The sequence below is a fragment of the Vitis riparia genome, chromosome 4, assembly GCF_004353265.1.
Source record: "Vitis riparia cultivar Riparia Gloire de Montpellier isolate 1030 chromosome 4, EGFV_Vit.rip_1.0, whole genome shotgun sequence".
Classification (NCBI taxonomy): Eukaryota; Viridiplantae; Streptophyta; class Magnoliopsida; order Vitales; family Vitaceae; genus Vitis; species Vitis riparia.
In genome coordinates, this window is record NC_048434.1 from 285,964 (window position 1) to 358,052 (window position 72,089).

Here is a 72,089-nt window from a genome sequence, read left to right on the forward strand (position 1 = left end):
CCTCTCTCTTCATACCCTCATGCCTACAGCCCTACATATGATCACATCTACCATGCCTTACCACTCTACGTCATGTGCATGCCCATTGTCACTCATGTGTGCCACCACTCCTCAACACTCCCAACTTACCCTTTTTTTTTTACCACCATTCTCTTTCTTCACCACATCAAATACCCACTTCCCTCACTATCTTGAATTCCCATGCAAACGAGGCCCCATGCACGTAGCCGTCCTCGCCGCACTCCATTTCTATTCCTCACCACCCTACCTTCATTACTTCATACCTGTCAAAACCCATCATCATGCCCATTGCCAATGTCCTTTCCTCTTTCTAACCCCCACACTCATTTCTTACTCACGTGCATGGAGCCTTGCATGCCTGGTTGCCCACCACACCCGTGTCATGCTCATCCCCATAGAAATCCCCAAGGTCACTCACCTTCATGCATGGAGCCATGCACACGTACCCTTCACGCTACCCGTACCCATCCCTCATACATGTCCATTGCTCGTATACTCACTTCACCCCACTATCATACCCACGTTCATGCTCACCACTCCACATACCCACTACATCGAAACCCTAAAACTCTCCAAAGCCTTGTGAGTCTCCTCTGTGTTCAGAAATGGCGGAGATGGATACGTTTGCATTCCAGGCGGAGATCAACCAGCTGCTCAGTCTCATCATCGACACTTTCTACAGCAACAAGGAGATTTTCCTTCGTGAGCTCATCAGCAATTCCTCCGATGCTCTGGACAAGATAAGATTTGAGAGCTTGACTAACAAGAGCAAGCTCGATGCACAACCTGAGCTTTTCATCCATATAATCCCAGACAAGGCCAACAATAGTCTCACTATCATTGACAGTGGAATTGGAATGACCAAGGCTGACCTGGTGAACAATCTTGGTACCATTGCAAGGTCTGGAACCAAGGAGTTCATGGAAGCTTTAGCTGTTGGTGCTGATGTGAGCATGATTGGATAGTTTGGTGTTGGATTCTACTCGGCTTACTTGGTGGCTGAGAAGGTGATTGTTACTACCGACCACAATGATGATGAACAGTATGTCTAGGAGTCACAGGCTGGTGGCTCCTTCACTGTCACTGGGGGATAACTCTAGTGAGAGCCTTGGTAGGGGTACTAAGATCACCCTCTATCTTAAGGATCTCATTAAGAAGCATTCTGAATTTATCAGCTACCCTATTTCTCTTTGGATTGAGAAGACCACTGAGAAGGAGATTTCTGATGATGAAGATGAAGAAGACAAGAAGGATGAGGAGGGTAAGGTAGAGGAAGTTGATGAGGAGAAAGAAAAAGAAGAAGATCAAGGAAGTGTCACATGAGTGGTCCTTAGTCAACAAGCAAAAGCCCATCTGGATGAGGAAACCTGAGGAGATTACTAAAGAAGAGTATGCCACATTTTACAAGAGTCTCACCAATGACTGGGAGGAGCATCTGGCTGTGAAACACTTTTCTGTTGAGGGGCAGCTTGAGTTCAAAGCCATCCTATTTGTTCCCAAGCGGGCACCCTTTGACCTATTTGACACAAGGAAAAAACCAACAATATCAAGCTCTATGTTCGTCGTGTTTTCATCATGGACAACTGTGAGGAGTTAATCCCGAGTACCTGGGATTTGTGAGGGTATTGTGGATTCTGAGGATTCCCCTCCTTCCCCCCCCCCCCCCCCCCCCCCCCCCCCTCAACATCTCTAGAGAGATGCTCTAGCAGAACAAGATCCTCAAGGTTATCCGCAAAAATTTGGTTAAGAAATGCCTTGAACTCTTCTTTGAAGCTGAGAATAGGGATGATTACAATAAATTCTATGAGGCATTCTCAAAGAACCTAAAGCTTGGAATTCATGAGGACTCCCAGAACAAAGGTAAGCTTGCTGAATTGCTTCGCTATCACTCCACCAAGAGCGGAGATGAGCTGACCAGTCTTAAGGATTATGTCACAAGGATGAAGGAAGGGCAGAATGATATCTATTATATCACAGGAGAGAGCAAGAGGGCTATTGAGAATTCTCCATTCCTTGAAAAGCTGAAGAAGAAGGGTTGACAAGTTCAAAGAGATGGCGGTGGAGCTGGTGGTCCTGGCTGGATTCTTCAGCATCGGCGACTTTGTGTCGGTGCTGGGATGTTGGGATCTGCAGGGTGTAGCTTCCAAGATGAAGAAGCTCCATGCTCGGTTTGACGTTGTCCCGGGCGCCATCGTGGAGGAGCACGAGACCAGCAGTTCTGCTGGTTCCGAACGTCATGTAGACGTACACAGCATGTTGATCTCGGTGAAGTATAATGCTGACGTAGAGTGGGCCATTGCAAGGTCCATTTGCCACCCTAAAACGCCGGATCTGGCCCAATAAGAGCTGGACGCAGTAGTGGGCCGAGGCAAGCTTGTAATTGACTTGGGCTTGCCCCAACTCACTCATCTCCAAGCCATAATAAAGGCTTTTGCATCTGGACCCACCCTCACATGTTTCTGGTTGCTTGGCCACCTTTGGCATGCAACCTTTGGCCACGTGGTTTTCCTACTTCTATTTATTTATCTAGTTATCCATTCGTTTATTTATTTATTATTATTATTCTTACTTTAAAAATAATTTCCATATTCCCATTTCTTCAAATAATTTTTTCCAAAGTCCTGTTCTTCAAGAAAACTTTCTATATTTCATTTATTTATTGCCTATTTAGTTATTATTATTATTATATATATTTATTATTATTATTATTTTATTTTATTTTATTTATTCATTTCTATATATTTTTTATTTTTTTTATTTTTTTAAGTCTTCCGTTTTTCATCCTTAACATCTTTCTTAGGTTTCAAGCATCTGCTCTTCAATAAACTTTGCTACCATTTTTTTCTTTCTGGCATGCAATTTTCACAACATCCATGTTTTTCTGAAAAAATGTTTTGAAATAAATAAGGGTTAACTTCTGTAATTCCGAATAATGGAATTTATGAAATTAATTCATGTAAAAATAAACGGGCCTTGGTGGGGGCCCCACATATGTGACTGATCGATTGATTGACTGATTGATTGACTTGATTATCATACAAGATTGATTTATCCTGCTCTCTGACATGCATGCTTTTGTTCCTCAATTGTGCACTAACCCTTTCTATTGATAGCGCATGGCGACTCGTTGCCCAGGTATGTACCCATTTTCCCTCTAATCGTTGTCTATGTATGTCTCGACTCTTATGTGTGCATGATCATTCAGGATATTCATTGATTTACTCGTCAATTGCCATGTCAGCTTCATTTTATTAGTAGAGACCCGACTTTAGGGACTTAGAGGGGTGCTATGGTCTTTTACCGTACCTTTCCAATAAGTAACCTGACCCCCGGGTCCGATCCGGTTTTTCGTAGATCACCTTTTCCAAAATAAAGAGTCGCACTTAGGGTTTTCTTTCTTATTTTGTTTACCCTTTTAAAAATAAAACAAAAATAAGTGGCGACTCCAAGTCATTTTCTTAATCGATAAAAATCATTTTTCAAATTAAAATTGAGCTCGCCATCGAGTGGGAAACGCATGAGCCGAAATGCGGGGTCCACAGGCGTGTTAGCTCAGTGAAAAATTCGACCTTTTTTTTAATCGAAATTTCACTAAAAATCGGCGGTAAAATGTAAATTTTGGTGATTTTTTTACAGTTACATCGATTTATCGATATACATCGATATTTTATTGATTTTTTCTAATATTATTCCCTCCGATGTATCACCTCTCATCGTAACACGAAATTTCAATGGTTTTTTTCCAAAATTTTCATCCATGCTTCTGATGAGATTGTGTAGTATCATGATCTTCTTTCTTCATATTTTGTAACTTTGAATGAACATATTCATGTTGAAAATTTGAAATTTGTGTGATAAACACAACAAGAAATCTTGAAGAGACGAATTTTTTTTTTTTTTTTTTTTTTTGTGATTTCCCCTTATTATTTCAAGAAATTGTCTCTGTACATTTTTTCAAAAGGGAATTTTAAAAATCGTATATTGGAAAGACAATTTTTTAGTATAATTTTTTGAAATATTTTCATCTTTTCTATTTGGCACAAACTACGATAGATTTGGAATTATTTCTTCCACTATAATAGTTTAGGAATTATTTTTTTAAAAATGAAACATAAAAATAAAATAAAATAACCTAATGATATGATTTTATTCGTCTTGTTTTTTGGTTTACTAGAAAGAAAGATTTCAAAAGGGTGTGTGATAGATTAATATAATGACTTAATAATTTAATTTAAGTTATTAAATATATTAAACATATTTAATAAAATGATTTGATATCATAATTTAAAATTAAAAGTAATTTTTAAATATTAAATAAAATATTAAACTTATTCTAAATAGTAGATCACTTCAAATATGTAGTAGCAATCTATATAATATGCATGACCTTATATCCATCACTCATTTTTTGTAAGGTAAACATTTTATAATTTGGAATATATTTAATATAAATATATATGGAATAAATTTATTATTTAAGATTAAAGGTAAAATATTAGTTAAAATTAATAAATATAAACATGTGAATTTGATAATTCTAACAAATTAACTCATCTACCCAACAAACTTGATACTAAGTAAAAATCTAATTAAAAATGATTTTAAATTAAAAATAATTTAATTATTTTAACTTAATACTTAAAATCATTTTAACTTTAAATTTTAATATTAAATTATTTTATCAAATATTTAATTTATTTAATAATTTAAATTAAATTATTAAATCATTTTACCAAACACTCTTATAATACTCATAAAATATAACATATAATAGAGAATAATAATAATATATAACAATTTTATTTGTTGTTATTTATTGATATTATATATTATATTCTACTATATGTTATTATATCATATCGGTTCATTTTTTTATTTTATTGTTTTGTGTTTGATTATGTTTTTATTTTAAAATAATATAAAAAATATTTTAATATACTTTTATAATTAATTCTAAAGATAATTTTTCTTTTTTTAAGTTGATTGAAAAACATTGTAGTAAGAAAAATTTAAAAATACCAAATTAGTATTTTTCATTTTTTACCTTATTTGAACTCAAATTTTCAATAATAATAATAAATAATAATATCCAAAAATGTTTTTAAACTTGATTTTTATTTTTTTTAAAAAGACAAAAAAAAAGTGAGTTACTAAAGTGATGTTTGTTTTTTTACTTAATTCTAAACAGAACTTTAATGCTTAATAGTGTTAAATATTAAGTTGTTTGTTTTTCTACTATTTTATTTCTATTAATTATTAAAAAGTAAAAAAATAAATAAATATGCTATTTTTTCTATTTAGAAAAAACTACATATTTTGATTTTTTTTTTCTATTTAATAAAAAGTTTATAATAAATCATGAAAAAATAGAAAAATAAACCACATAAATTCTAAAAATAAATTATTTTTTAGTAAAAAGCCAAAAAAGCAGTGTGATTGGCACGCTCTGTTAAAGGACGTGGAAGTAGCAGCTTGCATGAACAAAATGGGGGAAGATTGCTTTCATAAGTCTTCTTATAGTCTAAACAATTAATAAATCAATGTGACAGGGCATTGAATAGTCAATAAAGACACCTATTCTAATTGCCTTGGTATACATGCACCAGTGCTGGAAGCGATGATGAAATGTCGTTGATGTTGGATTTTATCAAAATATCAATAAAAATACATATATTCATGTAAATTTGTATAAAAATAAATTTGTATACTTATATAAGTATTTTTATTGATATTTTGATAAAATCCAACATCAACGACATTTCATCATCTGAGTATGATTGGCACGCTCTGTTAAAGGACGTGGAAGTAGCAGCTTGCGTGAACAAAATGGGGAAAGATTGCTTTCACAAGTCTTCTTATAGTCTAAACAATTAATAAATCAATGTGACAGGGCATTGAATAGTCAATAAAGACACTTATCCTAATTGCCTTGGTATACACGCACCAGTGCTGGAAGCGATGATGAAATGTCGTTGATGTTGGATTTTATGAAAATATCAATAAAAATACTTATATTCATGTAAATTTGTGTACAAATAAATTTGTATACTTATATAAGTATTTTTATTGATATTTTGATAAAATCCAACATCAACGACATTTCATCATCTGAGTGTGATTGGCACGCTTTGTTAAAGGACGTGGAAGTAGCAGCTTGCGTGAACAAAACGGGGAAAGATTGCTTTCACAAGTACCTAAATACTACCTAATTATTAAACAAGTAACAAGTTATGTAACCGTTTTAACCCATTTAATAATAAGGCCCTCATTGAATAATCATGTTTAGTTAGGTTTTGTATAAGTCCATATAATGAATGTCTCAACCAAATATGCTTATGACTCAATTGACCTATTTATTTATAAAAAAAATCTAAAATGAATCAAATATAGGTTAAATAGTTTAAAGTTCTAATTAGGTTAATGAGAAGAATTATTAAATGGATCAATTTGGGATCAAATTAGTATGGTGTAGGTTGATTCAAAAACTACCTATTTGTTAAATGAGTTATGCAAGTTGACATGAATTTGACCTAAATATGATTATACTCAACTCAAACTCACAAAAAGTGTATTAGATTCAAGTTGTGCTGGCGAATCTTATCAACTTTGCTGCCCCCAATATTAAGTGCCACAAAAAATATGAGTTTGGTTGGGAATTATTGGGATCCATAGGAAAATAATATCTCCCTTGGAATCATGATTCTAAAATTGACTCATCATTCCACCAAAGAGAATCCATTGCATTCTAGTATCCTATGATATTAAATAGAGATAAAATTAATTAACTCTTTAGGTTTGTGACCTACTACTATTCATTGTATGTAAGTTCCCTATGAATGATGTCCATAATCCAACAAGGTAGTAGCTATCAACCTTTTAGGATTACCTCTTCCTTTCTTGAGTCTCAGATCATCCTATATTATGACCAATTGATATACTTTAATTGACCAAGGATAAATATCAAATTCCATTGAAGAAATATTATGACCATAGATTTTATAATAATAAAAACTTAGGATCACCTAAGAGGACATATTGTCTGAAACTAATGAGATATCATAGTGCTTCTATTGAGAACATCTGCGATTATATGTTTAAACCACCTGTCACTCAATCCATATGACATATTAGTATCTTACCCATAAGGTCAAAGCCATCAACGACTAAAGCACTAATGCAATATTCTCTCAACGTTGAGAACACATGCAACATAGTAGCTTGGAGAAGTCATGTCAATTCGACAACCATTTAATCATGCATGATTCTGGTCATCCTACCACTTTGGAGGTTGTGCATTATGACTTCTAATGGATTGCCAAAGTCTATGAACCAACCATGAATAACTTATCATTTGGTAAGGATGCGATGATATGAATCTTTCGTTCAACTCCTAAGGTAATCAATTCATGTACAGTACAAGTGATTCATGTACAATACAAGTGATATAGGTTTGAGTACTCGAACAAGTGAATAAACACATAGATAATGTTAGTGGGATAGAATAACTAATATCATATAAAATAATGAATCAAGTTTTTTACATCATATTTGTATTTGTTAAGGGCTCTATCTTAATAGAACTATGTTGGTCTATGTGAGATTTGGTATATTATTCTTGATTTTCCTTTATACTCTTAACTATCATACGATTCATTAGGTAATATAAACCAAGATGGCAAAGAGATTGATGGAAAAGAGTTTAAGTAACAAAAGTTGCCCAAAGTTGGTATAATTCTATAACACTAAACTTTTCCTATTTTTTCTCTCTCATTTCTATTTTATATCAAGTTAGTATTATGATTGGCTAGAGATAAGGGGTGAGAATTTGGGTGTAATTCTACTAGTCTTTCTTCCTTGGTGTTTATAAAAGAGGAGACTTTTTTTTTCTATACATTTAGAATACAAAAAAAAAAAAAAAAAAACCCTTATATATAGAGGTGCATATGTACATATTGACTACTATTTCGTTCTTTTCCTCTATGTCTTAAGTTAAGCTTTTTGATTGTGTGTTTAGGTGTATATATTACTGTAGCATTCACCACTAGTGAAGCCTTTTTGTCACTAAATCATGACAATATCATCTAGGACTTAGATCAAGTATTATATATATATATATATATATATATATATTCTTGTCAACATCTTTCATACCTAAAATTTCCACTCATCATCCTATATCATACAAACATTGCCATCTTCCTCAACTTCCTTCACTTTCATATCCAAAAATCCATTTTATATGACTTTCATTTTCATATCCAAATCTTCTTACTATATGTTTCAAACATTAAAATCCAAAATTGATTCCACTAATAATACATCAAACCCAAACACATATTTCCATTACAAACTTAATCTCTTTTACTTGACTATAACATTTAATACAAAGTCAAACTCAAACACAAATGAAAAAAAGAAAAAGATTCTTTGGATTTGAGAATCCACTAAGGGTTAGAGTTGATATTGTTACTAAAAAATGTGAGAAAAGTTGCATGATGGGTGAAGAAAGAGGCCATGACAATATAAAAATATAAAAATAAAACAACATGCTAAAGGGCATCTTTGCCAATTTTAAAATTTCAAATTTGAGAATATTCTTATATATATTAAAACAATCATTGGTCACTACTTTGACATAATATCCTTTTTCTCTCTCTCTCTAATTTTTAAGAAAAATACTGCCCTAATTTCATGCATTTACATTTTCCATTTTATTACATTTGCTTTGAGTTTCTTCATTTCCAACTTTCTACATTTGCATATTTTGCATTTCATTTCATTTCTCACTTTATCATTATTATTTTTAGGCTATAAGTTGACAATTTTATTCCATCCATCCTAGTTTAAAACTTGCATACTTTTTTGTGATTTACACACCTTTTAAAGATTCAAATAATTTTGGAAATTGGGAATAAAATTATTTTGGAAAGAGTTTTAATTGAAAATATTTCCAAATAATAAAAATATTTTGGAAAAGAATTTTAAATTGAGAATTTAGAAAGGAAAATCCTTTTTGGTCTTTGAGGAAGTTTGGAAATAAATTTAATTTAAGGATTTTAAGAAAAAATGAAAATGTTTCTAAATTTTTTTGAACTTAAAAAAAAAAAATTCCAATTCTTTTTAAGATCTTTTAGTTTGTTTTTTTTTTTTTTTTTTTTTTTTCTTTTGGTAAAATGTGAATTCTTTCCGAACCTTTCCTAAGATTCTCAAGTTTCCTAAATTGTTTTTTTTTTCAATAAATATGATTTCTAAATTGATTATAAGTTTACTACATTTTTCTCTAATATATGCCTATTGGGAAATTCCCAAGAACTCATGCACCTAAATTTTAAGTCATTATTCTTTGTACTTAACCTGAAACTCTCAAAAGTGTTTGTTTTTATTCTTGGATTCTTGAGAGAGAGATTCACATCCCCTTCGGGCGTTGAGGAGCCTACTAAGGAACACCATGAATATTAAGTGGTTTTGGTGTGTAAGTCTTAGGAAAAAACAAATATTAGGTAAATCTGTGTATCTTTTCCTCATATTTAGTGGATTATAACTTTGCAATCTTTGACCCTATGGTTTTTATATTTGTAAAGTTTTTTGGAGATTTTGTTAGTAGTTTTCACCTAAATCGTTGTCTCCTTGTGTGATTGAATTTCTTTACTTTATCTCTAATACTTAGAGAGAAATTTAAAAATAAAATTTAGGTTAAAAAGAAAGAACTACCTATTCACTCTCTTTAGATATTCTATAAGTAAGATCTATTAACTTCTTCTCTCTTTTCTTTTTCTTTTTCTAATTATTATTATTATGCTGCAAAGCTAAAAGTAAAATTGAAATAACATTAAAGTACAATATTCCAAAAGTGAGCCTATATCATACATACTAATATGTACAAAAGTGGTAGTCCAAAATAACTCATATATACATATTCTTAACTTTATTAAAAAAAAAAAAACAAAGGAAACAACATACAAAGGGCTTACTTGGTATGTTTTCAAAAACAATTCTAAAAAATTAATTATAGTGAATGCTTCTTAAAAGCAATTTTTTTTTGTTAAAAAAATGGTTTTTCAAAACAATGATAAAATGTAACTTTGAGCTGAAAGTTGAGTGAGCCTAACAAATATTTTAACATAGGACCACATCGGCGTGCATTCATCTTTGTAGGTAAATGAATGTAATATATTTACATAGTAAGCAACATTTATGGATGAATGTAAAGTTGAGCTCAAAGTGACCTATTAGTTTATGGAAAATATGATAGAAGCAAATAATCCCACAACTAAATATTACTAGTTGATAGGGGATTTTATAAGCATTTTGTCAGCTTAAAAGAAAATATACATATAAGCTTAATTAAATGGGTGTGGACTTAGGCCTCACCTAGGCTCTTATGCTTTTAGGCTTAACTAGAAAAGCCTAAGATCATGAAATGGTGTACTTTTAGACATCTTTTCAATTTAAGACACACCTTGTCTCAAATATTTATGAGAAATGTCTTTTTTAAATAAATGGCCATCATTCATTTCTTTTAGATTTTTCTCATACATTCATCATCCAATAACCATCGTCTCTTATTCCTTTCTAAGTCATTTCCTAGTATAGTGTTCCATTCCAAGTCATTCCTAAGTGTGTTGTCCTATTTTAAGCCAAGTATAAGCTAAAAGTGTGAACTTTTCAAAGCATTCAAGCTTTTATAGAGAGTATAGAACATTATATTATATTTTTTTTTTTTGGTGATTTAAAGTGCTACTATTACAAGAAGTGATCATTGTATTATGAGAGATGATATCACTAAATTGTGAGCATATGAGTGAAACAAATTTGTCTTAAAGACATAGAGTTAAACTCTAGCCTCAATTAATCTTTTTGTGATCTTTATTATTATTTTATTTATTTATTTATTTATTTTATACACTTATTTCCATATATTTCAATAATTTGGACAACAATCTTAAGACAATTTTTCTCCCTAGATAATTTGACTTCCTATGCAAGAAATACATCCTTGCTAGTTTGGACAACACACTATAAAGTATGTATAGTACAATATACACTACTAAGGAATTGTGAAAGTCCTTAGAGAAAAAGTATAGGATAGAGGATGTGCACTTGAAGAAATATCTAGTCGATAGATTTTTGGAATTCAAAATGATAAACTCCAAGATAGTTATGTCTAAGAATTATGAATTATCTTGCATGAGATACATACAAAAAATATGGTGATGAGTGAGTCTTTCCAAGTTGTAGTTATAACTAAAAAATTACCACTCTTTTGGAAAGATTTCAAAAATTACTTGAAACATGAGCATAAGGAGATGAGATTTGAGGACTTGATTGTGAAATTGAGGATTGAAGAAGAACATTGAGCTTTTAACAAGAAATTGGGAAGGTTTCCAATAGATTCCAAGGCAAACTTGGTGGAGAAGAAACCTAGCGTTAGAAAAAAAAAAAAAAAAAAAGGAAATACTTTGGTAAATGTCGTACTTGAAGGAAAGGTAAGTGTTAAAAAATTTAAAGAGAAGTGTTGTGTGTAATAAATAAGGCCATCAAGCTAAAGGTTGTTGCTTTAAAGGACATGATAAGAAAAATCTAGTACACATGACTAAAGAAGAGAAACAAGGAACTCTTGTGACAAATTTGATGTTTTTTTATGCTATGGTATTTGAAGTTAATATGGTGGACAACCTATAGGAAAACCTAGATTACTACATTCTTATCCTTAGATTTGTAAGGTGAATGCAAAATTATCCTAGGGACTCTAGATCTACGTAGTGGAAACATGATACATATTAAAAAATATATACCTAGAGAATAAATGCTATACTTGAGATCTAGATGTTCACAAATTGATTCCAATCAGTGAAAAGTTGACATGGATCTTGAAGACCAATAGATCTTCTATGTGATGACTTTTTTTTTCTTGGATCCTGTTACGTGAGGAGGTGGAATCCTATTTGATGGGGATAGAGGCTAGGGTTTCTCCTTTTAGAAGATTAAATAACAAGAGTGTATGAAGTAACTATCTCAAACCCATGATGTATCATGGTTCTTATCTTGAGTGTACCTATTGCTACCAACTTTCATCAATAGTGATCCAATTCATAGAGAACTTAGGGTCTCATGTGTAGGTTAAAGTCATTGAAGACTAAAGACTTTCAACACTAGCTTTGTATCCTTTTAAGGTAATAACCCATACAACATAGTAGCTTGGTGAAGTTATGAATACTCGATAGCTAATGTCATCACTCACTATAGGTCATGACTCACCATACACACTCGTGTCCTCACTATGGGAACCTTATCTTAGACCAAGACAAGTCATTCCTTCAATTAGAAGGTAGAACACTACAATTAAATAGAAAAAAAAAAAATATAATAACCATGATTGACCTCATGTGACTAACACTAATAGAAAGTGAAGATCTAGTAATGCTAAAATAAGCATGAAAAAAAAAAAAAAAAAAAAAGAATAAATCCTTATTATTACATCATGTCATGCTTTTAAGAGCTCTATCCTAACATAACCTAAAAATGATGGATAGATGCAGGAGCTATTCGCCATGTAATTCAAATACAAAGATATTTCTTTTATGAGCAAATAAATAAAGTGAGCTATACATGGGTAATTCAACTTCTAAATGAGGCATAAGAAATGTTAGTAAAAATGATTTTGGGAAATAAATTCACTCTCAAATATGTGCTGCATATGTTGAATATTTGCAAGAATTTGGTGTCTAGCTCATTATTAAGTAAAAATGAGTTCAAGATGGTTTTTAATATAATAAGTTTCTATTCAACAAGAATAGGTTATATATGGGCAAGGATGTCCCATAAATGGGCTTTTAAAGATGAATGTAATGACTATATTGCAAGATTTTAGTAATAATAATGAAGCTAACTCTTTTGGTTATTTGCTTGATTCTTCTAATTTATGCATGATAGATTAGAATAATTCTTTGGGAATTTAAAAATTTAAATTTATTGTGGAACTTTCACATTAATCCCAATCATAAATCTAATTTAGAAATAAAATAAAGATAATAAGAAAGGATAGAGGCGGAAAATATGAAGCAACTTTTCGTGATTCTAATCTAAACATGGATTTATTCATCAAATTAGTGCATCTTATTCACCCCAATCAAGTGGTGTTGTTGAACACAAGAATCAAACATTAAAGGAGATGAATGTTATGGTGATAAGTCATGGTTTACCCTAGAATTTGTAGGGGTAATAATTTTTTTTTTCAACAAACTACATTCTTAACAAAATTCCACACAAGAAAAACGATGTAACTACATATGAATTATGGAAAATATGAAAACCTTCCTATAATATTTGAAAGTATGTGGGTCTTTAACTAAAGTAGCTATTCATAACCATAAAAATTAAGATAGGGCCTAAAACAATGGAGTGTATTTTTATTGTTATGCCAATAATAGTAATGCATATTGGTTCCTTTTATATAAATTAGACATTCTTGATATTCATGAAAATGCAGTCATTGAATGAATAAATGATTATTTTCTGAGAACACTTTCCTTGTAAAAGTATTCTAGAAAAAAGTTCTTAGAAAAAACATATCATACTACTAGTAGTCATCAAAATGTTGAAGAACCAGAGGTAATAAAAGGATAAGAGTATTTAAGTCTTTTGATCTAACTTATATTTTAGAGAATGAATATAGACATTCAAAGAATCTATGTCACTCAAGAAGCTCTATTCAAGAAAGAACCTATCAATAGTGAAATTGAATCCATCATACAAGTCATACACGAGAGTTGTTGAATCTTCCACTAGGAAGTAAGCCTTTAAGTTGTAAATAGATCTTTTAGAGAACATTGAAGGCCAATATCAATTAAAAAATACAAGGCTAGATTGACAGGTAAAGATTTTAAATAAAGAGTAGGTCTTGAATTTTTGGATACATATTCACAGTCATAAAAATAACTTTCATTAGATATTGACAATGATCATTGCATCGCATAATCTTCAAATTCATCGAATGGATGTTAAGACAACTTTTTTAAATAGTGAATTATAAGAAGAGATATAATTGAAACAACTTGAAAGGTTTGTTGTATAAGAGAAAAAGGTGTGAAAACTTTTTAAATCTTTTCATGGATTAAAATAAGTACCAAAACAATAACATGAGAAGTTTGACAACGTTTCAATGTCACATGACTTCAAGATTAATGAATATGATAAATGTGTCTATGCTGAGAGAACACCCAATGGTTATGTAATAGTATGTTTGTACATGGATGATATATAATTTTTGGAAGTAATAAACACATTCTTATAGAGCTTCCAAAAATATGTTAATCAATCATTTTACCATGAAAGATGTGGGTATAGTATATTTCATATTAAAATGAAAATCTTTAAGATATCTAGTGGACTAGTACCATCTCAATTGTATTATATTGAGAAAATACTTAAAAAAATAAAAATAAATACGAATATAGTCCACTAAAGACACCAATAGACATAAATCTACAATTAGCTAAAAAAAACTAGTCAAACTATGTTTTAATATGAGTATTTCCCACATAATAGGTAGTCTAATGTATGTCATGAACTATACATGACTAAACAAAACATATATATGCATTCAATAAATTCAATAGATATACAAACAATCTAGGAAAAGATCAATGGAAGGAAATAATTATGGTTCTTATTACCTAAGATACACTCTAAATTATGGATTTCATTACATAAGATATTTGATTGTACTTGAAGGATTTAGTGATGCAAAGTAGATATTTAATACAAAGACACCAAATCGCCAATTCTCTCTGGATATGTATTCACAATAGGAGGAGGATATGTATCATGAAAGTCCTCAAAGCAAACATGTATTGCTAGAACACAATGGAATTTGATGAAGTAGGAGAATATACCATGTTAACCAAAACTTGTCCCTATTATAAAATTCATTATGATAATCAATCAATTATTAGAATGACACAAATATCATATTGATGGTAAGTTTCATCATATACATTGAAGATATGATATAGTAAGATAGTTACTTTCAAATGGAGTAATTTTCATTTATTATATCAAATTAAAGGACAACCTTTTGGATCAACTTACTAAGGTTTTGTCAAGAGATCAAAATAATGCTCATCGAAGGGAATGTGATTAAAGCCTATGACAAGAGTCATTATAATGGTCTTAAACTAGTTAACTAGAAATCCCAAGATCTAAGTTCAAAGGGACAACCAAGTCATGAATGACTAAGACAAGCACTAAAGAGATAATCTCTCTTATCTATTCCTGCTATCTACAATGTGAACTAGGTTAAGCTTTGCTTTTAATGAATCTTATAGCTTGAAAAACCAAATGAAGTATGCTAGGATACTTTTAATAGGAATCACCTATGTGAAAGTGAAATAAGATCGTTTCTATGAGAATTTTTAAGGCTTAAATTTTCTAGATTATGAAAAACTAGGAGTTGTTTAGGTCCAAATGAACACAATCATTAATATAAATGAATTCCATGAAGGAGTTGTGTGAATACTATCGTCTTGGTTTATATAAAAAGTTGAACAATTTAAGACATTGCCATCATTAACTAGCTAGTAAATTTGATATTATTTCACTAAGGAAGGTTCAAAGCCACAAGCTATCTATCCTGATGTAGCTTCTTGCCAAATAGTATTGTCTCAAATGTCTACCTATCATTTGCATATAACAAGTCAATTTCCATTCATGAGGAGAATTGTTGGGAAAATGGGTTTTTAAACTCTGATAGAAAGACTACTTTGAGTTGATCTTTGAGTGTGCCTCACAAATATTTTAAGGTGGGACCATGTTGGAATGCATTCATCATTGTGATTAAATGAATGCAATATGTTTATATGTCAAAAACCATTTATGAGTATATGAAAAATTGCACTCAAAAGTGACCTATGTGTTAATGGAAAATATGATAGAAGAAAGTAACCCTACATTTAAAGATTACTAGTTGGGAGCATTGATGAAAATATCGGTAATTACGGATATATCGACAAATATTTTGGAAAAAAAATTTAAGTAGTCTAAAGTTGATCAAAACTTATGAAAATATTGAGAAAAACTCTAAAAATGATATAATAAACAATAATAGACATTTTAGAATTATTTTATAAAAAAAATAATATATGTATATGATATAATTAATCATATTTGATAATAATATCATATGCGTGCATAAAAAAATATGAATTTTATAAATTTATTAAATTACATATAATATTATTTGACAATAATATTATGATATTTGATTATAATATATCTCACTTGAAAATTATAATTCATTTAATTTCATTTGTATTAAATGATATAAAATAAATGATGATATATGTATAAATTTCTTTAATATTTATATTTAATTAATATATAAATGCTTAAAAAAATGGTTAAAAAAATTATAATGATAGGTTTTATATTTTTAGTGATTAATTAAATAAAATAATTAAAATTAATTTGTTTATGAAAATATTTTTTTTATAGTTTTATTATATATTTGTCTGGTGCATATTATTAATCAAATAGGTAGTTAGCCCAGTGGTCACCCAAGGTAAGTTTATACTTCTTTTTGGGTGGGCGGATTTGAGTCCTAGTGCCCATGCACAGTTGCACAATTTTGAGGCGACAAAAAATCATCGAAACATGACGAAATTTTCAGAAAAATCGCTTCACTGAATTTTCGTCTTCCTGTTTTGTGTTGTAGGTCGCTGATACACGAAATTTGACGAAATTTTCATCCATGGTTGGGAAAGGACTTTATAAACATTTTGTAATATTTAAACAAAATATAGGCTTGAACCTATGCTCATATATTCTTGGGTTTAACTAGATGGGAGTGGACTTGGCCCTCACCTAGCTCACACGCTTTTGGATGTAACTAGAAAAGCCCAATTACATAAAGTGGAATTTTTTTTTTCTTCCAAAAACTTTTTCCATTTAAGACACACATCGTCTAAAAAGATATAAGACGTCCTTTTTAGATAGGTGAGACCCTTAAGTGGAAACATCTCTTCTAGGGGGCATAGTTGCACCTACAAAAAGGGACCCCCCATAACATTTCATTTATTTCAACAACATCAAAATTTCATTATTTTTCAAGTCATTTCCAAGTGTGGTGTTCCATTCCAAGTTATTCCCAAGTGGGTAATTCATTCCAAGTCAAGTATGAGTGATAAGTGAATATTTTGAAAGCATCCAAGCTTTTATAAAAAGTACAAATTATTGTTTATCATTTCTTATAATTTGAAGTATTACTATCATAAGAAAGCAATCGTTGCATTTTAGGGGATGATTGTCACTAAATTGTAAGCACTTTAAGGAAAGGCAAACTCTAGCTTCGATTAATCTTATTTGTGAGTTTTAATTTATATTTTCATTATTATTATTTTTTATTTTACTAACTTATTACTCAATATATTTTCAATAATTTGGACTTTAGTTTCTTAGAATGTTCTATTAAAAAAGTCTAAAAAAAATCTTAAATTTATTATGAAAAAAACAACTTGTTTTTAAAATAAAAAAACTGTTTTGAGTCTAAACTTTACCAAACATATATTTCAATAAAAACTGTTTTTGAAATCCGTTGATGCCCAAAAGAACTATTCTATGTACAGATTCTCATCTTAGTTGAAAAGGAAATTATAAGCAAAAAAAAAAAAAATAGTGATCTGTTTAACACTATTGACAGTCTAATTAAATGAACTTCCAAAAGTAAGTATATTATGTAATGTTTCCTCCTTGATAATAAACTATTTAGTATTTACACAAGCAGATAACAACCAATTTGACAATTAGAAAATGTGGAGTACAGGAGTTAAATTCAGCCTGTCAACAATCAGCAAGATTTACAATCCTATCATGCTATGAACTATAATGATAATGTTACTACAATGAAGTATGACACAAAAAAAAAAATGTATATTCAGTTGTTCTAATGTGATGTTGGAGGTATATTTGTTCTTTCTTGATTTAAATCAACAAGCTCAACAGCAGGTACTATCACTGGCGATGATTGCCTACCAGGTGTGGTTGAGCTCTGACCACCACCGTGCTCTGAAGAAAAGGTCCCTTGTTCTCCGGAGAGGGAAATATCATTAATGGTTTGGTTGGAAAAGGTTGATGGCCTTGGCGAGCAGTTAGTCACTGATGAAGAGGCCCCAACTGCAGCCATAGGCTCAGTGCTACCGCTGTATGGCTGGTCAGGTATTCTGAAAGTATGAGAGCTGAGGTCTTTTTGATCAAAACGTGTAGCCAAGGTTTTAATCTTTGTTGATACTGAATCTTCGCCCATTACCACAACTCTATGTTTATGCAGGAACATGGCAATACCTATGATCAGAGCTAAAGATGAAGTGACTCCAGCAATGAGAAAAAGGCCCCAAAAGCTATCAAGGCTGATATTGTTAGAAGAAATTGAGCTTCCATTATCATCTGAACAACTAGTTTTTTCCCAAACCACTCTTTCTCAATCTCTACCATTTCATCTCCCTCAGTCACATTTAAGACTGCCCTTGAAACATCCTGTACGAGAGGAGAACCTCTTGGGAAGGCCTGAAATTCAAGAAAGAAAAAAAAAAAAAAAAAAAACTCACACATGATACATATATATTGGGAATGAGTGTTTGTTTGTGAGAGGAGAGTTCACTTACAAATCCGAACCCATCAAATTTGTATGTTGGTTGAACCATGGTATATTTCGAGCAATGCTGTGCAATGAACAGCTTCATGTAAGGTATCTCGTCAAAGGCAGCAGCAATACCTCCATTTGCACTCCCTTTCGAGAGTAGTTCAGCTAATTCTTCTGAAGAATTATAGATCCTAAACTTGGATTCGTCAAAGTTCATCCTTTTCAAGAATCCGAGAACGATAGAGCCTTGTTGGTAACCTACATACTCCCCTTTCGCTCTTAGCTCTTTTAAGTCTGTAACGGTTGGCTGGAGCTGTTGGACGGTTAACATTGAGGTCAAGCTGGCGGTGTAACTTTCAGTGAGGATGAGCGCCACAAAGAACCATATGATCATCACAAACCGAGCCAAGTTGCTCACAATTCTCTCCTCTATAAAAATAGAACCAGAAAATCAACATCATTTCAGCAAATGAAGTTAATTTGAGGGAAGAGAACTTACTCTGTGCAAACACCATAGTTGAGAAGGAGAACCAGAGGATGGTGCCTGCTTGATGTGAAGGAGGGCCCCTGAAATCTTCATTTATTCGATGTTCAAGAACCCAAATTACAAAGCCGATGAAAACAAAGAAACACACACTAGTCACCCAGAGGTCCCAAGTCAATGGCTTCAAGAAAATCCATGCGCTTTTGCTTTTGTTGTCTTTGATGGGCACGATCATTGATACGCCAGATTCAGTGTAAGGTAGTGTAAAATCTACGTAGTTGGACCTGTTCGCTACAATTGTAGTATCTCCCACCACGGCATCATACTTCTGTTGGTAATAAAAACAGAGGAAATTAGAAATCTTCTTGTATATTTCATTGAATAGGTTGATAATGGTGGTGCTCTTTTGTGTATCCAATAAAAACAAAATGACTGACCTTTAGAAACACTTGATATAACAAATCGTTGTAGTTGCCGGCAGGCTTGCTGTCTGGGGTTCCAAAGGGAATGTACTCGTAAGGAACAGCATATGGTAGTGAACCCATCACCGCATCAAAGACATCTATGCAGTACCCAGTGACCTTTGTTGCATTAGTGTTAGTATCCCATGTCACTTTTACAAATTCAGTAAAACCATCCTTCACTGGAACCCCTATTTTCAACTTCTTCTCGTTTACTGGAAGCACCCAAACTTTAGGGAAATAAGTAGGTTCTCCAGGCCATACAATTGCTCCTAGATTGTCCTTAGAAGTGGAATATGTGTTTGAATTTGCGTTTGTGAAATTCAGTCTTCTTTTAATTCCATTTTTCGGAGTCCAAAATCCTATCCCTCTTTCCCCTTTACCAATCACATTAACTATCTGAAAGGCTGTGGGGTGTAGTTGACCATCAAAAATTTGAAAATCTCCACTGAGGCCTTTAAATTTCGTACTTAACAGTGACTGGAGAAGCTTTGGACCAATTTGTGAGACTCCAATGGTGTCAAGATCCGTTGAATTGCTGGAAATATTAGTCTTTTGGAAGCTTAAGTTTGTTGCCCCAACTTTCTCAACTGCCATGGCTAGTGCAGAAGCAGCGTCATACGCCCATAATCCAAAAATGTTCAGCTCAGAGGTCTCATATTTTGGATGATCTTGCTGGAACTTCCTTTTCCATCGGACTCTGAAATTTTCGAGCTCTTTTGTTCTTGGAACATGAGGCTTTATGCCCGGCACCCCCTGCATTGAGTCAATGACTAAGGGATCCAAAGTACTCAAGAGGTCAGTTAGCCCATCAGTTAGTATCCAAACATAGCCTTCTTCCATCATTCCAATCTCATCTGCTTTGGGAAAAAAGCGAGAGCCGAGAGACGTAACCATGTGTACAATGAAAACTCTAGTTTGCATTGTCATCAGCTTGTAAAGCTCTTCACCAATTTGATCATCAGTGGCTGATGGAGAAATTACACTACGGTAGGTGACACGGACATCAATCCCTTGCAAGGCATCGGTCATATAAGGTATAATTCCATCCCCATACTCATTGTCTACGTAAATAAGCACAGCTTCTCTCCACTCAAAGGCTTGCAAAATTGCTATTATTGCTGGTACTTGAGCTGAGTCATTTAGAGTGGCTCGGATAAAGTATTGACTCCTGAGGGAAGAAAGAGAAGGGCTTGATGCAGAAAATGAAATAATGGGAACCTCGGCTTTTTCTCCCAGGCCAATCAGGAAGTTGGCCTGCATGGATGACCCTGGCCCTATGATGGCTTGCACTTCCTCATTTTGTATTAGATCTAGAGCTGAGTACCACAAATGTTCAAAATAATAAAAAACACAGAAGCAAACTCTAATATATTCTTAATTTCTAACATTCTTCTCAGCAATCAGACATGCAAACATAACAAAATAGATATAAAATTTGTGGAGCAATGTGGTTTGTTAAACGACCAACTATCTTCTTCATCTGGTGAAGAGCTGTGCTGAGAATTAATTGGGTATACTAGTATATTTTATATTTCAAAACTTTCATTTGGGTCTCTAAGCTGAGATAGAAAATGTTCAATGTCAAAAAAATTACGGGCTGAAGATTCAATGTCAATATCATAATTTTCTCACTTTATCAGAGCAGGTATCTCAAAAAATTACTTCCCAAATGATGAACTACTTCGGATTATGCTTTCTAATTCTCAAAGAGTAAGGGGATTTTTCCTGAAAACCAAATGGGGGTGACTGATCAAGATCACTTGCTTTCATTTTTCTCAGTAATACTAATGCAATTCTAATCTCATTCCATCAACAATGCTCCAAACGAAATGATTAATCATAAACATTGATGAAGGAGAAAGTGAGAGAGCGAGAGAGACAGGGATGGAGTACCTGCTGCAGCTGCACCAACAACATCTCTTCTGGAGTCTCTAGTCTTCAGAACGAGCCTAGTCTTGTAGTTACCATGAGAGGCATAGAAATCTGAGAGGGCCATGGGGATGCAGCTCAGACCCATCTTTCCAAACGATGTATCAAAGTCTAGGACCACTCCCACGTTAACTGGGATTGTTGTGTTCTGCGCCATGCCCATTTCTATGAAGAGAACCCATAGGGAGAGAAAGAAAAGGGAGAACCCCTGTTGGGCAAGGTCGTTTCTCATCTTTGAACTGCTTTGGGAAGCTTGGTGATTCACAATAATGCAGAATACAGATCGTTTATAAAGTCTAGAATTTTAAAAGGTAAGAATTAGAAGGCTAGAAGAGAAGGCACTGTAACAAGAGGACCCAGCTGGATAGTTGTGAATACAAAGCACAACCAACAGTTCTTCGCGAGTTGAGGCGATCAAAGATAGAATCTCTTACAATATTAATTAAATTAGAAAGCGTAAGTTATAATAATGAAATCATGATCAGAATATATCCTTATAAATATTCTTCCATGGAAACACACATTTTAGCTTCCTTCCTGCGTTAGCATTTGACTCATAAAATTCATAAGAGAGAGGTTTTCACGATGAACTCCACGGAGCTACTCATCGCCTGTAGCAGAATTCCAATAATCCCCAGCTGTGTGTTAGGTGGCACTTGGCACAACTGTATTCACATGGTCAACTTATCATCTTCTGCACCGGGTGCGTGGAAATGGAGTTTAATAGGTTTAATGATGATATGTGACTACCATTCATTTGAAAATGATAATTTTTAAAATAAAAATATTTATTTTCACCAGAAATTACATCATTTAGAATTAATGGATTATCTGCACAAAAGAATAACATGAAAATGAATATCTGTCCTTACATTCCCTCCGTCGGTGAAGATCTTGTGTGTGGGGAAGCAATGTCAACCACGTAGCTAGTGTGAAAGCAGTGTCAACCAGGTAGCTAGTGTGAGGACAATCTTTAAAAATATTGATTTTTTTTGGATGCAGATAAGATACTGGAAGTTGACAGTTGTAGGCAGCAATAAATTCGTGCTTTTGACTGAATCTAAGGCAATGATTGGGAAGCTTGAGTTTGATTGGCTTGAGTAATGGGTCTTCCGTGTCCTATCAAAATTGTACGAACCGTTGACAGATATAGATTTTAAAACTTTGAAAACTGGACCTCCCTGTCCTAGTCCTGCCCTGAACCGGAAGGTACATTCAGTCCCACTTCGATTATCCTTTTCAATCCGGCAAGCTTTCGGAAAATTCATTACAACAAATTTCTCAATTTTCCGTAACGCTTTTAGCTAAGAAGTATTTTTATGGTAAGAAATGGCTTTTTGCAATAACATTTTATTTCATAACAAATCAATTTCTTAGTGATGAATTATTGTTCATAGCAAATAGATGGCATTTAACAATCACATACATTTGTAGTAAATAATTATTTATTTATTTATTATTTTTAATTTTAGCCACAAATTGAATGTACATCACCATGTTAACTAAAATGCCTATGGGCACAACTATATATATATATATATATATATATATATATATATATATTTAAATTCATGGTTGTGGGTAATGGTGCCACCGGCATAAAATACATAGGAAAGAAAAACGAAGTAATCGATCAGTTATTCAATTACAGGCGGTCTTGTTTGCTCGTGATTTAAATTAGCAAGCTCATATTCAAACAATATGTGAGGAGACATCGGCCGATTTGGATAGACTGGATCACCATGTCCAGAAGAAGGTGTTCCTTGTTCTCCAAAGAAGGCAAAATCGCAGTGTGTTGGGATCAGAAGGCTTGATGGACTTGGAGGGAAGTTGGTGTAGCTAGCGAGGCTGTAACTGCATCCATGGCTTTGATGCCCCTTGTCTGGAAGTTGATCACTTTTTCTAAAGGTATGGGACCTGAGATCTTTGTCATCAAAGCGTGCAGCCATGGCATAAATATTTCTCCATATGGAAGATGGGGGATTCAAGTTTATTAAGGCGTTCTATTTTCATAAAGGAATGTGGTGATGCATGCGACGAGAGCTACAAATGAAGCGACTCCAGCAATGAGGAATAGGCCCCAAATGCTATTAAGGCCGATACTGTTTGAAGAAACTGAGCTGGTGAGCTCTGGACAACTGGTTGTTTGCCCAAACCATGCCTTCTCAAATTCTAACAATTTAGCTCCCTCGATCATGCTTAAAACTTTCCTTGAAACATCCGCTACAAGGGGTGAACCCTTTGGAAAGACCTGAAATGATCAAAAATCAGAAACCACTGCATGAAAATTTGTACACTTTAAGAGGGAACACTTACAAATCCAAACCCATCAAACTTGTATGTTGGTCCAACTGCAGTGTATTTGGAGCAATATTTTGCAAGGAAAATCTTCATGTAAGGGATTTCATCAAATGCAGCAGTAATTCCACCTTTTGAAAATAATTCATCCAGTTCTTTTGGTGACTCATACTTTACAAGATTGGACTCATCAAATTTCATCGACTTGATCAAGAATTCATAAACGAAAGAGCCATATTGGTAACCTACACACTCCCCCTTCTTTATGAGCTCATTTATATCAGTGATAGTTGGGTTGAGCTGTTGAACTGTTAACATTGAAGTCAAGCTGGCTGTGTAACTTTGAGTAAGAATCAGCACCACAAATAACCATATTGTAGGGACCCCTCCTCTGATGACACGTGGCGCGTGCCTTTATCTGGATTGACCCTAACCGTACCCCCCCAAGAGGACACATGGCGCACACCTCTATCCGGGTCCCCCAGGGAGGAGCACACGGCACTCGCAAGCATCATGCCCGGACGGCAATATTTCCTACCCGGATATATTGTCCAGATCATTGACTATAGCAAGCAAGCCTTGCTAAGTCATCCCTGACAGCCTGCCACTGCCCACGTTCCGCCGCCTGCAGGGCGAAAGGACAGGAGCGATGGCAAGTCTCCTCCCACGATCTCTGACAGCCGCCTATAGGGTGATGATGGCCCTGCCACCACCTTGAGGACATCATGACGAGCCAAAAAGTCTTCCCACCATTAAAGAGGGAGGCAGAGCTTCTGACACTATATAAAAGGGCCTTCACACAAGGAGGAAGGTAAGCTTACCATCCCTGAAAAAGGCCGACAGCTTAATCTCTTGGGCCATGGCTAACAAAACCATCGGAGGGTGTGTCCGGACACCCTGTCCAGACATCTTTTGTAGGGACAACTGAGCCAGAACTCAATCTTGGTTGACAGCGTGAGTCCACTTGGCAGCAACGTGGATCCCTGGGACGCAAGGCATCAACATTCGTGCAAGGTGATGATGGCCCTGCCACCACCTTGAGGACATCATGATGAGCCAAAAAGTCTTCCCACCATTAAAGAGGGAGGTAGAGCTTCTGACACTATATAAAAGGGCCTTCACACAAGGAGGAAGGTAAGCTTACTATCCCTGAAAAAGGCCGACAGCTTAATCTCTTGGGCCATGGCTAACAAAACCATCGGATGGTGTGTCCGGACATCCTTTCCGGACATCTTTTGCAGGGACAACTGAGCCAGAACTCAATCTTGGTTGACAACGTGCGTCCACTTGGCAGCAACGTGGATCCCTGGGACGCAAGGCATCAACATTGGCATCGTTTGTGGGAAGTCTCTGATTCAGTCGACGGCAAAGATGTCCACACCTTCCAGAAGCCGCTCGTCGGCTAGGGAGACGAAGGTTATTTCGAATGGCGCGAAGCCATCAAAAGAAGACAGTTAGAAAGTGAGCGACAAATACAGGCTCTCCTCCAGGAAACAGCGAGACTGGGGAAAGAAAATGTTGTGTTGCGCATTCAGGCTTCATCAACGGGGCCTCCTCGTGGTCAGCGCTCGAGAGGCCAAGGAGCAAACTCAAGGCCTGACCCAGAGTCAATATACCCTGAGACTGCGGGGGCCATCCCCGAGACGGGCAATGTTAGACCACAAGAGCGACACACGCCCATGCACCAAGCTCCCTAGGAGGAAAGCTCAAACTCCACTCGGCTCTCGTCAAAGAGACAGCATGACAAAAGACCCCAGTTGTCAGACGCGATGCGAGCGAGACTAGGCCCACAAGAACCTGGGAAGACAAAGCCGCCAGTAGCCACAACCTAGGAAGCGCACCCTGACCCCTTGGTCACCCCCATGGTGCAGAACGTCTTCCCGCACCAAGCGCCACGACAAACTGGGAGAAACCCCCCAAACGAGCCACCCACCGGCTCCATCAGCAAAAGGCTAGACGACATGCTCTCCACACCTTTCTGCTCGCATATTATTCATTACGACCCCCGAGGGGATTTCTCGTGCCTAAATTCTCCACGTACGATGGGTCCAACGACCCCTTCGACCATATCATGCATTATCGACAGCTCATGACTCTCGATATAGGCAACGACGCGCTACTATGCAAAGTATTCCCCGCTAGCCTACAAGGGCAGGCTCTCTCATGGTTTCACCGCCTACCCCTAACTCTGTTGATAATTTCAGAAACCTGTCAGAAGCTTTTGTGGGACAATACTTATGCTCCGCTCAACGTAAACAGAACATCAGCACTCTGCAAAACATAAAAATGCAGGAGAACGAGTCTTTGAGAGAGTTCGTGAAGCGGTTTGGTGAGACCGTGTTCAAGTAGAGGCTTACAGCATGGATGCTGTCCTACAGATCTTCAAGCGAAGCATCTGTCCAGGCACCCCATTCTTCGAATCGCTAGCTAAGAAGCCTCCTACGACGATGAACGACTTGTTCCGGCGCGCAAGCAAATACTCAATGCTCGAAGATGACGTGCGAGCAACCACCCAACAAATCTTGGTTGCCGGACAAGCATCCAGAAGTGATGTGGAAAGAAGTGCCAAACTTCCGGACCAGCCAAGGTTGTCCGGTCGAAGACAGGAAGAACAAAGCCGCCCGGAACTGCCGCCCCTCACACCGCTTTCCATATCCTATGAGAAGTTTCTCCCTATGATCCAAGACATGTCCGACTTCAGGTGGCCCGGACCCCTCAGAGCGGACCCATCCAAAAGGGATCATAGTAAAAAATGTGTCTACCATAAGGAGCATGGTCACACAACGGAGACGTGCAGGAGCCTCCATTATTTGGTCGAAAAGCTCATAAGGGCGGGACATTTGAAGCAATACCTCCGCTCAGATGCCAAAGGTAGAGACGCTTCCCAAAATCACAACTCATGAACCCCCAGGATTCCAGCCGCCCCCAAAGCCATTATAAACTATATCCACGGAGGACCATTGGATGAGGAATACGACTCCAAACGAAATAGACAGAGGCTGTTGCAGGCAGCATCGGTGCGTGAGCATGTCAACTCCATACGGCCTGGGATAACTGGGGGAGGCCCTCACCCCATAGATGGGACAATCATTTTCCCCCCAGTAAACCCCACACGGATATTACAACCGCACCACGACGCCCTCATCCTGTCCCTGGAGATCGGAGACTTCAACGTGAGACGCATCCTAGTCGACCCGGGCAACTCGGCCGATCTTTTACAAGCATCGATAATTAGCCAAATGGGACGCAATCTAACAGGCCTCGAAAACCCTGGGCGAATTTTGTCCGGATTCAACGGAGCGACAACTACCTCATTGGGAGATATTGTACTGCCGGTCCAAGCTGGCCCAGTCACTCTCAACGTACAATTTTCGGTGGTACAAGATTTATCACCCTTCAATGTCATATTGGGGCGCACATGGCTGCACTACATGAAAGTCATCCCCTCTACGTATCATCAAATGGTAAGCTTTCTTACCAAGGATGGGCAAATTGACCTATACGGCAACCAGTTAGCCGTTCGCCAATGCTATCAGATAGCACAAGAAGTAAGGACCATTCAGGAGGATAAACTCCTCCCTGAGTCCACCCATGCACTTGACCAATAACAATTACTGAGTCCGGCGGACAAAGATCCCTTGGCAGCGGATCCCTTGCGGATAATCCAAATTTCGGAAGAAGGTACTCACCTTACATATATCAGTTCCCTCTTGACGCCTGAAAAGACCCGGAACATCCGAGACACCCTCCGACAAAGTCATGACATTTTCGCATGGGCACATTCTGATATGAAGGGAATTCACCCCTCCATCGTCTTTCATAGGCTTAACGTCTTGCCAACAGCAAGGCCCGTCTGACAGAGGGTTAGACGTTTTCACCCGGATAGGCAAAAGATTATCAGGGATGAGATTGACAAATTGCTGGAAGCCGGATTCATTAGAGAAGTGGAGTATCCGAACTGGTTGGCAAATGTAGTAGTGGTACCCCAAAAGGAAGGCAAATGGCGGGTGTGCGTCGATTACACCAACCTCAATAATGCATGCCCAAAAGACAGTTTCCCTCTGCCACGGATAGACCAAATTGTAGACTCCACTGTTGGACAAGGAATGCTCTCCTTCTTGGACGCCTTCTCCGGATACCACCAAATCCCTATGGCCCCGGTCGATGAAGAGAAGGCAGCCTTCATAACGCCACATGGTCTTTATTGCTACAAAGTCATGCCGTTTAGACTCAAAAACGTTGGCACCACTTATCAGAGACTAATGACGAAAATCTTCAAACCTCTGGTTGGTCGCACAGTGGAGGTATATATTGACAATATCATGGTTAAAAGCAAAACCCGAGAGGAACATGCCCTCCACTTGCAAGAAGTCTTCCACCTCTTAAGGAAGTATGACATGAGATTGAATCCGTCTAAATGCGCCTTTGGCGTAAGTGCTGGCAAATTCCTGGGATTTATGGTCAGCCAAATGGAGATAGAGGTTAGCCCGGATCAAGTTAAGTCAATCATGGAAACACCACCCCCCAGGAGCAAAAAGGAATTACAGTGCCTCACAGGCAAGTTAGTCGCGCTAGGACGCTTTATAGCCCGCTTCACTGATGAACTGCGACCCTTCTTCTTGGCAATACGAAAAGCTGGAGTGAACGGATGGACGGACAGCTATAAGAGCGCTTTCGAAAAAATTAAACATTGTCTCATGCAACCACCCATTTTAAGCAGCCCCCTCCCTGGAGAAAAATTGTATATGTACCTGGCTGTATCGGAGTGGGCAATTAGCGTTGTTCTATTCCGCTGCCCCTCGCGCAAGGAGCAGAAACCTATTTACTACGTCAGCAGAGCGTTGACGGACGTAGAAACAAGGTATTCAAAGATGGAGCTAACGGCCTTGGCCCTTCGAAGTGCCGCCCAGAAGCTCCGCCCTTACTTCCAAGCCCACCCGGTGGTCGTGCTAACCGACCAGCCCCTTCGCAACATCCTGCACAAGCCGGACCTGACCGGAAGAATGCTTCAATGGGCCATAGAGTTGATCGAATATGGAGTCGAGTTCCAACCCAGGTTGTCCATGAAAGGTCAGGTGATGGCTGACTTCGTGCTGGAATACTCCCGAAGACCTACCCAGCACAAGGAACCACGCGGAGAGGGGTGGTGGACTTTGTGGGTTGATGGAGCCTCCCGGTCATCAGGATCCGGGATACGACTTTTGCTGCAATCCCCAACAGGAGAACAGCTGGAGCAAGCTATCCTACTGGGATTCCCCGCCTTTAACAATGAAGCGGAGTATGAGGCCATCCTATCCGGGTTGGACCTCGCCCTGGCTCTATCCGTCTCCAGGCTCCGGGTCTATAGTGATTCCCAACTTGTGGTAAGGCACGTCCAGAAAGAATACGAAGCTAAGGATGAGCGCATGACGCGATACCTGACTAAAGTAAGAGACACTTTACAACGGTTCACCGAATAGACGATCGAAAAAATTAAACGAACTAAAAATGGACGTACCAACGCCCTGGCAGGCATAGCTACTTCCCTCCCCATCAAAGAAGCCATATTATTGCCTATTCATGTGCAAACCAACCCTTCCGTCGCGGAAGCCTCCACTTGCAATACCATTGAGGCAAACCAAGCAAACGGCCAAGAGTGGACAGAAGACATAGTAAGGTATCTCCGGACAGGCACTCTGCCCGAAGAGCCCAAGCAAGCACACAAGACTCGGGTACAAGCCGCCTGTTTCACCCTGATCGGGGAGCACTTGTACAAGCGGTTCTTTACAGGCCCCTATCTCAGGTGCCTAAACCACTCAAAAGCCCTGTACGTATTGGTTGAGTTGCATGAGGGGGTATGTGGAAATCATTCCGAAGGTCGATCTCTAGCGCATCGGGCCCACTCGCAAGGATATTACTGGCCCACAATGAAAAAAGACGCGGCAACTTATGTCAAAAGGTGTGACAAATGTCAAAGGCATGCCCCCATTCCGCATGTGCCATCGGAGACGTTAAAACCAATTTCTGGCCCCTAACCCTTCGCGCAGTAGGGCATGGACATAGTTGGACCCCTACCAGCCGCGGCTGCCCAAAAGAAATTCCTGCTTGTTACCACGGATTACTTCAGTAAATGGGTGGAAGCTGAAGCATACGCCAGTATCAAGGACAAAGATGTCACCAAGTTCGTGTGGAAGAACATCATCTGCTGCTTTGGAATCCCTTAGACTATTATAGCTGATAACGGCCCGCAATTTGATAGCATTACTTTCCGGAATTTCTGTTTGGAACTGAACATCCGGAATTTATATTCCACACCGCGTTATCCTCAAAGCAACGGGCAAGCAGAGGTCACAAACAAAACCCTAATAACTGTCTTAAAGAAGAGGCTTGAGCAAGCCAAAGGGAAGTGGGTAGAAGAGCTACCCGGCGTCCTATGGGCTTATCGAACCACACTCAGACGTCCGACAGGAAACACTCCCTTCGCCCTCGCATATGGTATGGATGCAGTCATTCCTACCGAAATAGGGCTACCCACTATCCGGACCGAGACAAGACGGCAGGATGATGCAAATGCGGAATTAGGAAGAAATTTGGACTAGGCAGACGAAGTAAGAGAGAGCGCATCCATCCGGATGGCTGACTATCAACAAAGGGCAGCTGCTCACTACAACCATAAGGCAAGGCCCAGGAGCTTCAAAAGTGGGACGCTGGTCCTTAGGAAGGTTTTCGAGAACACTGCTGAGATAGGAGCAGGAAAATTCCAAGCCAATTAGGAAGGCCCCTATATAGTATCCAAGACAAGTGAAAGTGGAGCCTATCATCTGCAAAAGCTAGACGAAACCCCACTGCTCCGACCATGGAATGTATCTAATCTTAAGCAATATTATCAATGAAAGGAAATGAAGAGTAAGAAAAAAGGGACAGAAGAAATGTAATGTGTTTATAAGATAAGTAACAAAGTGTCTTTACAAAAAGCTGCCCCATACGCAGCGAAACAAAGAAAAAGCATAAAGTCTGCACAAAGAAGAAATCTCAGCTGGACGGACCCCCGGGCACCTCGTCCTCCTCATCAGAAGGGAATGAAGGAGTATCATGCATGATTCCGTTCTTCTTCATACAGCAGCGGTAACCAAAGAAGTACATCTCGTCCGCCTGCAAATCCTCTGACTCCTTCTTCTGGGCGGCGAGGCGAGCCCGGAGTTCTTCTATCTCTCTTTTCAATTGAAGGTTCTCCTGCCCAGCTTCATTGACTTGGCCCTCCAAGGCTTCATGTCTGCAAAGTTGAGAATCCGAAGTCCCAATGCAGATGCTCCTATTAGTAATGCCATCAAACACCCATTTCCCATCAGGAGACCATCAATTTGATACAAGGCCAACACCGACTTTTCATAGATGTGTGGACATTCACCGAAAGAGATATTGTAACATTTGATGGCCTCCTCTACACCACAGGTGATGAATTGATGATCATCAGGGCTCAATGAAACGTGAGATACAGGTTTCTAAACATTCCAGGAGTTAATCTCAAATGAAAAACTGGGTAGGAACATTGCCATGAACTTCATTTTCCCATCATTTGTTGTAAATTTATGTCTGTTTCTAATGTGCATGAGATTTATAACTTGAACAATGATTTCTGGTACTTAGAAGATTGCACTAGGGCCACGAGAGGTGGTCATGCATGGCCAAAACTATATGCTAGGAGTGTTAAGGAGTGGATGAGAAATAGATTGTGGAGAAAAAAAGAGTAAAAAACAGGGCAGAACAAAGGAGACGTATTTTCTGAGATAAATATAGCAGATCTTTATCATTTCTTCTATCTTTGTTTTTCCTTTATATAAGAGAGCTTACAAACCACCGATTGAATAATAACAAATTCTGTTTTTTTAGCTAACTCTAAGGTGGTGTTTGTTTTTTTGGCTTTTTGTTGAAAGCAATTTGTTTTCAGAACTTAGGTTGTTTGTTTTTCTACTTTTTTATGACTTGTTATAAAATTTTACTAAATAGAAAAAGCCAAAATATGTAGTTTTTTCTAAATAGAAAAAATAACATATTGGTTTTTTTTTTTTTTTACTTTTTAATACTTAATAGAAATTAAATAATAGAAATAAAATACTACAAAACAAACAACCTAATATTTAACACTATTAAGCATTAAGGTTCTATTTAGAATTAAATAAAAAAACAAACATCACCTAAAACCAACTTTGTTTTTCTAGAATATACTATCTAACTCATCCCCTCAAGCCAAATGACGATACCTTCACATTGAGCTTGACCTTAAGAGTATTAAATCGGGATATAGACAAAGGTTTTGTCAGTATATAAGCTATTTGGTCTTTTGTAGGCACATACTGAATGTCCAGTTCTTTTTGTAGCACTCTGTCACGTACAAAATGGACATCTACTTTGATGCATTTTGTGCGGGCATGTGCAACTGGATTTGTAGTAATGCAAGTTGCACCAATGTTATCACACCATATCACAGGACATGAAAAGTTAGGTACTTGTAGATCTTTTAGCAAGCCTTGTAGCCAAGATACCTCTACTACTATGTGAGCCAATGCTTTATATTCTGATTTGGTGTTTCACCTTGCAACAACTTTCTATTTACGTGAACTCCATAAAATAATGTTAAGACCAAGAAAAACACAAAATCCACTAGTAGACCTTCGATCATCAACACAACTAGCCCAATCAACATCTGAAAAGCTAGTGAGATTGAACCGAAAGGCAGGTTAAATGTATAGACCATGATTAATACTCCTACATAAGTATCTTAATACTTGTTTACAAGCTTTCCAATGCAAATCAATTGGATAATGTAGAAATTGACTCAACTTGTTTACAATGTAAGATATTTTTGGCCTAGTGATCGTGAGATATTGGAATGCTCCAACAGTGTTGTGATACAACTTCTCATTGTTCAATTTTTGTCCTTTAGAAGTAGATAGCTATAGTCCCATACTTGCTAGTGTAGGGCAATTTTGGTTTGTTCTATGTTAGTTCATTTTAACAAGTCAAGGATATATTTGGAGTAAGTTAAATAAAGTCCTGTGGAATCCCGAAATGCTTCTATTCCAAGAAAATAATGTAACTCTCCTAAGTCCTTGAGTGAAAAAGATAAGGTAAGGTTGTGAATAAGTCTTGTGACTAAGTTAGCATTATTCCCATAATGAGAATATCATCCACATAAACAAAGAGAAAAATAGAGTTACAACCTTCACTATATAGAAATAAGGACGTGTCAACTTTCGATAGAGTCTTTGAAACCCCTTTTGAAAATAGTAGTTCGTAATTCTTCAAACCAAGCATGTGGTGCTTGCTTGAGTCCATACAATGTTTTACACAACACTTTGAGGTATTTGACTCAAACCTCTATTGGAGGAGGTGGTTGCTTTCATTTACCTTCATTTGAGAAGAACATTAGTGTTTGGTATCCTTGTTCAGAGGTTTTTGTTGTATTAATTAGGTCCAGCCAAGTGGATAACAAACTTTATTGCAATACTTAATGTCAATGTTGAGGGGATTTCCAATTTTGTCTTCACTACCAGAGGGTTGTTGAGGGATTTCAGTTCTAGTTGCACCTTTAAAGGAGCTATCTATTGAAGTAAAGTCCTATAAAGCCATTGTTGGTAGTGGCATTAGACAAGCTAGGTAAACATCTTGAGAGAAAGCTACCCTTTATTCCTTTCAAGCAGGAAATGCATTAGTGAAAGAGAGCCCATCCATTCAAATGAGGCTTTTATTGAAGCTGAGTCCTCTAAAGCTAGTGTTTGTAGTGGCCTAAGCTTGACTAAGGTAAAAATCTGAAGAAAAAACGACCATTCCCTCCTCTTGGGCAGGAAAAACACTCCTGATAGAGAACCCAAGTTAAGAGCTGCTATAATCTATCATTGAGTTCTCTATACAAGGGTGTTGTGTCTAACTGAAGGAATAGACTATAGTGTATGAGTCTTGAATGGATTCTATCTATTAAAACCCAACTGTATTTAATTTTGAGATCTCTTGTTTACATTGTGGATTTGATGCTGTCATCAACATACTATATAGCATACTGTGTGTTTGCTATAGTTACGCATCACATTTTGGGATATTTTTGCTAAGAGTTTACAAACAGTTGTAATATGTCTTAAATTCTTAAAATTAGTTACAATTCATTTTGTTTAGAATTTCTTGTAGATAATCTTCAAATTGATAAATGGTAGTTTTTCATTGATTATTTCATTCGTTCATGTGCAAAGTATATATAAAGGGTAATCACCATTCTAAAAATGGGAAAGAATGATACAAGGAAGGAATGATATAAGGAAAGAATAACTAACATCCTAATATCTCAACATTCCTAATATCTCAACTTTCCTAATACTTAAACATTCCTAATATCTCAACACTCCCCCTCAAGTTGGTGCATAGATGTCACACATGCCCAACTTGTCTAAAAATTTTGAGAACACTCGACTTGAGACTGTAGCTTTGGTGATGATATTGGCCAATTGATCTTCTAATTGAATCTTAGGCAATTCCACAATCTTATAATCCAACTTATCCTTAATGAAGAATTTGTCCACCTGACATGCTTTGTACGATCATGTTGTACGGGATTATGAGCAATATCACATGCAGTTTTATTGTCACAAAACAATCAGATTGGTTGCCTAGATAGGTAACCTAAATCCTGTAAGAGGAGTCTTAGCCATAATGCCTCACAAAGTCCTAGAGCCATACCCCTAAATTCCGCTTCTGCACTTGAACGAGCGACGACATTCTGCTTCTTACTTTTCCATGTCACAAGATTACCACCTACAAAGGTAAAGTAACTAGATGTAGATTGTCTATCATCCATTGCACCGGCCCAATCAGCATCAGTATATACTTCTATACTCTGATGATCAACATTTTTAGTGAACAAAATTCCCTTCCCATGAGCATTCTTCAAATACCTCAAAATACGCATGACTGCATTCATATGTTGCTCTTTAGGATTATGCATGTATTGACTTACTACACTCAATGCATAAGCAAGATCTGGTCTTGTATGAGCTAAGTACATTAATCTCCCCACAAGTCTCTGGTATCTTCCCTTATCGATTGATACTTGATTAGCCTCAACACACAATTTCAGACCTTCTTCTATTGGTGTATCAATAGGTTGACATCCCGACATTCTAGTCTCCTGTAAAAGATCTAAGGCATACTTTCTTTGAAATAGAAAAATTCTTTCACTTGATCGAGAAACTTCAATCCTCATAAAGTATTTCAGAAGACCTAGATTTTTCATTTCGAATTCTCTAGATAGATAATTTTGCAGAACTTTTCTTTCTTCAGGATCATGTCCTGTAACTACCATGTCATCCACATATACGATGAGTGTTGTAATCTTACCCTGTTGCTTTTTCAGGAACAAAGTGTGATCTGAATTACTTTGACGATAGCCAAAAAATCTCATTGACTTTGTGAACCTTCCAAACCATGGTCTCGGGGATTGTTTCAACCCATACAATGACTTCTTCAATTTGCACACCTTCTGACATTGCTTTTCTGACACCATGCATCCTGGTGGAAGATCCATATATACTTCTTCAGATAACTCACCATGCAGAAAGGCAATTTTCATATCGAACTGTTGTAATGGCCAATCCAGGTTTGCAGCTAAAGACAGTAATACTCGAACTGTGTTTATCTTAGCTACAGGTGCAAATGTCTCTGTGTAGTCAATTCCATAAGTTTGAGTGTACTCTTTTGCTACCAGTCTTGCTTTAAATCATTCAATACTGTCATCTACCCTGTACTTCACAGTATAGATCCAACGACACCCAACTGGCTTCTTTCCTGGTGGACATTCTATGAGTTCCCATGTTTCATTCTTCTGCAATGATCTCATCTCTTCATTCATGGCTGCTTTCCACCTTGGATCAGCTAAGGCTTCCTACACACTATTAGGAATAGCTACAGTAGATAATTGATTTACAAATGACTTATTTGATTCAGACAAACGATGGTTAGACACATAGTTGCTCATGGGATATTTGACTTTGGTAGACAATTTAGGTTCATATGTGAGTTTAGGAATACCTTTATTATGATGGTGTGGTAACCGTTTCATGAATGGATCAGGTTCCAAATTAAGAACATCATCAACAGACGACGATTGGTTTGGTATTTCAGTGAAGACATCTTTGGACCTAAATTGTTCAGATGGTGGTGATGGTTTAATTGTATTGTCTCTTCCTTCTTCTATCACTTCTTCAGTTTCTGGGTGGTCATTACTACTTGGTTCCAAAGTTGTACCACTCATATCCAACTCACCCGCTTCCTGGTTTACTAGTTTAGATTGTCCAGATTCATCATCCTCAGAGATATGATAATCATAATCGAGAGTCTGAATTTCCTTCTGATACTCCCCCTGAAGTTTAGACTCAAATGAAAAATACATCGAATCTTCATGAAACACCACATCCATTGTAATAAACATTCGTCGAGTTGGAGGATGGTAACCTCAATATCCCTTTTTGTGCAATGCATATCCAACAAACACACATTGCAATGCACGGGAAGTTAACTTGGTGCGTTGGTGTTTGTGTAGATGCACAAATGTCACGCAACCAAAAACACAAGGAGGTAAATTTGGGACGGTTGGGGCAACTACGACATTAGTAAGAGCTTGGAGAGGTGTTTGGAAGTTAATTGAGCTGGAAGGTACCCGATTGATCAAGTGTGCAACAGATGTGATTGCTTCTCCCCAATAAGATATCGATATTTTTGCTGCTATCAAGGAAACACGAACAACCTCTAACAAGTGCCGATTTTTCCGTTCAGCGACTCCATTTTGTTGGGGTGTATTGGAACAAGTAGTTTGATGAATGATGTCATGTCCTTCCAAATACTTTTGAAGATCAGAACTCTGATATTCTCCACCATTATCGCTACATAGAACCCGAACCTTTGCATTGTACTGAGTTTCAATCATTTTATGAAAATTTTAAAACAACAAGTTCACTTCATCTTTGGTCTTCATCAAGCATAACCATGTCATTCTGGTACAATCATCAATAAAAGTAAAAAACCAAGGCGAACCACTCAAAGTTGGGACTTTTGATGGGCCCTAAACATTAGAATGTATAACCATAAAAGGAAACAGACTTTTATTCAAAATTAACGGAAACGAAGCATGATGGCTTTTAACCAATTCACAAATATCACAACGGAAACCAGAAATATCATTATTTGCAAACAAACTAGGAAACAATTTTTTTCAAAGGAAGCATGTCCCAAACGTCAATGCCACAACCAAATTTTAGACTTTTTCTTCTCCCCTTCAGATCCATCTACCATCAAGGCTTGTCACAACTTATTTGAATCCTTTGATTGCAAGTCCAAGTAATAGAGTTTTCCCTGCTTAATACCACAACCAATCGTCTGTCTTGTTTGGATGTCCTTAAAAACACAAAATTCAGGCCAAAAAATGACAATACAAGATAAGGCTGCAGTGATTTGAGAAACTGACAAAAGATTGTAATCTAAATATGGAACAAGTAAAACAGAATCCAAATTCAAAGTATTAGTAAGAGTTAAGGATCCTTCCCTAATGACTGGGGTTGTGTTACCATTGGCTGTGGAAACAATTTTTTGTGAGGAAGCTTTAAGGGGTGAGACCTGTCTAGAATCAAAAGTCATATGATCTATAGCACCGGAATCAATTATCCATGCACTATTAATAACAGGTGTAGAAGTATTTAAAAATTTACCACCATAATCTGTAGCGACTACCAATGCAGAGGCTTTCTCAGCAACATTAGCCTCTGTTTTTATTTCGGCAATAGCTACAGTCGAGGTTTTCTTGGAATCCTTCTTCCGTTGATCACGATTATGATCCCACCAGTCTGGATATCCCACAATTTCAAATCAACAACTCTTGGTATGACCTGTCTTATTGCAGTGAGTGCATTTGAAGGTTGACTTATCAATATTAGGACTTGTCTTAGGATGGTTGGTCTTGGATTGGTCCTGCCAATTCTGGGTTGATTGCTATCGGACTACCATAACTGAGGTGTCAGGGTTGTCAGATTCTGCTTTCATACTAGCATGACGCACTGCCTCTCGTCGAATCAGTGCATAACATTCTTCCAAATTGGGAAGATGATATTTGCGTAGAATCTTTCCTCGAACTTGCCGAAAGTCACCATCCAATCCAGCAAGAAAGATGTGCACCCGTTTTCGTTCAATGGATTTTCAGTATGCTGCAATGTCCTCAGGGTCTCTCATGACTACCTTATCCCGATGATCCAATTTGCAAAAAAATTCAATTAACTCTCCATAATATTCAGAAAGAGACTTGCTGCTTTGTTTGGCAGTGAAGGCTTTTTTATTCAAAGTGAAAACTTGTAATTCACCACTTCCATCATAGAAGGCCTTTGATAATGCACTCCAAATTTCTTGAGCGGTGGGTAAGCGTAAGTAATGCTTCATAATTTTTGGACTCATGGACATTAACAACCATCTCTTCACCTTTTGATTCTCAGCATACCATTTTTCATATCCATCTTCTGACTCTTTTGGTGGATTTGTCTTAACTCGAATGTAGGAAAGTTTTTCCCGTTCGGCAATATGCATCTCCACGAGTTGTGACCAAACGTCATAGTTTGATTCAGTCAAAATAATTCCTAGATTAAAAGTACCTTCAAATTGAAAAACAATAATTTTTTTTTTTCACTCATTTTTTTTTATCGCGAATGAGGGGCAATGGCTAGCCTTACTGACAAAATATCCAGGATTTCAATTCCATGGCTCTGATACCATTTTCAAATTGATGAATGATAGTTTTTCATTGATTATTTCATTCGTTCATGTACAGAGTATATATAGAGGGTAATCAATATAGAAGGTAATCATTATTCTAAGAATGAGAAAAAATGATACAAGGAAGGAATGATATAAGGAAAGAACAACTAATATCCTAATATCTCAACTTTCCTAATATTTAAACATTCCTAATATCTCAACAGATGAGACCTTATCTCAAGATTTTTCTTATCGAGATAAAGTTCTGAAATGATGAGGAACTGAGTTAGAATAAGTTAGTGATCTAAAAGAAACAAGGGAAACATGAATTTGTTTCACAACTGATATGGGGCATGAGAATTAACATGAGTTTGTTCATGGCTCAAGTTAAGACGTAGCTAGTAGGAGGCTGGCTTGAATTTTGGTAGCCGTTATAATTTTCCATATGGTTTGTTAGATCTTTTTAGTTCACCAACATTTAAACTTAGGAATTAAAATTGTATTTCCTGAAATGAATTTCTAGATTATAATGAATTGGCAATTTGATATTTCCAATTCCCAATATAATATTCTATTAGAATTGATAATTTGAGATTTCAATCAATTTAGTTAAACAACATCAATTCCCAATGTAATGTTTGATTAGAATTAGTAATTTGATATTTTTGTCAATATATTCCTATCCTAGCTAGCATATGTTTTATCTTAAAAATTATTTGAAAATTAATGCAAATTCACATAATAGTACTCCTCTATGTAATATTGACAAAAAATAGATTCTTTTATAGATAAAGAAAAGAATAACATGTAGTTATCAACTTTTCTTTTCTTTTCATTCCCTAAGGATGGGAATTAAAAAGACCATTTACCACATGGGTAAGAGATCTTTTAAATTTTGGGATCTTACATACCAAGATATCAAAATTTCCATCGTTATGTAGACACTAAACATGGTAAGTTCATACTTGTGTATAAGATACTTGTTCCAAGTCCCCACAAACCAAATACACCCACAATTGAATTCTCATCCTATTAGAGGTAAACATAGTTTGAAAGGCAACATGGGTATGGATGTGGGTTCTTGCTGGATGCTCCTACTTTGAATGAAAGATTCGAGTTTAATTGATTTATTGTTTTGCCCTCGACTTTCTTAGCAAATAGTTATGTTGCAGAACAAGAGAGTTTACTGGGAGTGCTCTTTTATAAAAATATTTAGAGATAGGAAAGAAAATAGATATTTGCTTTTGATTGATTTCTAATTGATTTTACATTTATTCTTTTTCCTTTTTTTACATCATATACGAGTGTTTATACCTATTATTGAGATGGTAGTTGAGTTCCCATGTCTTGAAATTATAAGTAGGAAGGATTAGAGATCTAGACACATACTTGTACCCAACACCCACATTACACTCAAACCCATGCAAGATCACAACATGTGACATTAGAATCTTCTTTTCACACACAGCACTAGCACTAATCGCCAATGACCTGGACAGTAGAAGATATCTTTCTGCAATTCTTGTGGGTTTACATAAAAAAATATCCATGTTTGGCTGTGTTTCGAAGAGCTAATAGTTCTATTATGGTGACTAGCCATTAATGCTTGTTCTCTCAGTCTTATGACTGACTTGGTTCTCTGGTTCCAGAACTAGGTTTCTTAGACCTCCATTTACAGTCTAAGCTGCTTCTAATCAAGGCATAGACTAGTAGTATTGTGATGTGTACATCATGCAATTTCCTTCTTTTGTTTCTTTGTGCATTTTTTTTTTTTTTTTGTTAGTCTGAAAATATCATCAAAAGTAATCTTAGTTGTACAATGCAGCAATTAAATTGTGCCTAAGTTTGTAAGATAGGGATTCCACTGATTTTATATTTTCCCAATTAAGGCTATTGATGCCTGAATAATCTCCTATCATCCATGATCTGACTTTATACGTACCAACAAGAAGATGCAAAGTTGTCCCAAGTTCCCAATCACACATTACATTTATGTGAACCTAAACTCAGAAAACTTGTTAAGAGCTGCTCCCTATGATTAAAAAAAAAAGATAATTTTATTAATTATAACAGTAATCTGCAGAGGGAAATCAGACGATAAAAAATAATGGTAATCTGTATCTCTGAAGTGATGTTCCTACCACTTTAGATAGCTTATAAATGGTTTATCTGAAATAGAAATGCACTTGACAACCCAGCCGACTGGCCAAGATGCAACAGCAATTCCCATGCATGCACCCCATTGTCCCCAACCCAACCTCCCTGTATCTGCAAATTTCTTCAAAAATTCCACCATAACCACCTGAAGGATAATGGTTATTCCAATGATCCCCAAAAACAGCTTGTTCTTATGTAACCCCTTAAAAATAGTCTTCTTTTCGAGCTCCCTTTCATTGAATTCATTGAAGACTTGGCATAGCACAAATGTATTGAATATCAAGGTATCCTTTACCTTCTTGCTCACACCAAAGATTGATTCTCCTTTGAACTGTAGGGTCAAGAGGACCGCTATCTGATACAAGGCTTGGGTTAATAGATTCCGCCACATGATATTGGAGATAAGTGGCTCGGTTCGACCCATGGGAGGTTTCTCCATGAGCTCCTTGGTGGGTTGCTCTGTGGCAAGGGCCAGGGCACCTAATGTGTCCATGATCAAGTTCACCCACAAAACTGCACTACAGTCAATGGAACCTCACCAGCTGAAACTTCAGCCACAAAGTTGATTGCAAGGGCTGCAACATTCACCGTCAGCTGAAACTGGATGAATTTCTGGATGTTGTTATAAACACATCTTCCCCATCTCAAAACAGTGGCCACTGAAGCAAAATTATCATCCAAGATGATGATATCTGAACTCTCCTTTGCCACTTCTGTGCCCTGAATGCCCATAGAAAGTCCTATGTCAGCTTCTTTTAATGCTGGTGCATCATTTGTGCCATCACTGTGACTGCTACAACATGACCTTTTTGTTTCAAGCACTGTACCATGAGAAGTTTATCAAAAGGAGAGGATCGAGCCATCACACAGATTTTATCAACTTTCTCCATTCTCTCATCTAGGGTGTACTGTCGGAACACTTCACCTTCTACAACTGCTTCATTGTTCATGTCTTGGTCAGGTCTTAGTATTCCACATTCAGTAGCTATAGCTCTTGCAGTGAAAATATTATCACCGGTGATCATTTTGACACTCACTCCAGCGTGTTGGCAATCTTCCACGGCTTTTCTCACCCCTGGTCTACATGGGTCCTTTATCCCCACAAGCCCTATAAAGGTCAAGCTGTCTTCTTTTAGCTTTTGGGTGGCTTCTCTAATTTCATGCTCTTCTTCTGGAAGTTGGTTATGTGCAAAAGCAATGCAACGGAGGTTGCTAGCAGCCATACCTTGGATTATTTGGTCAAATGTCGTCCTTTCAACATGACCAAGATCTCTCATGCTTCTAGAAGCATCTTAGTAAGTAGAACACATTGCTAGTATCATCTCTGCTGCTCCTTTCTAGTGAACATGGACTTTGTTGTCAGCTTTGTTCCTCAATGCAATCCCACTTCTTTTCTTCTCTGAATTGAATGCTTTTACCTGGAGAATTATACAAGTCTGCTTCAATTCCTCCATGTCCATGTTCAGCTCCAGAACCGCCCAAGAAAGAATTGTTTTTCCAGTAGGACTGCCTGAGAACTCGTATTTTGATCCTGAGGTAGCCCTATAAATGCTTCCAGTAGTATTTAGGGCAACACCTTGTTGTATCAGTTTGAGGACATCTGTGGCAATTGAAGAGGAAGCATTCTCTCGAATAGGGCCTTGGCCAAGCCAAAACTTTGTCACCTTCATCTGGTTCAGAGTGAGGGTACCTATTTTGCCGGTACAAATGGTGGTGGCCGAACCCATCGTCTCAAAGGCAGAGAGCCTTCGAACCATAGCCTGGTGATCAGCTATCATTCTCTTCATTGAATAAGCAAGAGTGAGTGTGACAGCCAAAGGCAAGCCTTCGGGGATTGCCACAACCACAATGGTAACTGCAGCTGCAATGATTCTCACCACAGCATTCACTATAGCACTGAATAAGCTGTCTTCTTTTAGCTTTTGGGTGGCTTCTCTAATTCCATTCTCATCTTCTGTACTCCCTGTGAAGTAGCGCACCAGCAACACCAGAAGAACAAGAAAGGCAACTTCCGAACCAACCTTACCTATTGATGAAGTAAGCTTTTTAAGCCTGGCTAGTAAGGGTGTCTGTTCATTAGTATCACGGCTGATTGTGCTCATTATCTCACCCCATGTTGTGTTCATGCCAACAGATGTCACAAGCATTCGAGCATATCCATTAGCGACTTTTGTTCCAGAAAACAAAAATGGATTCAGGCTGGTGTCGACTTCCACATGGTCACTCTCCCCCATCATGCTTGATTCATCCACTTGTAACGAATGCCCATCAAGGAACAATCCGTCGGCTGGAACTTAATCTCCAATCTTTAAGCAAACAACATCTCCAACAACAGCCTCAAATATAGAAATCTGCTGACGTCGCCCATCCCGGACAACATCAACCTGGATATTATTTCTGACTTTAGACAACTTATCAAACTGTCTATTCTGCCTGAAGTTACTCACAGCAGAAACAGATATGACTAGAAAGACAGCAACGAATATGCTTCCACCATCATACCACCCTTCCTTCAGCCCATGCTCTTTAATTCCTAAACCGAGGGAGAGTGTGGCACAAGCTAGAAGTATGAGAATGGTAAGATCCTTAAAAGCTTCCAACACAAAGTAGAAGAAGCTTTTAGTAGGCCGCGTTGGGTATGTGTTTGAACCAAACATTTCCTGCCTTTCAGCTACATCTTCAACAGCACCATGGATGCCATATTTGGTATCTGTTTTTAGAGCGTCAGCCACACCTTCAACTCCTCCCAATTCGCGAAGTTGATCTAAGTTTTTATCTTTCACCACTGCAGTGAGGCTTGTGTGATCAATGTTTGAGAAGGCAACGTGGGGCTCAACACTGAGGACAACAAAGGAAGGAGTACTAAGCGGGAGTTTGCTGCTTTTCTTCTTCTTATTATTGAGAAGAGAATTGAGGGCCCTGGCACAATAAATGGTAGCAAAGGCCGAATGCCATTTCTTGTTGGGTCTGCTAAGGGTGGCTGGCACATCTAGTGTGGACTCTATGCAACTTAATTTAACATGCAAAATGTTAGACATGTTTTTCAACAGACAAAAGAGTTTGATAAAGATGATGAAGCGGACACGAAGATGAATTATTTAACAAAGTAACGTACCACAAAGAAACAAAAAAGAATGAAGGAAATGAAAAGTGAAGCTAATGTTTATGAAGAAAATGTGTGAGACTAAAAACCACGAAATGGGAACAACCTTGTGAAACATGTGTTGCGGTTAAGGAGTTGCTACTTATAGGAGAGTAGAGGCGCGATGGGTGGTGCGAAAGTGCTGACTTTTGACTTTTGAGGGTCGAAGTGTGTGTTTTTTTAATACTAAAGCGTAAAGAATCCAACTTCAACCATCGCCCCGCGCTTACGTCTATATCAAAGATAGTTTGACAAATATTTTGTTGAGATGGGTACTATCCTTATCATTTTTTTCAACAAATAAGTTATTTTGGACAAACTCTAGAATCTTTAAGACGAAGGAGGATGCTACTTCCACATTCTTTAACCGCTCTCTAATCTTTCTATATTCTTAATTTCTAATGTTATATATATATATAATATTTTTAAATATAATAACAAAAAATAATTTTAATTTATAATATTTTTAAGAGTCAAATAAAAAATTATTTTTAAAAGATAAGAAATCATTTTTTTAAAAAGAAAATTTCAACATTGTATATCGATTTAAAAATTATCTTTTCAAACAACTTTGGATTGATGTTTTATAAATTATTATAAATTTTAAAATATTTTTTCAATTGTTATTCATTAAATTATTTTTAAAAACTATCATTTTTTGTTTTTCTCTAGTTTAAAAACGGAATGAAGGGTAAGATGTGGGCTTAAATTTTATGGTCCCATTAGAATATAAAAATAAATATCAATAATAAGATGGTTTCATGCATATTTTGTTTATTCTTTTATTCATACTATAATTTTATTTATTTATACTGGCTTTGTTAGTACGTTGGATGATCAGAACTTCATGATACCTTTTATATATTACTAATGGCAGTGAGGTGATGGAATAGACCTTTATCATTGGTCTATTCAACTTTATTAAAGTTTGGATTCTTTGAAAGTTAGATACAAATTCTTATTATTCCTGCCACTTTCACCCATGATTAAAAAATTATAATAAATAAAGAAAAACCGTTTTTTTATTAACATTTAGTCGTTAGAGCTTCAAAACAATGAACTAAAAAGATAAAACCAAGTCCAAGTTAAAATAAAGAATACAGAACTCAAACATTTTATAACACATACTTGATATAAAAAGGTAAAATATATATATTTTTTTTTAAAAGAAAAAAAGTTCATGCTTTGTGTGAAATAAAGTACTATTATTTTTACATTATTTTATTGCCCATAAAGTAATAAAAATAATTTCAATGGTTTGAAGCCCTCCAATTTTTAACATAAGAATCCCTTACTCATATATGAACCAAAAAAGGGACCAATCATACCATATCACAAACAATTTAGGTTCTATTACTTTGTACATAAATCTAATTTTATTATTTTATATATCGATATCATTTATTTGTATTTGATTTTATCTATTTATACTTTGATCCCAAATATTAGTATTTTCATTCACTTTGTACATTTTCAATGATAAAAATAGATGTCGATTTAATACCTAAACTTTTTCTAACATTAAAGTAAATATGATTTCATGAATTTCACATTTTCTATCATCTTGACCTAAATCCAATGGGATTGATCACTTTTTTCTCATTCCATAATTCAATCCCATGAAGATGATTCGGTCATCAACCATTTACTAAGTTGTGACACCCATTTTCTACACCAATTCAAACACTCCACTTTTGCTAATAACTTTTAGCCAATATAAAAAAATGAACCTACCATTTGATATATAAAGCATGCATTTTCTTTTAATGATGTCATATTTTGAATTATTTTTTATATAAACATCATTAAATTCATTTAAGAGAAGTTATTTTATGATGGGATATACTTTCTACTTTTTATTTTTAAAATTAGAAACCACTATATACTCTCTTTCATCTTTCTTTTACACTTGAATTCTTTAAGGTTTTAGGAGCTTCAAAAATGTTATATGCACACCTTCCACATAATCTCTAGAGGGTAAAGTGGATATATAATAGGTATAAAAAGCAACTCTATCAACTAGCATGTAAACAATTTATGACTTAAGAGATGGTATTGTTACGACAAAAGGCATATTCCAGCTTATTATTTGAAAAGGCTTTAAAGAGGATATTCAGTGGAGAATAAATGATTTGTAGATTTGTGGTTAGCTAAAATGTGCTCAAGGTAGTATATGCATACCTTTAGTGAGTTAAAATGGCTATTAAACACGAGTTCCCTAGGTAGATCAATCATGAGTTTAATTAACCACGTGACTAATAAGTATAGTATTAAATACATTACAATTTACAAGTAACCCTTGGAGGGAAAAACTACTAATATGGTGAATCACATGTCAAGAAAGTAGTTTTTTTTTTAATTTATTTTTATTCTTCTTCATATTTTCAAGTTTTCAACCAAAAAAAAAGTATTACGCTCAACCACTTGTCCAGTGGTTCTACTTTTGTGACCACCTAAGCTTTATTATAGGAACTTTTGGGTATCCCGAACTCTCTTAAATTATGAAGCCACCTTTTTTTATGGACTTCAACCAAGTTTTAAGCATAATTTTCAAGTAAAAAATATCTCAATTTAATCTTTTAAGCTTTTAACAACTTTAGAGTACTTTTCATAATAAAAATGAGGCTCATGGTGGTATCAAACTAGGATTACCCAATTCTTAAGCTAATAGCTCATAATATTTAAGAAGTCTTCTCATACGAGGTTTTAGTTCTACCTCTTTAAAACTAATTGAGATAGTCATATTTGTTATTATAAGCTCCTTGGGTAAATTATGAATAAGTTAATTTCAGCTTAAAATAATAAATTCAGCAAATAAACATGTAATAAAGTTGGAACTTATGACCCTCCTACTGAATGAAGTTTTAATATTATATTGGATAATTAATTTTTTTTAAAGCTTAAACTTAAGATTTGCATCCTCGTGAATATTGCATCATGCTTTCTAATAATATATCACATACCTTTTTAGATTTTATGTTAGACCTGTGATTACTTCTCTAAATCAATTTTTCAGCATATTGTATATATGTGCTTGTTAGGATGAATCAATTATCATTGAATGCAGAAATACAACTCCTCATAGTGTCTCTTTGCTTATTTCCTCTACAGCTTTGATTAGTTGAACTTAAAAGAACTCCCCAGTGCTTTCACAAAATGTATTGAACTTCAAACCTGCACAAAGATAGAAACCATATCATTGAAAATAATTAAATAGATCAACTGAAATCAAAGTGCTGTTGTCTTATTTAAAAAAAAAAAATTATGGGCTTTATGCAAATACGATAGTCGCGCAAAACTCCTTATTTGGAATACTAGATAGGTGTCATGTGTCATTTCATTTGGCACCTTCTTCCATAACTATCAAAAATGATATTTGTTCCGGAAGAAAACAAGAGTTTTGGGAAAATATAATATATTTGAAAAATAAATTCATAAAATATATTTTCAATCAAAATAATTTTCAAGTTAGTGCATGTCTTTTCAAAATTCGAAAATTTTCGCTATATATGAAAATTGTGGAAAGTACCTCTTGAAGAGACACTTTCAGTATAAACCCAATTTTTTCAAAATTATGAAAGGCGTCCGAGTATAATTCCATTTTTTTTGGAAATTGTGGAATGTGTCTCTTAAAGAGACACCTTTAGCATAAATTCGAAATTTTCCACTATTTGAATGAAAATTGTGGAAAGTATCTCTTGAAGAGACACTTTTAGTACAGACCCAATTTTTTAAAAATTGTGGAAGAGACACCTTTCACAATTCCTAAAAAATGGAATTATACTAAAGGTGTCTCTTGAAGATACGCCTTTCATAATTTTAAAAAAATTGGGTTTATATTGAAATTATCTCTTAAAGAGACACTGTTCACAATTTCCATACATAGGAAAATTTCGAATTTATGTTCAAGAGAGACATCTTTAACTTTAAAATTATTTCCATAATTTTTAATACATATTGGATTTTATGCAATTATGAAAAATGTCTTTTTAAGAGACACATTTAGCATAAATCCAATTTTTTTGAATTATAGAAAGTATCTCTTGAAGACACACCTTTTGAATAAATTAAAATTTGTTGGAATTGTAGAAGATGTCTCTTCAAGAGACATTTTTAATTTTAAAATCAAATTCATAAGACATTTAAATTTATTAAATTATGAAAGGTGTTTGTTCAAGAGATACCTTTAATGCATATTAGATTTTTTACCACGTGAAAAATGCTTTTTCAAAAGACACCTTTAATGCATATTAGAGTTTTGTCACGTGAAAAGTGTCTTTTCAAGAGATACCTTTTAATATAAATCCAATTTTTTGGAAAATTATAGAATGTGTCTCTTCAAGAGACATATTTAGCTTAAATTCAATTCTTTTAAATATGTAATATGATTTTAAAAATCATAAAAGGTATTTCTTCAAAAACACCTTCCACTAAATATACCAATATTTTCTCAACTATCCTTTTTTTAATAATTATTTTTAAAAATTACCGCAAAAGTTAAAAAAGCCCAACCCACGGGTAATTCTGCCAAGAAAAAAAAATGATGGGCGCACAAACACGACGTGACCTTTGATGTGATAAATGAAAATGGGTATGTTGGTCCCATACTAGTGCCATCAATTATAAGCGCGCAACGGATTCTTGATAAATATACTGCTATTAGAAAAAATAATATTTAAAATACCATAGTTTGGAAAATAATTCCAATTCTACGGCACTTTTGAACACGTAGGATAACACATAGGATGAGATATGAAAACCCATTCCCTCCTTTCCATTTCCCTTCCCGTTTTTCTTCTCTGCATCAAAACTCCTCTGCCCGAAAACCCATTATCCCGCACGCTGATCATGGGATGGAGATCCTTACCTCAACACCAATAGGAAGGAAGTGAAGTGAAGATCTGAGAAACCATTGCCCCCGGTATTTTCTGTAAGTTTTGTGGTTATATTTGGTGGTGTGGTTGTGTTTGGTCACCGAGAAAGTGTGGGAAAGTTGTAAAAAAAATAAAGTTTTCGTTTTTTTTTACAATGAAACTGAGTAGACTAAAAATAATGGAGAAAGTTTTAATTTTTTTTGTGGTTCGGCTTGTTGTGATTCTGTTTGGTTGCCAAGAAAGTGTGGGAAAGTTGAAAAAAAAAATTCCCAATATTTCCTACCAGTCCAGCCCGCGCACAGGATACAAAATCTATCCATTTTTTTTTTTTTATAAAAAAACATAAGCTATTTGGTAATCTGATCATGATTTGCGGGGAAAGGTGATCATGATTTGAGGGGAAAGGTTGTGTTTTTCAGCGTGGCTCAAAAATCGTGGATTTAGGGTTTGTGAAATTTAAATCCAATGGCACAAAAGCAAAGAGACCCCTAGAACAGATCCAGAAAGCACGGAGCTAAAAAAAAAAAGCATTTTTTTGTTTGTTTTTTTAGGGGGTTTTGCATGGACTTTCTCGGAAATCAAAGGATGATGAATTTTCCCGAATAGCAAATGGGGGATGGATTTTCTTGAGAATCAAACGGGGATTGCAAAAACTTGGGAATCAAATGGGGGTTGCAACAAAATAAAAAAAATAATAACCTGATTAGATTAGTACCTGCAATAATTGAAATTGAAATTGAAATTCAAATTTAAATTCAAGGAGATTCTTCACTTTTTATTTGTTAAAATAAAAAATAAAAAATACTATCTTTTTATTTGTTAAAATTAAAAACAAATAAGAAATATTTTTATTTATTTCATTGCTCTCAACTGTTGCAAGAAGGTATGTTGATCTTTAATAGGCAATCCACATACATCAATTGAAGAAATATTTTTATTTCTATATGAATTCTTGATCTTTAATAGGCAATCCACATACATTAGTTGAAGAAATATTTTTATTTCCATATGAATCCTTGGTTGTCTTGTTTAATAATTTATTCATTTTTTATTTTTATTTCTATACGAATCCTTGGTTGTCCAATTGAAGGAATAAAGTGGTGTGGGTATCTATGATACGGTTTAGGTTTGGATAAGATTGAATTTGTTTTTATCTGATTAGATTGATATCCATACGGATATAGTGAAAATTAGACTAAACTCCAAGGTAAACGAAATCAGTTAATACGATGAATAAAATTATGATATATTTTTATTAATTGAAAATTTTTCATTCAATTATTAAATAGTTATAATTAATTTGTTATTTAAAGTGTTTTTTTAATATTGTATTTATATCCTAACTTTTAATATATATTTCTTTAGTACATATCATTTATCATGGGACAAGTTTGTCCTAGTGGAGCTAGGATATGGCAAAAAAAAAGTTCAATTTTGTATGCATAAAAACTATAAATTTGATAAGTGTACATTGACTATTAAATGATATAAAATATTATTTGATTATAATAATGTGAAATGTGATTATAACATGTTTAATTTTAAAATCTATTTAATATTAAAAAATTATGATATATTATAAAATAATTTATGATAAATATATAAATTTTTAATATATTAATAATATTAAAAACACTATGAATAAAATTATAATATATTTTTATTAATCAATTAAATGAAAATTTTTCATTCAATTATAAAATAGTTATAATTAATTTTTTATTTAAAGTGTTTTTTTAATATTGTATTTATATTCTAACTTTTGATATATATTTCTTTAGTGCATATTATATGTCATGGGGCAAGTTTGCCCTAGTGGAGTTGGGGATGCATGTTGAACCTTTTGTTGGGGGTTCGAATCCCCCCAAGTGGCAAAAAAAGCTTGTGTATGTATATTTTATAAGTGTACATTCATTATACAAAATATTATTTGATGATAATATTGTGAAATGTGATTATAACATATTTAATTTTAAAATCTATTTTAAAAAATTATGATATATTATAAAATAAATGATGATAAATATATAAAATTTTAATATATTAATAATATTAAAAACACTATGAATAAAATTATGATATATTTTTACTAATCAATTAAATGAAAATTTTTCATTCAATTATAAAATAGTTATAATTAATTTTTTATTTAAAGTGTTTTTTTAATATTGTATTTATATTCTTACTTTTGATATATATTTCTTTAGTGCATATCATATGGCATGGGGCAAGTTTCCCTAGTGGAGCTAGGATGCATGTTGAACCTTTTGTTGGGGGTTCAAATCCCCCAAGTGGCAAAAAAAAGCTCAATTTTGTATATACATTTTAATAAAAACTATAAATTTGATAAGTGAATATTGATTATATAAAATATTATTTGATGATGATATAGTGAAATGTGATTATAGTTTAATTTTAAAATCTATTTAATATTAAAAAATTATGATATATTATATGATGATAAATATATAAAATTTTAATATATTAATAATAGTAAAAACACTATGAATAAAATTATGATATATTTTTACTAATCAATTAAATGAAAATTTTTCATTCAATTATAAATAGTTATAATTAATTTTTTATTTAAAGTGTTTTTTTAATATTGTATTTATATTCTAACTTTTGATGTATATTTCTTTAGTGCATATTATATGTCATGGGGCAAGTTTGCCCTAGTGGAGCTGGGGATGCATGTTGAACCTTTTGTTGGGGGTACGAATCCCCTCAAGTGGCAAAAAAAAAACTCAATTTTGTATGTACATTTTAATAAAAACTATAAATTTGATAAGTGTATTGATTATCAAATTATATAAAATACATTAAATTGAATTAAATTAATTAAAATAAATTTAATTTGATTTAGTCTTATATATATTTTATTTGATTCTTTTTAGGTACATCAATGGAAAGTTTGCTTACAATTGTGTGTTATAAGGATGATGAAATAATTGATGGGCCAAATGGGGTGTGTTACAGTTGCCCTCCTAAAAAAGGTGTCTTAGTGAACAATTTGATCAAATATGATGAGTTGGAGGATAAGTTGTGTCATGTTATGTCGATCGATCGCGCTCATACCATGTTATCCATGATATTTCGGTATCCAATTCTTATGTCGATTGGAAATGGAAACATTAACTATATACAATTACCAATTAAAGATGATGATGATGTAAGGTTAATGTTTCATGTTGTAGCACAAATCCCACCATCGAATACTATTGAAATGTATTTGCAGACACGTCCAAGAGATCATTCATCTAAGTTAAGTCCATCATTTGATCAAGCAATTATGGGTCGTGATGTAGAAATACCAACAAAGGGGAATTTGGCAGTGTAGATTGATGAAATGGATGAGAATTTAGCACACAATGACGAAATGGGGGGGAATTTGGCAGTAGTAACTCAGTCAGTCATGGGAACGACAAACAACTATGTTGACATCCCATTTACAAATGAAAATGATGATGTGGAATTTTATGATGAGGACGAGATTAATGAGATGCATTATGATGATGAACCTTCAACAAATAAGGCTTCTTCAGATGATGGTGAACATATTATGCCTTCCCCAATGTTCAAACAATTGAATTGGGATGCAATAAATAGCATGACTGCTGAGCCTCTCACACCACGTACCGGATTGTGGAATGAATCCAATGAGTTGTTTAAAGGATTGAGATTTGAGAGTAAAGAAGACTTGCAATATGCTGTAAAACGTTATGCAATATGTCGGAATCAACATTTGGTGGTTTGTGAATCAGAACCACAATTGTGGGCAGTGAGATGTAAGAAGTGGCAGGAAGGATGTAATTGGAGGCTTCGTGCATGTCGTCGTAAAAGCCATGGAATGTTTGAGATAACCAAGTACGTAGGTCCTCATACTTGTATTTACCCTAAATTATCACAAGACCACTCTCAATTGGACTCTACATTGATTGCAAGAGAGATCCAAAATGTAGTTAAGAGGAATCACACTACCTCTATTGCTACATTACACCAGATAGTGAAGGATAAATTTGGATATGATGTCCATTATAGGAGAATTTGGGAAGCTAAGAGAAAAGCAATGCTTAGAGTTTTTGGTGATTGGGATGAATCTTATCAAGCATTGCCGAAGTGGATGAACATCCTTCAGCTAACTAATCCTGGAACAAAGATTGTTTGGAACACAATACCTTTAGGAGGGATTTCTGGGAACGTGCGGTTTATGCTTTTTTTTGGGCATTTGGGGCAAGTGTTGAAGGGTTCAATCATTGTAGACCAATTATACAAATTGATGGAACATTCCTATATGGAAAATACATGGGGAAGCTTTTAATTGCTACTTCAATTGATGGAAATGGTCATGTATTCCCCCTTGTGTTTGCAATTGTTGAGGAAGAATCACAGGATAGTTGGTCTTGGTTTCTTATTGCATTGAGGCATCACGTCACTCAAAGAGAAGGGATATGCTTAATTTCAGATCGCCATGCAGGAATAAATGTTGCTGTTAGAAATCCATCAGTTGGATGGAGCCCCCCTCATGCGCAACATCGATACTGTCTTAGGCATGTAGTGAGCAATTTTAATGACAAATTTAAGAATAAGGTCTTAAAAGAGTTGGCGTATAGAGCTGGATGTCAACATCAACCGCGGAAGTATGAGAGATACATGGAGGAGTTAAAACGATTGGATGAAAAAAGTGTGGCTTGGTTTTCAAAGTTAGACACTCAAAAGTGGACTCAAGCATATGATCTAGGAATCGGTATGGGTGGATGACCACAAATATTGCTGAGTGCATTAATGGGGTGCTTAAGGGAGCGCGAATATTACCTATCACTGCACTTGTTCAATTAACTTTTTATCGATGTGTGTCATACTTTGAGACTTGTAGAGCAGAGATACGTGCTAGAATGGCAGTTGGAGATGTGTACACTGCGTATGCAATTGAAAAATTTAGAAGAGCCGAGGCCAAAGCTAGTGGACACACTATCACCATTTTCCATCGAATTCATGAAACATTTGAAGTAATTACTACTCTCCATGGGTTTCATATGGATAAAGGACGTAACAAACAAGTGGTTAAGCTTAATGAAGGTACATGTAGTTGTAATAAGTGGAAATCATTTGGCATTCCATGCTCACATGTGCTAGCTGTTTCTGCTCATGTGAGGATTGATAGTTGGCAATTAGTTGAAAAATACTATAGGCTGGATGCCTATGCCAGTTGTTACGCTCCTGAATTTAATCCCATTCCTTATGAATCTTATTGGCCGTATCCTGATTTTCCTATTCTCCACCCTGACCCAACTTCAATGAGGGATAAGAGGCGTCCTAGATCATCAAGGATAAGGAATGAAATGGATTTGAAGGACCAAGCGTTAGGATTCGATGTGGTTTATGTAAAATAACAGGCCATAATCGTCGCAATTGTCCCACAAAAGATGGAGGGCGATCCTCCAACCCTCTTCCTCATGACAATTAAAGTATGAAAGAATATCCATTTTGATAATATGATATTTTATGTAATGTCTGTAAATTTGTAATCATACTAATGATAACAAGAATTAATGGTTATTTGGTATATGTAGGTATCACCGCACGATGGAGCCGGGACCCTTGGATCCGACAGTTCTACATGGACAGGCCACACACAGGTCATCTGTAGCATGGACAGGTGTTGACTCTAAGGAGCTTCATTGTAGACGGCGTGAGGTGATCTTCCATCACACCAATGTACTCGATGGGCGTATTATTCTGTTGTTGTAGCAGGCAGGCTTCTATGGTGTTGCACGCTTAGGATTCATTTCCTTAGATTGGCATCTTATTACTGCATTTGTTGAGAGATGGCGACCTGAGACTCATACCTTCCACTTACCTCAGGGGGAGTGCACGATTACACTGCAGGATATTGCCATGTTGATTGGACTACCAGTAAATGGAGATGCAGTTACTGGTAGCACATGTTTAGATTGGAGGCGTGTATGTTATTCTCTATTAGGACTCACTCCTGGAGATACAAACATAGATGGCCAGCGCCTTCATCTTACATGGTTGAGTCAGAGCTTCCCTACTTTGGCACCAGATGCTGATGAGGAGTCTATTCAGCGTTATACTAGGGCTTATATCTTACAACTCATTGGAGGTTTTCTATTTTCAGGAAAGTCTAGCGATAAGGTGCATTTTATGTTTTTACCCCTTCTAGAGGATTTTGAGGTTGCTGGTAGGTATAGTTGGGTAGTGCCTGTTTAGCCTGGCTTTATTGACAATTGTGTCGAGCCTCTCATATTGATACACATGATATATCTGGCCCACTGATTTTGCTCCAGTTATGGGTATGGGAGAGGTTCCCATTTATTGCACCTCATCGTTTACGTATAGCTCCACATGATGACCAGCTACCTCCACCTCCATTGGCCATTCGATATATATTATAAAATTAGAACAAATTTTACTATTATGAGGATACATGCATAAACTTAAATTCTAACATTTTTTATTTATTTAACTATGCTTTGTTATTTTAATTTATAGGTGGAGAGATGAGTTTCGGACTACTTCGATTAGCATGCACGTCTTAGCTCAGTATAGGCACCATCTTGATCGACTTATAGCAGATCAGGTGATAAAAGTGTGATTCATTTCTTATACTTGTTTCTCTAAACAAATTCTAAACCACTGATTATATCTAACGTTTCTTGGGTACAGATTATATGGCAGCCTTATGTTGATGACATGAATGTTGTCTTCCTGATTATTGTACTGCTGGGAAAGATATATGGTGCACTATCTCACCTTTGATATGTTTCCACATAATTGAATGGCATAGACCTGATCGAGTATTGTGGCAGTTTGGTTTTCATCAAGGGATTCCTCAACCATGTGATAATGAGTCAATCTTACACAAATGTGATTTGAGAGGTAGACATGATGTTGATTGGACTACTCGACATGGAGACTACATTCAACGTTGGAGCTCTAGGCGTGAGCATATTGCTAGAGGCGAGATGGCTATAGGTTCATTGGGGTATCATGATCCATACATGGTGTGGTATCGCTCCATTACTATTCGGTTTCTTACTCGGACTGGGTCCTTCCACGAGCTATTGGTAATTTTCATGTTTTATCTTTTTATTAAAGTTTATTTTATTTTTATAAGAATTTAATTTAACTCTTATTTGACTTACAGACTACCAGCATACACCAAATATATGATATTGCACCTCCAGATGATTTTCGCATTCGCAGGCTATGTACTACTGTATTAGAGGCCATACATGAGATGGATCACTTAGATGCTCCATTTAGTGTTGATGCTACTACACAGCTCCAGCCTCCATCAGGATATGTACGACCTACACGACGAGGGCCTCATACGAGGGAGATTAGGCATACACCAGTTGTTGCCCGAGTGCGACCATCGACTGACATTAGTCCACCTCATCAGCAGCCGACATCATCCATTACTCGATCAGGAGGTGTACGAACTAGAGGGGGAGGGCCTCATACGAGGAGTAGTCCACCACCTCATCAGCAGCCGATATCATCCATCACTCGATCAAGAGGTGTACGGACTAGGGGAGGAGGGCCTCATACGAGGAGTAGTCCACCACCTCATCAACAGCCGATATCACCCATTACTCGATCAAGAGGTGTACGGACTAGAGGGCGAGGGGCTCATACGAGAGGGACTAGGCATACATCTATTCTTAAAGATGCACCATCGACTGACATTAGCCTGCCACTTGTTCAGGAGACTCCTATTACACCTATGGAGGTGCCATCCACTCCACCTGTAGTACCACTTGTTGCATCATCACCACCATCAATAGAGGCTACATTGGTTCATGAGGAGTTAGTTCATATAGCAAATGATGATCAACAAGGACAAGAGACTAAGCGTGGTCGAGGACATGGTCGAGGATGTGGTAGGAGACGTGATCGTGGAGCTCATGGAGGGTTACATGTTAGCCCCATAGAGCCAGTAATGGAGCATGCACATCATAGACGTCCACTACAGAAGAGGAAGGCTCCTTCGTGCGGTACACATTGAGGATGTTACTACATATGACTTATATTTTGGATACTATTAGTATTTTGCATATCATTATTTTGGACAAATACTCAAGATGTATGTTTTACTTGTTATATTTTGGATTAACTAACTTTTTATTAACGTAAGTTCTATAGTATTCTATCTATTTTGGACTTATTTTACACAAAATAGTATTGTTACTATTTTGGAAAGGTGTTGTTATTCTCTGTTGGTTTACTTGTTTTCATTGGTTTTGGATTGAATGTCAAAATACTGATTATAATGTATACAGGTGATAAACTTTAAACATTTGGTTGTACAGTAGGTAATACTAATTAAGAGATAGAATTTTTTTTTTTCTTTTGTGGAAGGTGTCTCTTCAAGAGACACCTTCAGCATAAATTCGAAATTTACTACTGTGTATGGAAATTGTGGAAAGTGTCTCTTGAAGAGACACTTTCAGTATAAAGTGAAATTTTTTAACAAATAATGAAAATTGTGGAAAGTGTCTCTTGAAGAGACACCTTTAGTATAATTTTATTTTTTGGGAATTGTAGAATGTCCCTTTTCAAAATTCGAAATTTTCACTGAAAAATTGTTTAAAGTGTCTCTTCAAGAGACATTTTCAGTATAAACCCAATTTTTTAAAAATTATGAAAGGCGTCCGAATATAATTTCATTTTTTTTGCAATTATGGAAGGTGTTTCTTCAAGAGACACCTTCAACATAAATTCAAAATTTTCCACTGTTTGAATGGAAATTGTGGAAAGTGTCTTTTGAACAATCACTTTCAATATAAACCCAATATTTTTAAAATTGTGGAAGGTATCAAGAGACACATTTCACAATTCCCAAAAAATGGAATTATATTGAAGGTGTCTCTTCAAGAGACACCTTCTATTATTTTAAAAAAATTGGGTTTATACTGAAAGTGTCTCTTGAAGAGACACTTTCCACAATTTTCATACATTAAAGAGAGACATCTTTAGCTTTAAAATCATTTCCACAAATAAAATACATATTGGATTTTGTGGAATTGTGTAAAGTGTCTTTCCAAGAGACACATTTAGTATAAATCTAATTTTTTGGAATTCTAAAAGGTGTCTTTTCAAGAGACACCTTTGGTATAAATTAAAATTTTTAGGAATTGTAGAAGGTGTCTCTTCAAGAGACATCTTTAGCTTTAAAATCAAATTCATAAGACATTCAAAATTTTCAAATTGTGGAAAGTGTCTCTTCAAGAGACACCTTTAATGCATATTGGATTTTTTGCCACGTGAAAAGTATTTTTTCAAGAGACACCTTTAATATAAATCAAATTTTCTAGAATTGTAGAAGGTGTCTTGTCAAGAGACACCTTTAGCTTAAATTCAATTCTTTCATGATTTTGAAAATTGTGGAAGGTGTCTCTTCAAAAGACACCTTCCACGTGGCCAATACTGCCGTAAATCTATCAATATTTTCAAAACTACCATTTTTTAATTATAATTTTTTAAAATTGCCGTAAAAGTTAAAAAAGCCCGCGCGCAACAGTTCCGCAAGTTTTTTTCTAACCAATGGACATTTTCCACATTCATTTCGGATTCCACGTAGACTTACGTATGCAACCTTAGCAGTTATTGGTGGACGCATTTTCCACATTCATTTCGGATTCCAAGCAACCTTAGCAATTATTGGTGGACGCATTTTCTTGATAAGCTTCGTGGAATCTCCAAGATCGACATTCTTTAACCGAGCGTGCTAAACAGCTCTATATTCTTAATTTCTAATGTTATATATATATATATATATATATATTAAAAAAATAATATGTGATTCTTGGAAAATTTAAGGGGAGAATTCAAGAAATAAATAACTAATTTTTTTTTTTTACTTTCTTTTTCTTACATTTTGCCTTAAATTTTTAGAGAATCGAAGATAGATTAAAAGTTTTTTTTCTACATTTTTCTTACATAAAAGGTTAGAAAAAAGTTTAGAAAATACATTCCTCAATAATTTTTTTATCTTCAATTTCTCAATATATATAAACCAAACTTATTCCAAGAGATAATGATTATATTTATTATCAAATAAAATTTTTATATATAATTTACTTTAGTCAGTATTGTCCAACATAATTAAATAATACCATGGTGGCTTAGGTTAATTCTAAAATGATGGGAAATAAATCAAAATGGTAATGGACTAATGATAGAAAAATTATCATATAAAATACCTAGGAAACCATAGATGAAAAAAAAGTAATATAAATTCCATATATTATTATTTAATATTAATTTCAGTCACCATCATATGATTTTTCATAAAATAAAATAAAAAGGTAAAAAGTAAAAGTTGATTATGTTTGTTAGTATACTATCAAAAAAAACTTATTAAATTTTTAGAAATATAATTTAGATTTAAAAGTAATTGTAAAAATTTGAAAATAAGACTCATATTATGAAAACATTAAAAAATATTATAATTTAATCACAAAGACCTTAAGGTCTCAGGTTCGAATCCTGGGGAGGCCACTCTGGGCGCCGCGCAAGCTCTAGCCTAGGCACCAGGGCCAAAAAATACAAATGACGTCCCAACATTACCCTTTCCCAATGTGCCAAGTTCATTGTATTCATAAATTTTCAAAACACTGCTTTGTTTTTGGTTGGTTATTGCCATCATGTATGTCCTAAACATTCATATATATAGAAAACCCGTGATATTCTCCAAAGGTGTTTGGCCGACCGGAAGACTGCAATTCGAATATCTGGTCATTGTTTTCGTCAATGTAACCTTGGGAGCTGAACTTCGGTATGGCCGGAATGGTTCATAATCATTTAGGCTATATATGATGAGTACGTTGCTGGCTAATGAAGAAGACTCCTTTGATGCTTTTCAACCATCTTCAAATTTGCAACTTAGCTTCGGTGCTATATCATGGGGTCCTGCTGCCAAGTTTACATTGACGAGAGTAGTGCCCACAGCCTTAGTTTTCCCTTGAGATTGCACCGGTATGCATTCATTTGATTGGTTTTCAACATCTATAACCATTGTTTTTAGTTGGTATTCTGTTAATTATTGTTTGGGTCATGAGAAAATAGAACATCTCTGAAGCCTCTCGTTCCAGAATGTAGCAGCAGGGGGGATGGCTGGCCATGCTTGCTGATGGGTGAACAACAGAGCTGGTGATCAGGGTTCAAAATATCGGCCGAGTCCAGTACGACTCGACAGAGTCGTATCCGCCTCGACGCCGACCGCGACGAGTCCGATACCAGATACATTTTATAACTAGACTCGGCTTTGAATCAATTGGACTCGGATGACTCGACCGATATTCCGAGTTAACTCGGTCGACTTGGAAAAAAAAAAAAACAATCAACAGATTCTGAAACCCATCACAACAAGAATCAACATTTTCAGAGAAATCAGGAGTGAAGATTTTTCATCTTTGGTGCGTTGCTGGTGCCCAACGGTGATTGAACGCCGGCTAAACAACCCTCCTTCCGAGTTTGGGAGCAAAGAAGAGCTTTGTGTAGTGAAGAAAAGAGGATTTGACGGCACTACCGGCGGAACCAACGTCGTGAGCGTCCATGGTGGAGGGCAAGATAGGATAAGAGAGAGGTGGCCATGGCGGTTTCACTCTCTGCAGATCGCACTCTCTGCTTTCAATGGAGGGCAAGATAGGAGAAGCTAGGTCTTGAGGCTAAGGATTGGTGATCCTATGTGGCTCAGCACCATGACATATTTTTATGGGTTCAACCCACCATATTAGGCCCAGCCCAAGTTCAATTCATGAAAGCCTATGGTCCATGTATTTCTGTATAAATAAATAAATAAATAAAAATTTGATGTTTTAAGCTTATGGAAAAAAAATGATTTCTTCAAAAATATATTAAGAAAAATAAAATTTTCATGCATGATTTTTTATAAAAATATATATAAAAAAAATCAAATATAATTAAAATTAATTATATATAAAAAATTAAATTAAAATTTGTTTAAAGAATCATATAAGAATAATGTATTAATATTACCTCGGAAAGAGATTGATAATTTAAGTAATTGCTTAAAATAATAATTATGTTGATGTATTAGTCTAAATTGATAAAAAAAAAATTTATTTATGCACCCCCATCTATAGATCTTACCTCTAAAGGTCATATTGATTATAGTTGACTTCAAGTTGATTTTGAGACCGATATATTTATTTTTATTAGCATTATTATAAATAACTTTGAGCAAATACTTTTATAACTATTTAAATAATGATAAATGTAATACAATTTTATTTTATTAATTTTTTGAGTTTATTTAATTGTATATATTTTTCTAATGATTTACATAATATTTTTATAATTTTTTGAATTTTCTAATTAGCTTATTTTACGTATCGTCCGATACCAAACCGATACATCGAGACCGATATGCCTCGGGACCCTTCGAGTCAATGACCGATACCGCGACTTTGAACCATGCTGGTGATGGCTTGCCAAAGAAGATGGAAACAGGAAGAAAGAAGGGGGGGAGGGGGGCACTAGAGATCAACGGAGTGAGAGAGAGGTATTTTGGTGGCTAGTTGCTTGAGAGGAAGAGTAACTGACAAAAAACAGAGAAAAAAAAATGGTAGCGGGAAGGAAGAGAAGCAGAACAGAGGAACAGGAAGAGAGAGAAATGGGCTGGGAAAGAGGGGTTGAAAAAGGATTTTCAGCAAAAGGATTTTCGGGACTCCCAGGTGCGGATCAGAGAGTGTTGGAAAGTCAATCTTCCTAAATCTTCCATATTAAGAATAGATGATCTGTATATGTTAGTTTTCCTATTTTAATTCTTGACTTATAGCTGGATAGTCTAGAATATGGTAAGCTGATTCCTGACTTGTAGAAAAAGATCTCAAACCTCCTTGTATAAATACACACTTCAACATCAATAATATTCATTTAGCCAATTCTTCTTCTTTTCATGGTATCAGAGCAGAACTAAAATCCTGATTCATTGCTGCACTCTAATTTCTCGTGTAGCATCTCTTTTCTTCAATCATCATGGTAAAATCAGAGATTCTTACGGATTTCTCAAAGGCAGATCTCTCCAATCCCTATTTCACTCACCATTCATATCACCCAGGTTTGGTTTTGATTTCCAAATCTTTGAATGGAGACAATTATTCGGCTTGGAAAAGGGCTATGATTCTAGCTTTAAATTCCAATAACAAATTAGGTTTTGTTAATGGCTCGATCAAGGCTCCTTCAGAAGAAATTGATCTTGAAGGTTATGCGACTTGGTCACGGTGTAACGACATGGTTCACTCCTGGATCGTCAATACTCTCAATCCAAAAATTGCGGACAGTGTAATCTATTATTCTACTGCTCATGAAGTTTGGGAAGTGGGTCTTGTTGGTGGGCTCCCAAGGTTTTGACTTATGGGCTTAAGTTGGAGCCCAAGCCTGTTTGTGTTGATGAAAGGCCCTTTGCTTTGTTTTCCCATCTTAAGTTGGCCCATGCCCATTTGTTTGTTTTCAGTTGGTGATGTGGGCTTAAGTTGGAGCCCAAGCCTGTTTGTGTTGATAAAAGGCCCCTTGTTTTGTTTTTCCCATCTTAGGTTGGCCCATGCCCATTTGTTTGTTTTTAGTTGGTGATGTGGGCTTAAGTTGGAGCCCAAGCCCGTTTGTGTTGATAAAAGGCCCCTTGTTTTGTTCTCTCATTTTAAGTTGGCCCATGCCCATTCCAAGCCCATGCTCACTTCAAGTTGATTTGTTCTCTCATTTTAAGTTGGCCCATGCCCACTCCAAGCCCATGCCCACTTCAATTGATTTGTTCACCCACCTTAAGTTGGCCCATACCCATTCAAAACCCCCAAAGTCCATTTCCAACCCTTAATATTATCTACTATTATTATTATTATCTATTATTATTATTATTATTACTATTAACTATTATCATTATTATTATTATTATTATTATTATTATTATTATTATTATTATTATTATTATTATTATTATCATTGTCATTATTATTATTAATCCAATTTTCCAAATCTTATTATTGTTATTATTATTATTATTATTATTATTATTAATCCAACTTTCAAAATCTTATTATTATTATTATCATTACTATTTCAAAACCTTATTGTTATTATTATCATTATTATCACCCTAGGCCCTCCTAATCCCAAAGCCCAATTCGTTTCTAATGCCCCAAGCTCATTTCCAAAGCCGTTCTCACCCTAAGCCCTCCTAATCCCAAAGCACAATTCGTTTCTAATGCCCCAAGCCCATTTCCATAGCCCTTCTCACCCTAGGCCCTTCTAATTCCAAAGCTCTTTTAATCCCTTTTGTTTGTCCATATTATTATTATCATTTATTGTTATTATTATTATTATTATTATTATTATTATTATTATTATTATTATTATTATTATCATTATTATTATTGTTATTATTAAAAATTTGTACCCTCGCAATTTAATTTTCTAAAGTTCATTATATTATTATTATTATTATTATTATTATTAAAAATCTATATTCTCGCAGTTCAATTTCCCAAAGTTCATTCCTTATTATTATTGTTATTACAAATTCAACTCTCAAAATCCATATCCTTGCAGTTTAATTCCCTAAAGTTCATTTCTTATTTTCTTTGACAAATTTCCTTTTAATTACCGAAGCTTTAATCTTAAATTTAATTCCTAAGACCCCCGATTTTCAAACAAGTTCCAAGAATCCAGTTTTCACTCAAATAGTTTTAATTCCACTCCAATTTTTAAATAATGTTCTATTTCTTTTAATTTTTACACAAGCAAGAATGATGAATCTTCACAATTCCGAAATAATGGGATTCGTGAGATTAATTCATGCAATATAAATCGGGCTTTGGTGGGGGCCCAATATATGTGATTTCCTTATGATTGATTGATTGTTTGTTTGATTTAATTGCCATACATGATCGATTTTATTTTGCTCTATGACATGCTCGAAATTAATCTTTAATTGTGCGCTAACCTCGCTTCTTGATAGCGCTTTATGGATCACTGCCCAGGTATGTACCCATTTTCCCTCCAATCGTCGTCTATGCATGTCCCGATTCCCACATATGCATGATCACTCTGAGTATTCATTGATTCCCTCATCAATTGCCATGATTGCTTCATTTTATTAGTAGAGACCCGACTTTAGGGACTTAAAGGGGTGCTACGATCTGTACCGTACCTCTCGATAAGCAACCTGACCCTCGAACCCGATCCAGTTTTTTTCGCAGATCACCTTTTCCAAAATAAGGAGTCACACTTAGGGTTTTTCTTTCTTATTTTGTTTACCCTTTTAAAAATAAAACAAAAATAAGTGGCGACTCCAAGTCATTTTCATAATTAATAAAAATCATCTTTCAAATTAAAAGTGAGTTTCGCCATCGAGTGGGAAACGCATGAGCCGAAATGCGGGGTCCACAGGTAGTTTTTCATTGATTATTTCATTCGTTCATATACAAAGTATATATAGAGGGTAATCACCATTCTAAGAATGGGAAAGAATGATACAAGGAAGGAATGATATAAGGAAAGAACAACTAATATCTTAATATCTCAATTTTCCTAATATCTAAATATTACTAATATCTCAACAGATGAGACCTTATCTCAAGATTTTTCTTATCAAGATAAAGTTCTCATATGATGAGTAATTGAGTTAGAATAAGTTAGTGATGTAAAAGAAAAAAGGGAAACATGAATTTGTTTCACATCTGATATGGAGCATGAGAATTAACATGAGTTTGTTCATATATGGCTCAAGTTAAGACGTAGCTAATAAGAGGCTGGCTTGAATTTTGGTAGCTGTTATAATTTTCCATATGGTTTGTTGGATCTTTTTAGTTCACCAACATTTAAACTTAGGAATTAAAATTGTATTTCCTGAAATGAATTTCTAGATTATAATGGATTGGCAATTTGATATTTCCAATTCCCAATATAATATTCGATTAGAATTGATAATTTATGATTTCAGTCAATTTAGTTAAACAACATCAATTCCCAATGTAATGTTCGATTAGAATTAGTAATTTGATATTTTTGTCAATATATTCCTATCCTAGCATATGTTTTATCTTCAAAATTATTTGAAAATTAATGCAAATTTACATAATAGTACTTCTCTATGTAATATTGACAAAAATTAGATTCTTTCATAGATAAAGAAAAGAATAACATGTAGTTATCAACTTTTCTTTTATTTTCATTCCTTAAGGATGGGAATTAAAAAGACCATTTACCACATGGGTAAGAGATCTTTTAAATTTTGGGATCTTACATACCAAGATATCAAAATTTCTATAGTTATGTGGACCCTAAACATGGTAAGTTCATACTTGTATATAAGATACTTGTTCCAAGTCCCCATGATTACTACTCAAAAAGTGCTATTTGATAGCTTCTAATTAATCCTTTTAAGCACTTTTGAGTAGTAGTTAGTGCCTTTTAACCCAATTAGCATGTTAAGGCCCCTTTCAATCAATACTAATCAAATTGTGTAAGTTTTGGTTTTTTTTGTTAGTATTTTGATCACCAAAGCATTAGGAGATTGAGGAGAGTTATATGGAATCCTTAGAAAGCTATGGGAAGCTCAGAGGCATGAAGAATCAGAGCCTTGAAGCTCTTATGCCATAAGCAAAGTGGAAATGCAAAAGGGGAAGCAAAGAGGATTCAACCATGGAGCATTCTTGATGACAGTCACTGCAGCTAGTTTTGGAGCACTTCCTGATGTCCAAATTATGCATACAATATGTCATTTGAAAGCTTGGGAAGTCAACAATCCAATGCCTCAAACCGTGTGCAATTTGGATCTGAAATGAGGAAGCTACAGCCATTGGAAGATAACTGCTCCAAGCTGAAGGAAGGAAGGTTTCAGAAAAGTGCTGCGAAATCACCATTCTTGTTGCGAAGTGATTTCGCAGCCTTTTTGCACAGTGCTATGGAGTTCCCCTGAAGCTTCACGCCGCGATGGAAGACAAACACCTCAAGTTGGAAGTTCACTTTGCAAAGGTGTTGAAGCAGCTGGCTGCTATGAAGGAATTTCGCAGCTCCTCTTGTGCACCTGCGAAATTCCGCAGACCTCATCTTTCACCTGCGAAGTGGTCCTTAGTGCTTCCTGATATTTGTAACCGACTCTTGGAGATATTTTTCATTATATTTTTGTTGCCTAAATGCCTAAATTCTCCTTGTAAGTCACCAATGATAGTTTTCCTTAGCTTTTAAGTTGGGAATTTGGCAAAATATCAGGGTAATAGCTATCATTGTGATTTTTGGTATAAAGGGAGCCCGAGGAGCCTGTTCTGAGGGTGTTCTGGTTGTTGAACCTTTTGTAAGTTCCAAAGAAAGAAATACAAAGAGCTTTAGCTCTTCACTACCTTACCTTCTCTCTTTGTATTTTAATATTTTTACTAAGTTATGCACTCTCTGAGGAATCTTCCCCAGAGAATGAGTAGCTAAACCTTTTAGTTCCTTGGAGTTAAGGTTGCCGGGAAAGGTTTCAAGTGCAAGAATCAGAAGCTTTGTGGTTTCAGCTATGCATGAAGAGTAAGTGTGTCCCGTGAATGGTTTCTAATGTTTTTAGTTAACTTAAAACACCTTGGAGTCACCTGGGCCAACACTTGGTAAGGCAAGTGATCTCTAACCATGGAGATGCACTAGTTTACCCCTTGCGAGCCTCTGGTAGGTGACTTGAAGGTAGGATTTTCTAGAATAGCCAACACTTGGTAAGCTTTTGGACTCTTAGGAGACATCCATTAGTTACCTCTTGCGAGCTTTTGACGGGTAATCCAAGGTTAAAGATCACCTTGAATGGTAAAGGCTAGTGAGAGGCTTGAACCATTGCAAGTTGCATCAGTGAGAGAATTAAAGCTGAAATCCAATTGAGGGATGCATTTATGCAGCACCTGTTAGAGAATTGACTTAGTGTTAAGTCTCTAATGTGAGTAATTGAACCAAGTGACCGGAGCTATGCTTTTGCATGAGAAACCTCCCCTGTATACCTGAATCTCCAAGGAATGCTTTTCTTCTTAAGTTATTTTCATCACTTGTTGTGTTGTTAATTTAAGTCCAAACCTTTTTCAACCAAAGCTTGTGTTTTATTTCTTAAACTAATCTTGAAATGAAACAACACCAATTCACTTTGAATTGGTATCATTTTTTACTTGAGTGTCCTTCCCAGTGGAACGATCCTAGAGCCACTATGCTATAGTAGCTTTGTATTTGCTACCCTAGTTCATGGTGTTATAGGTTATAAATATTGTTGATTACTCTCGCCATCAAGGAGCACCAGCTGGACATGAACCAGCTGAGACACCAATTAGGCATGAATCACCCCACAAACCAAATACACCCACAGTTGAATTCTCATCCTATTAGAGGTAAACATAGTTTGAAAGGCAACATGGGTATGGATGTGGGTTCTTGCTGGATGCTCCTACTTTGAATGAAAGATTCGAGTTTAATTGATTTATTGTTTTGCCCTTGACTTTCTTAGCAAATAGTTATGTTGCAGAACAAGAGAGTTTACTGGGAGTGCTCTTTTATAAAATATTTAGAGATAGGAAAGAAAATAGATGTTTGCTTTTGATCGATTTCTAATTGATTTTACATTTATTCTTTTTCCTTCTTTTTTTACATCATATACAAGTGTTTATACCTATTATTGAGATGGTAGTTGAGTTCCTGTGTCTTGAAATTATAAATAGGAAGGATTAGAGATCTAGACACATACTTGTACCCAACACCCACATTACACTCAAACCCATGCAACATCGCAACATGTGGCATTAGAATCTTCTTTTCACACACAGCACCAGCACTAATCGCCAATGACCTGGACAGTAGAAGATATCTTTCTGCAATTCTTGTGGGTTTACATAAAAAAATATCCATGTTTGGCTGTGTTTCTAAGAGCTAATAGTTCTATTATGTTGACTAGCCATTAATGCTTGTTCTCTCAGTCTTATGACTGACTTGGTTCCCTTGTTCCAGAACTAGGTTTCTTAGACCTCCATTTACAGTCTAAGCTGCTTCTAATCAAGGCATAGACTAGTAGTATTGTGATGTGTACATCATGCAATTTCCTTCTTTTGTTCCTTTGTGCATTTTTTTTTTGTTTGTTTGTTAGTCTGAAAATATCATCAAAAGTAATCTTAGTTGTACAATGCAGCAATTAAATTGTGCCTAAGGTTGTAAGATAGGGATTTCACTGATTTTATATTTTCCTAATTAAGGTTGTTGATGCCTGATTAATCTCCTATCATCCATGATCTGACTTTATACCAACAAGAAGATGCAAAGTTGTCCCAAGTTCCCAATCACACATTACATTTATGTGAACCTAAACTCAGAAAACTTGTTAAGAGCTGCTCCCTATGATTAAAAAAAAGGATAATTTTATTAATTATAACAGTAATCTGTAGAGGGAAATCAGACAATATAAAATAATGGTAATCTGTATCTCTGAAGTGATGTTCCTACCACTTTAGATAGCTTATAAATGGTTTATCTGAAATAGGAATGCACTTGACAACCCAGCCGACTGGCCAAGATGCAGCAGCAATTCCTATGCAGGCACCCCATTGTCCCCAACCCAACCTCCCTGTATCTGCAAATTTCTTCAAAAATTCCACCATAACCACCTGAAGGATAATGGTTATTCCAATGATCCCCAGAAACAGCTTGTTCTTATGTAACCCCTTAAAAATAGTCTTCTTTTCGAGCTCCCTTGCATTGAATTCATTGAAGACTTGGCATAGCACAAATGTATTGAATATCAAGGTATCCTTTACCTTCTTGCTCACACCAAAGATTGATTCTCCTTTGAACTGTAGGGTCAAGAGGACCGCTATCTGATACAAGGCTTGGATTAATAGATTCCGCCACATGATATTGGAGATAAGTGGCTCGGTTCGACCCATGGGTGGTTTCTCCATGAGCTCCTTGGTGGGTTGCTCTGTGGCAAGGGCCAGGGCACCTAATGTGTCCATGATCAAGTTCGCCCACAATAACTGCACTGCGGTCAATGGAACCTCACCAGCTGAAACTTTAGCCACAAAGTTGATTGCAAGGGCTGCAACATTCACCGTCAGCTGAAACTGGATGAATTTCTGGATGTTGTTATAAACACATCTTCCCCATCTCAAAACAGTGGCCACTGAAGCAAAATTATCATCCAAGATGATGGTATCTGAGCTCTCCTTTGCCACTTCTGTGCCCTGAATGCCCATAGAAAGTCCTATGTCAGCTTCTTTTAATGTTGGTGCATCATTTGTGCCATCACCTGTGACTGCTACAACATGACCTTTTTGTTTCAAGCACTGTACCATGAGAAGTTTATCAGAAGGGGAGGATCCAGCCATCACACAGATTTTATCAACTTTATGCATTCTCTCATCTGGGGTGTACTGCCGGAATACTTCACCTTCTACAACTGCTTCATTGTTCATGTCTTGGTCAGGTCTTAGTATTCCACATTCAGTAGCTATAGCTCTTGCAGTGAAAATATTATCACCGGTGATCATTTTGACATTCACTCCAGCGTGTTGGCAATCTTCCACGGCTTTTCTCACCCCTGGTCTACATGGGTCCTTCATCCCCACAAGCCCTATAAGGGTCAAGCTGTCTTCTTTTAGCTTTTGGGTGGCTTCTCTAATTTCATGCTCTTCTTCTGGAAGTTGGTTATGTGCAAAAGCAATGCAACGGAGGCTGTTAGCAGCCATACCTTGGATTATTTGGTCAAATGTCGTCCTTTCAACATGACCAAGATCTCTCATGCTTCCAGAAGCATCGTAGTAAGTAGAACACATTGCTAGTATCATCTCTGCTGCTCCTTTCCAGTGAACATGGACTTTGTTGTCAGCTTTGTTCCTCAATGCAACCCCACTTCTTTTCTTCTCTGAATTGAATGCTTCTACCTGGAGAATTGTACAAGTCTGCTTCAATTCCTCCATGTCCATGTTCAGCTCCAGAACCGCCCAAGAAAGAATTGCTTTTTCAGTAGGACTGCCTGAGAACTCGTATTTTGATCCTGAGGTAGCCCTGTAAATGCTTCCAGTAGTATTTAGGGCAACACCTTGTTGTATCAGTTTGAGGACATCTGTGGCAATTGAAGAGGAAGCATTCTCTCGAATAGGGCCTTGGCCAAGTCAAAACTTTGTCACCTTCATCTGGTTCAGAGTGAGGGTACCTGTTTTGTCGGTACAAATAGTGGTGGCAGAACCCATAGTCTCAAAGGCAGAGAGCCTTCGAACCATAGCCTGGTCAGCTATCATTCTCTTCATTGAATAAGCAAGAGTGAGTGTGACAGCCAAAGGCAAGCCTTCGGGGATTGCCACAACCACAATGGTAACTGCAGCTGCAATGATTCTCACCACAGCATTCACTATAGCATTGAATAAGCTGTCTTCTTTTAGCTTTTGGGTGGCTTCTCTAATTCCATTCTCATCTTCTGTACTCCCTCTGAAGTAGCGCACCAGCAACACCAGAAGAACAAGAAAGGAAACTGCCAAACGAACCTTACCTATTGATGAAGTAAGCTTGTTAAGCCTGGCTAGTAAGAGTGTCTGTTCATTAGTATCACGGCTGATTGTGCTCATCATCTCACCCCATGTTGTGTTCATGCCAACAGATGTCACAAGCATCCGAGCATATCCATCAGCGACTTTTGTTCCAGAAAACAAAAATGGATTCAGGCTGGTGTCGACTTCCACATGGTCACTCTCCCCCGTCATGCTTGATTCATCCACTTGTAACGAATGCCCATCGAGGAACAATCCGTCGGCTGGAACTTGATCTCCAATCTTTCTTGTTGGGTCTGCTAAGGGTGGCTGGCACATCGAGTATGGACATGTTTTTCAACAGACAAAAGAGTTTGATAAAGATGATGAAGCGGACACGAAGATGAATTATTTATATATAAAACGTGAATCAACTTTCGGCGCGCAGCTTTCACAGTCATGTCACGACAAAAGAATTATTTTTTAATGATTATTATAATAAAAAATATTTTAAAAATAATATTAAAATTATAATAAAATAATAGTTAATATGGATGCTTACATGGATATAAAAGATTAATTTGATAAATATTTCAAGGTGAGTATTATTTTTATCATTTTTTTCAACAAATAGATTGTTTTAGACATAAACTCTAGAATCTTTAAAATGAAGGAGGATACTACTTAAAAATAACATTTTTCTATTTTTCTAAATATAATTTTGTGTTTGACTTCCAAAAGTTGCTTCATCTTTCTCCTCATTCATGTGCACCTTTTCAAAGTATTCCCCATCAATCACTTTCACCGTAGAATAGACTCTAACGAAGACTTCATCTTTCTCCTCATTCATGTGTACCTTTTCAAAGTATTCCCCATCAATCACTTTCACCGTAGAATAGACTCTAACGAAGACTTCATCTTTCTCCTCATTCATATGCACCTTTTCAAAGTATTCCCCATCAATCACTTTTTCCATAATGTTAATATTACGTCACCATCCATTTGCTAAGTTGTTGTTGAAGAAAATTGGATACAATGGAGAAAAGAAATACTCTCAAACACTCACTTTGATACAATAAAACTCTCAAAGTTGCAAAATAAGAACAAGAAGAAGAAGAACACAAGAAAGGCTCAAACAAGTTCTTGGAACTTTGTCCAAAGACTCTATTTCCTCCCACTTCTAGAAATCTTTAGGGAACTAATGGAAATAGTCTTGGGATTGATCAAGCCTTTTCACTTTTCTGCATAAGATTTCAAAAGAAGAAAAGTCATATATATAGCACTCTTAGGGTTGAAAAAAGGTTACAAGGATGAGAAAAAACTCATTGTCTTCCTCAATCTCTTCATCTTTGTTCCTTAACCTTTCAAGTTTTGTAACATTTCAAAACTTAATCATATGTGTAAATACCTCTTAAGTTTTGTAAAGTTACAAAGATGAGAAGACCCATTGTCTTCCTTAACCTTTCAAGTTTTGTAACATTTCAAAACTTAATCATATGTGTAAATACCTCTTAAGTTTTGTAAAGTTACAAAGATGAGAAGACTCATTGTCTTCCTTAACCTTTCAAGTTTTGTAACATTTCAAAACTTAATCATGTGTTTAATTTACACTTTAAAAGTGTAACCCTTCTTACACTTTATTTTCAAAGGTTATTTTTCAAAAGTGTAACTCTTCTTACACTTTATTTTTAACCAACAATATATATATTTATATAAATATAACAATCCCCACTTGGTTAAAAATAAACATCAACCCTTATAACCTTAACAGTGAAAATGCATAAAATAAAATATCTTTCGATTTGAATTTT

General features: G+C 35.6%; 2 protein-coding genes and 4 pseudogenes across 2 annotated transcripts; 2 read left to right on the forward strand and 4 right to left on the reverse strand.

The window, feature by feature from the left end:
- The first annotated feature begins 626 nt into the window (after positions 1 to 626).
- LOC117912650 lies at positions 627 to 2,060 on the forward strand (annotated as a pseudogene).
- A 15,899-nt stretch (positions 2,061 to 17,959) lies between these two features.
- On the reverse strand, positions 17,960 to 21,716 carry LOC117912651 (annotated as a pseudogene).
- A 1,809-nt stretch (positions 21,717 to 23,525) lies between these two features.
- LOC117912652 (glutamate receptor 2.7-like) lies at positions 23,526 to 24,198 on the reverse strand. Its single transcript, XM_034827341.1, has 2 exons — positions 23,849 to 24,198; positions 23,526 to 23,783 (listed from the first exon to the last, which is right to left on the reverse strand). The coding sequence occupies exons 1-2, from the start codon at positions 24,146 to 24,148 to the stop codon at positions 23,526 to 23,528; spliced, it is 558 nt and encodes a 185-aa protein (XP_034683232.1). The 5' UTR covers positions 24,149 to 24,198.
- A 1,992-nt stretch (positions 24,199 to 26,190) lies between these two features.
- On the forward strand, positions 26,191 to 27,438 carry LOC117912653. Its single transcript, XM_034827342.1, has 2 exons — positions 26,191 to 26,417; positions 26,742 to 27,438. Exons 1-2 carry the CDS (start codon positions 26,191 to 26,193, stop codon positions 27,436 to 27,438), a joined length of 924 nt encoding a protein of 307 aa, XP_034683233.1.
- A 13,289-nt stretch (positions 27,439 to 40,727) lies between these two features.
- On the reverse strand, positions 40,728 to 43,785 carry LOC117913698 (annotated as a pseudogene).
- Positions 43,786 to 68,256: 24,471 nt separating this feature from the next.
- Positions 68,257 to 72,089, reverse strand: part of LOC117912655 — a 7,618-nt pseudogene continuing 3,785 nt past the window's right edge.

Bases quoted from the DNA above. Each gene is read 5' to 3' on its own strand.
- LOC117912652 (XM_034827341.1), bottom strand. From the start codon at position 24,148: ATGTTAACAGTTCAACAGCTCAACCCAACTATCACTGATATAAATGAG. The intron at 23,784-23,848 runs GTAAGTGTTCCC...TGATCATTTCAG, and splicing joins AGTTTGATGGGTTTGGATTT to GTCTTTCCAAAGGGTTCACC.
- LOC117912653 (XM_034827342.1), top strand. From the start codon at position 26,191: ATGGATGCTGTCCTACAGATCTTCAAGCGAAGCATCTGTCCAGGCACC. The intron at 26,418-26,741 runs GTTGTCCGGTCG...ATGAACCCCCAG, and splicing joins AAACTTCCGGACCAGCCAAG to GATTCCAGCCGCCCCCAAAG.